Genomic DNA, 72,089 nt, shown 5'->3' on the forward strand with positions numbered 1-72,089 from the left:
GATGCATGTTCCTTTCACACATGCTTGCACTATGTTTGCTTACCATAGTTAAGCCTACATATCTCACCAGAATATGACCCGAGGTCCTAAGCTACACTTATACTACAAACGACAACACTGATATATCTATAGGTGACAAAAAGCCTCGGAACCCTGCATACTAAGACTACCCTGCTCTTCCTACGAAAGCCATGGGAAAGAGCCAATAGTGCATCTTATGCATTTTTAGGGTGCTAATATAAGAAAAACACCTATATCCATTAAATTCATAAAGTGAAATGAATAATTAAGAAAGTCCAAGGCTATGTCTTAATCTTTTCCAAAAGATGCGATTGAACTTGTTGTGTAGTACTTGTATCATATATACAATCATCACTTTTTGTATCATATATACAATCATCACTTTTATATCAAGTTTTCTCATCAATTTTTTCTCAAAACTACCTATTGACCATATATATGAAGCAATTCTTTAATAGAGCTATGAACCAATGATAAAAATGGTTTTCCATTTCATCATACTTCAAAAAATATGGACATATTGTATATCTTATTTTCCTTTGGATGTACTTTCTGAGGATTTCTAGACATTTGAAGTTGGTAGAATCCCAATGTTCCATCATTACATACAAAGATATCCAAAATATATTTATTCAAGCATATCCCTTCCTCTCTTGAATCAGTAAACTAGTGTGGTAAGGTTGTAGTACTATTGGTAGCTCTTGAAAACATTTCTTAAAGTTACAACATTGCATGCATGTCTTGAAAATGGGGGTTTCCATTTTTCGAGCAAAAACCTTTGAGTGATGAGCGAACAAAAGGTAGGAGGGGTCAAAATATATAGGCTCGTCATTTTTGGGGCAACACGTGGGACAGAATAGATGCATCTTGGAAGAGGAGTGAGAGCACAAGATGTAACCAAAAATGTTGTTTTCTATAGATTGTGAGAGAGGTGACTCTCTCTTATAGAAATGGGGAGAAGGTGGCATAGATCAAAGGCACCTTCCCTACATTAGTGGCAATCAACCCCTACATCAGTGGGACTGGCCTAAATCAAAGGAACCTCCCATGTGGGGGCCTTTGGCTTACATCATCACTTAGGTCACACACTAGACACATCATAGCACTTGATGTGCCTCTACAACACAGACACATGTGACTCCCCTAGATGCACACATGCACCATAGAGCAAGCCCTTGATCATACTTATCCCAACATACCCCCCTCAAGGGTTTGCCTCTTGCAATGTCAAGGATACATCTAGTCTCATAGTTTCTCATGCCATCTCATGGTGGTCACACATGGCCATCTCATGGTGGTCAAGGATAAATCTGAGAGTGCTCTCAACGGAAGCAAGAACAAAAGAGGGAGAGAGAGAAACAAAGAGCCACACAAGATTTGGTGGGTGCAGAACCACCCTAATCTTCTTTTTCATTCATTTATATATGTGTTTGAGTATTGTACATAACCGGGGTAAAGGCACAGTGACCTTTAACCCCCACAACCTCCCACTTAAAGGACAATGTGCCTTTAAGGGAGAACAACCAGTGAGCATACTATCCAATGCCCATCAATACACCACAATACTCAAACCGCTCACTAGGTAGACTCTTCGTCAACATATTTGCAAGGTTATCATCTGTATGTACCTTGACAAGCTCTATGCGCTTGTCCTCAAGTACCTCCCTAATGAAATGGTACCTGACCTCAATGTGTTTGGTCTTTGCATGAAAGACCGAATTCCGTGCTAGCTGAATAGCACTCATGGAATCACTATGCAATATCGGTACACTTGTATGAATCCCCAAATCTCCCACTAGCCGATCAAGCCATATAGCCTCCTTGCAACCCTCTATGGCTGCAACCATACTCAGCCTCTGTGGTAGACAAAGCAATGCACTTCTGTGCGTGAGACATCCACGACACTGCACCACCTGCAAAGGTGAACACATAACTAGAAGTGGATCTCCTACTATCCACATGCCCTGCGTAGTCTGAATCTGTGTACCCAAGTACATGCATGTCTCCTCTACCAAAGCAGATGCACATCTCCTTGGTACCCTTCATGTACCTCATGATGCACTTAACTGCCTCCCAATGCCTCTTTCCTGGATTAGCCATATACCGGCTAACAACTCCCATTGCAAATGCAATGTCTAGTCTAGTAGCTATCATAGCATACATAAGACTCCCAACTGCTGATGCATAAGGAACCTTGGCCATCATGGCCCTTTCCTCATCTGATTTGGGACTATCTGTATGACTCAGTTCCACATATGGAGGCAATGGAGTACTCACTGCCTTCCCCCCCTCCATATTGAAACGCTGCAATACTTTTGTAACATATTCTTTTTGTGAAAGCCAAAGAAGTTTCCTACTCCGATCACGCATGATGTGCATACCAAGAATATGACCTGCAAGTCCCAAATCCTTCATATCAAAGGCCTCATGCAACTTGGCCTTTAATGCATCTAGCTCATAAGTATTCTTGCTAGCCAATAGCATATCATCCACATATAGTGCCAAGATTATCAGGCTGTTATCCTTAGCCCTTTTAGTGTAGAGGCAGTGATCAATTTCACTCCTTCTAAAACCCTGGGACCAAATGAAAGCATCAAACTTCTGATACCATTCTCTAGGCACTTGCTTAAGACCATAGAGACTCTTCTTCAGCTTGCAAACTAAATGCTCTTTGCCCTTTTCTTCAAAGCCTTCCAGCTGCACCATGTAAATTTCCTCATGCAAAACCCCATGCAAGAATGATGTCTTGACATCCATCTGCATAAGCTCCATATCCTCTGATGCCACTAGTCCAAGCATGCATCTAAGTGTGGTCATCTTCACAACTGGAGAGAATATCTCATCAAAGTCCACACCCTTCTCTTGCTTGAACCCTTTAGCAACCAAACGGGCCTTGTACCTAGGCACATCATCACCTGTGACCTTCATCTTGTAGACCCATTTACATGGCAATGCTTTCTTTCCATGTGGCAAAGAAACCAAGTCCCAAGTCTTATTCTTCATAAGTAAACTCATCTCTGGTTGCATAGCATACTCCCACTTGCATTGATCCTCACGCATCATAGCCTCTCTGTAGCAAGAAGGCTCCCCGCAATTAGTAAGCATCACATAGTCTACTCCTGGAACAAACCTATCAGGCGGTCTAGACACTCTAGATGATTTTATCAAGAGCATTTCAGCTTGCTGTCCCACCTGCATATCAGCCACATTTGGCTCATCATTTCCACCAATAGATGATCCATCATCTACCCTTGATTGTATACGTGTGGGAGTACTTGGTGGTACCATTTCTTGCACATTTGGTGCATGGACAGCTTGCTGTCTATCAACATATGCAGGTGGATTCACATCCTGGAAAGTGATTCTCCTCATTTCCACATCCCTCATGGGTGCCTTATGCATCTTCTTCTCATTGAAGACTACATCATGGCTGCGTATGATCTTCTTTGCTTCTGGATCCCAGAGATGATAGCCCATCTCTCCACTTTCACCATAACCCAGAAAGATGCATTTCCTGGACTTAGGATCTAGCTTCTTTCAAAGCTCTTTTGGCACATGTGCATAGCCCTCACACCCAAATATACGCAAATGAGAGTAAGAGGGCTTCTTGCCACTCCATGCCTCTTCAGGAATACCACCATCCAAACTCTTACTAGGTGACTATTGATCACATGCACTGCAGTCTTCATTGCCTCAGCCCAAAAACCACCAGAAAGACTTGCATTGGAAAGCATGCATTGCAACCTTTCTTGAATGGTACGGTTCATCGGTTGCAGTGGATGATTTATAGGCCATTTGGATGCATTGCGGTCCTTATTGGATGCACTGATAGGCCCAAATTGCCTTGTGGGATGCTATTTTTATGGATGCTTTGCACATAGATGCTATTTTATGCTGAGGGACAGCTTTGACACATTGTAGGTGATGCACTAATAGTGCTATGCTCTCTTGGATGAGATATTATTAATGCATATGCCAATGGACGGTGGTTATGCTTGAGTCATTTGGCACTTATTGGCATTTTGGATTGCCATTGTAGTTGGCATTTTCTTTTGGGCCATATTTGCTCATATGGATGCATAGTATATGCACATGAGTCAGATGCTTTGAGACATGATTTTTGGTGATATTTCACTCTATTGTGGCATACACATTTGGGTGCACCTGGTATTTGGTGTGATCCTCTCTTGTAGGCACTAGCATTTGGGATTTTTGCTTCATTTGCATCATGGCATCCTCTTCCATGTCTGAAAAAGAGTTTTTTAGCATTAAAAAGTTTGATGGGACAAATTTTTCTTTGTGGAAAGAACAAATAAGGGATGTGCTTATTCAAAAGAAGCAGATTAAACCCTTGGCAGGGATTGAAGCTAAGCCTGCAAATATGTCTGAGGATGATTGGAATGAGTTGGATGCATTAGCAAAATCTACTATTAGACTTTATCTTGCAGAGTCAATTTATTTCACAGTAGTAAATGAGCAGACTACGGAAGATTTGTGGAAAAACTGTGTGCCACTTATGAAAAGGAAACTGCCTCTAATAAAGTTTACCTCATGAAGAGGTTGTTTGAGCTGCAGATGAAGGAAGGGGTCTCCATTGCTTCTCACTTGAATGAATTCAATATTATTTTCAGCCAGCTTCAGGCTCAGAAGATGAATTTTGATGCGGAGACTAAGGCAATATTTCTCTTATGTTCATTGCCATCCTCATGGGATACCTTCCGTATAGCTGTCAGTAACTCTGCACCTGGTGGAGTACTGAAATTTGATGATGTTGTGGGTAGCTTGTTGGCCGAGGAGATTAGACGGAAGTCTATGGACAGCAACAAGCAGGATGCAGCCTTAAATGTGCAAAGGGGCAGATCACAGTTCAGGGGGAAGTCCCAAGAAAGAGGGAAGTCTCGTAGCAAATCCAAGGCATGGGACATTGAGTGTTACCATTGTGGCAAGAAGGGCCATATGAAAAAGGATTGCTACAAGCTAAAAAGAGAGCAAAAGAATAAGAAAAAGAATGCAAATTGGGGTGCAAATAAAAAGGAAGAGATTCCAAGGGAGGACAAAGGAAAAGTGAAGATCAAGGAGATCAATGCAGTCACACATGATAGTGACAATGACGTTCTCTTCATTTCTAGTTTATCTGCAGAGTTGCTTACCACTTCAAATGATGCATATTCCCACGATTGGATTTTGGATTCTGGTGCTTCATTCCATGTTACTCCCCATAGGGAATGGTTCTCCACTTATGACAGTGGAAAGACAGGTTGTGTGCATCTTGGAAATGACTATGCATGTGACATAGTGGGAGTAGGTGACATAAAGTTTTCTTTTGCAAATGGGTGTGCATTTATTTTGAAACATGTGAGACGTGCCTAAGTTGACCAAGAGTCTTATTTCAGTGGGTCAGCTAGATGATGCTGGTTTTCACACCACTTTTGGCTTTCAGAGTTGGAAAATTCAGAAGGGCTCTATGCTTTTGGCCAGGGGTGCCAAGTGTGGGACTTTGTATCCCTTACATGTATCAGGGGTATTTGATCATGTTGTTGCAATAACTGAGCAGCCAAGCACTTCTTTGTGGCATTGCAGGTTGGGGCACATGAGCCAGAATGGAATGAAACTCTTATGCCGTTTGGGTTATGTACGACATTTGAGTTTCTCTGATTTTGAATTTTGTGAGCACTGTCTCTATGGGAAGCAGACTAAATCAGCCCATAAAAGAAGGGGAAAGAAAGAGTTTGAAAAGCTTGATTTGGTGCATTCAGACGTATGTGGTCCCATGCCAACACGGTCATTAGGCGGGGCTGAATACTATGTGACATTCATTGATGATGCAACTAGGAAAGTGTGGGCTTATGCTATAGCTCGAAAGAGTGATGTGTTCCAGGTATTTCAGAATTGGCTAGCCTTGGTTGAGAATCAGTCAGGTAGAACGCTTAAATGCCTATGAACTGACAATGGTGGAGAGTATCTCTCTCATGACTTTCAGCATTTCTGTGATACACGTGGGATTAAGAGGGAGCTCACCTCCCCTCGTACTTTAGAGCAAAATCCAGTTGTAGAAGTCTACTGAAAATAGAACCTGAGATGCCTCAAAACATGGGCACCATTGCATAATCAGACTCATCAAGAAAATCTGCAAATATCTCTCTTCTGTCGGAACTCCAAAATCCCAACCGATGAGTGAGAAATGGGAGTCAACACTTATCCACTGCCATGTGGCATAAATCTAAGGTTTCAAAATCTTAGAATGAAAAATGCATAACAGAGAGACGAAATCGAATACACAGAGATCTATAACTCTGAAAATCCTCCACCGAATCGCGTAAGAACTAACAGGGTAGGGGTTCTTGGGTGTCTAGAATGCAATGGGATAGACGGCTTTGGACACCGTGGTCTCAATCACTGGGTCCAACACATGGACTGAAAAACGTTTTTGGAAACAGAGCTGTTTGTAAACTCCACCGGAGTGTAAATGATGAGCAACATAGAAGTTTTAGGACCTCTTGAGATCACCGGAACTGACAGATCTGCAAATGGTTGCTCCAAACTTGAGTTCCAACACCCGGGCAGAAAAACGCAGAAATTGACACAGTGAGTCAAAAATCCAATGAAATGATCCCAAATTCAAGAATGAAGGTGTTTCCAAGCTCCTGAAGTGAAGTGGACACCAAAAGCAAGCAATAGTTGCGTCTACAAGTCAATACGGAGTCTCTGTCATCGAACGGAATAGGGAAAAGCTCAAAAAACGACTTTTTCTTTGAAAACACTTAACAGGCTCTCAAAACCACTTTGCAAAACCAAAGTGACTTTTCCAAAGGTTCCTCCAAGGTCTCTGCACACTGGGATGCAAGTAAAGACACCCACAAAGCTTCCCACAGAGCTTCTCCTTCCTCCCATAGAGCTGCTAAGCTTCAAGCATTCACACACACTCAGCTAGATCAATACCAGTTGAGAGTGCTCTCAACGGAAGCAAGAACGGAAGAGGGAGAGAGAGAAACAGAGAGCCACACAAGTTTTGGTGGGTGCAGAACCACCCTAATCTTCTTTTTCATTCATTTATATATGTATTTGAGTATTGTACATAACTGGGGTAAAGGCACAGTGACCTTTAACCCCCACAAAATCTATGTCTAGGATCTTATGCTAGCAAAGGTGCCCAAGGGTCAAGGTTCACAAAAATGGAATAGACCAAACACATATCACATGGCCTACATCATATGGTGACCAGAGGTGATTTACAAAAGACAAAACATATGACATTCTTTTTGGAGTACAACTCTAGGCAGAGAACCTCAAAATTTGACCAAGTGATGATAAACAAAAATGCAAAGACATGTTGCTCAAAAGGCAAAGTCCTTGTCTTCTACTACAAAGTTGGATGCTTCTTTTGCTGATGGAGTTCTTCCTTCAGCCAAATTTGCTTTGTAGTTGATATAGCCCTTCTTCACAAGAAATGCTTCATTCTCTTTGGAGTTGTTGTTCTTCATGGAATAACACACTCCCTTTTCCAATTGTAGCCAAAGGAACTTAATAAGCAAGATATATTTGAAGCATTTCCCTTGTGCACCAAATACTGTGTGAAGATGATCCCAAGCTTCATGTGAAGTTTCAAAGCCATCAATGTGGTGAATGTATGAGTCACTTAATCCCAAAGCAATGATAGCAAGAGCCTTCTTGTCTTTGATCAACCAATCAACTTCTTCTTTTGTAGGCTTCTTTTCCTTTCCATTCACAACATTCCATATCCCCTTTTTCATAAGCACAAACTTAGCTTTTGTTTGCCAAGTATGGAAACTAGTTCCATCAAAGTTCTCTACTTGCTCAGGCTTAGTCATGTTTACAATTCAAGTACTCATAAATCATGGTCAAAGAGAATCACATAGTCATCATTCTAAATGCAAAGTATAAGGACACTCATGAGCTCTATGACTGAGTTCTACTACTCAAGTACAATCAAAACAATGAAAGTTTGCAGAGTAAATAATAGAAGCCCCAAACTTATGGTGATTGCTCAACACCCTTTGACCAAAATATGAAGAATTCTACCAGCAGAGACCAAGGTAGATTGGAGGGTGCAATTCAGACACATAAAACATGAACTGAGGGGGCTTTTAAAGCAAAAATAACACTAGTATACCAGACCAAGGCTACCAGCAAGAAGAGGCACAATGTTGCGCCAAGTTGCCATATAGAAGCTTAGCAAAATCGACTGGTTTTTTGTCTATTTCTCCTTAAATGCTTAAGCAAACAAGCTCAAACTTCTTCAGCAGCTTGCTTGTAGCGTCGCCCAACTCGTGCTCAGAGGAATTATCAAATAGTCAAGGCATTGGGTAGAATTGTGTGAAAGTTCGTCGAGCGAAGAAGCTATCAACACGGGCGTATGTAACAAGTTGGGATGGCCTCTCATGTGAGTATCAACAATCAACAATACTGAGTTGTACAGATATCCTCTTGCTATCAGCAATCGACAATACTGAGTTGCACAAATATCCTCTTGTTCAACAAGGTCATAAACACTCAGGAATGGCTAGATGTAATCTTTTGTCCTCTAAGGCTCTCAACGATCTTTTGGCTCACTGGATATAATCTTTTAGCCTCTAAGGCTCTCAGGAATTGCTGAGTTTTCACAAATGTAATCTCTTTTGTTCAATTTTTTCTCCATGAGGCTCTCAGTACAAATTGTTGTTAATTTTCATATAAACCACTCAGCAATGGTTTAGTTATCCTTGCTGGATGTAATCTTTTGGCCTCTAAGGCTCTCAAAAATTGTTGAGTTTTTATAAATGTAATATCTTTTGTTCAATTTTTGCTCCATAAGGCTCTTAGTATAAATTGTTGCTAATTTTTATATAAATTGTTATTGGATGTAGATGTAATCTTTTTTGCTCAATTTTTACTCGAGAATTATAGTTGATTATCTGGATGGCACCACCGGGCCTCCAATCACTTTGTGTCGGTTTGGCTTGAATAATTATTTGGATGGCAATGTTGGGTCTCCAGTTACCATAGTGGCTCAAAATACTTTTGCCCTCATTTAGGATTTATTGCAACAAAGACTAAAATACAAGTAAAGTGTAGGACTATATTTTCCTTGGTTTAGGACCAAAATAGCATTAAAATAGCTCCAACAACCACCACGGTGGTTGCATGGAGATACATCTAGAAAAATACAATTAAACTTTTAGAAAATGCAATTAATGATATGGCCCTTGACGGGTCCCCTCTAGGGGCAAGGGCGATATCGACATGCATTATACAATATCCAGGATGCCACTAGACAAATATGGCATGTGGATATGGCCCTTGCCCCTAAAGTGGACCCCTCAAGAGCCATAGCGACAATTGCATTTTCCTTGGCTGCACAAGGAAATACATTTTTCTTGGTGGTTTTCATAGATCTCCTTCTGTTTTGCAGCGTAGTGGTCATCATAGAACTCCTTTTAACTCCGTAACTCTAAGAACCAATGCAGTGGTCACTCCAAGACAACCTTGAATTTTCATGATCTGCATCAACGCACTGTGCCTGGTGATAGGTGGAAAAGCTGCAGCAAAATGTTGTGCGATGATAAATTGTCAAGCCACTGCACTGTGCGAAGTAGGGCAGAGTTGCATAATGTAGTCAAGCTAGAGACTATGCTACGCGAAGTAGGACAGAGCTACCGTGTGTTGAGCTCTGCAATGTTTAGAATGATAGATTGTCTCATTATTATGCCAGCGCGGCATCATGACATTGAGAAGATTTTCGATGAGAGCACGAGTCCACCCCAAATTCAAAATCTCAACTAAGAGCAGTCGCGTTGCGACCCCGAAATTGTTCCGCGATTGGCTACATCCAAGCAAACGTTGACCCACTACATATATAGATACCAGGTAGAAAGGGGTTGAAGGACTAAGTAAATATATAAAAGGCAGAAAGACGTTAAAGAATAAAACAAAGCATTAATTCATTAGGTACAAATTAATTTGGTATAAAGTAAAAACTATAAAGGAATATCTGTAAAGACCAAAGGCCATATAAAATTTTAACAGTAATAAGCAAAACACGAATAAGAATAATAACCAAAGGCATTCCATGTAATCACTCATAGGTGTGTAGAGGAAGTAGAGAATGAAGAAGGAGTCGACGGAGAACTCCAATGAGCTCAAGATAGCCAGTTAGGAGAGCATTGAAGCACAAATGAACTAGGAGTACGAGCTTGATGAAAATTGTGAGCATGAGCCACACAGCAAATCGACAACAGCTGAAATCAAGACCCTCATCGTGAGAATCAAATGTGGGCATTAATTATCAGTTGGTAGGCTATTTAAACAAGCAGCCTCAATATTGGCATATCTCCTGCAACTCTCATGAAGCACATGAAGTTAACACCCCGTGCGGAGCAGGTAGACATGACCACAAAAGTAGAGTGTATAACGTAGGTTTGTGAGATATAATATGTCAACACAATATCATATGCAGTAAAGAACAAAATACTAGCAACCATCATTCCGAATGCACTTAGTTATAGAGGTAGCTGAGAGGCCAAATCACTAACTATACGCAAACTTACTTGCACGCAAATGAGAGCCCATGCACCAATACACAAATGCTAGCACAACTCCATTAAAGCTTACAAGGTCATATAGCGATACACCCCCACTATCTGATAAACAGCACAAGCCGAGGACATTGCCAATTACTACATATCTAGTCAACATGGCAAAGCCGGTGATTGTCAAGACACCTACCAATTTGGTGGAGGGAGGAAAAAAGGATGAGGCCACATGTGAAATACTAAAGAATAGATGGACAGAAAACATCAATGCAGAACTCGTAGACCTTGTGGAAGCAAGCAAATTGGCAACCACAATGCACATATCGACACAAAAGTATCTGTGTGGAGTTTGAAGCCACAAAGAACTATGTAGCTACGAAGAAAGGAGACACCAAAGTTCTCAGCAAGAAAGCCAGGTCTTGAGAGCTTGAGGCAACACAAAGGAGTAAACAAACCCCATGTGGTTGCCATGAGTTCGTCTTCATGCCAGAGCCGAAGATTGAGCCATCATACCTGTGATGTTCCACCATGTGATTCTCTTACAAAGAAGCATAAATGGAATGAGTGACTAAGCACGAGCAAAGAAAAGAGAAGCAAGCAAAAGGCATCATACCGGTTGCTATGCACTGAGTAAACCGGCCGGCCAAGAAAGGGCAAGCAAAGAGTGCATATCACAAATCAAAAAGTGAATATGTTGCATATTGTTAAAAGTACATTCATAGCAAAAGGACAGCACAGTACCTGGAAAGAAGCCATGTGAATGTTGTAGAAGGGAGAGCGAGTGCCAGTCACCACAAAATCCAATGGAGCAGAATCCAAGATCGGTGAGGTATGGGGAGCACAGTGAACTAAGGCTAGCAACCCGTATGCACAGTATAAGGCCGGACACCAGGCTCACACCAAGACTCCAATGCAAAAGGCAAATGATTGGAAATGTTTGCAAAGGTTGCAAGCAACCAGGAGGCTATGGGTAAATGCAATCCATCTTCAAGACTAAGAATGGAATCTAAAACATAGGATATTTAATTACAATAGCAAAAAGGAAATTAATACGTAGGAAATTTACAACATAGAAAATTTAAATTTAATGGGCCAATAAAGAAATTTTATTCAAGGGAATATATTAAGGAGTATCAAAAATTAATCAAAGGACAACCAAAGATTTTTTGGGCAGTCCATACATCTTATGCCTCTAACACACGATTATATTGTACGATTGAACCAATTCATAAAGAGCAATCCTTACTAAACATTTGAGCCTAAGAGCATGAAAACACCATGCATCTATTGCATTGATGGTACGTATTTGTCAAGAGTTAGAGGAGGTTAACTTAATTATATGTCAATACTTGTAGAGGGAAAACGTAAACTATAAGTCTAGCCTTATAAAAGGAAAAAACTATATGTCCATAGTTATAAAAATAAAAAAGAGAAAAAGAGAAACAACAAAGGGGACAATTTACCTATATGTCCATACTTATAAATTATAAACATAAAATAATTGATAAACTAACCAACAAAACATATTAAATACCAAGGATACTTAACCGACAACACCAGCTTAAACTAAGAGGTCATAAAAAGCCAAAGATATTACTACCAGGGCAATCATGAAGAATGCTCCAAGGTTGACACAAATTTTTATGAAATCAGCCCAATCATACATCCATAGTGTGCCAATGAGCTAGCTAATAAAAGAACAATCTTAACAAATCAAACTAATCCAAGCCATATGTAAATAAAATATATTTGCAACAATCCTAGTGATAGCACTACTTCTTCAGATATGATCACCCAGTAGATCACTCATCAATCAAAGCGATGACAGCCTGCATAAAACAGAAAAAGCATCCAACAAAGTACATGTGAGCATTAGTGGCCAATCAGATAAAAAACTGTGATTTCTATAATTCACTTGGTAAAGTGCAAGCTAGCCGTGCAAAAGTGTGTGTGTGTGTGTGAGAGAGAGAGAGAGAGAGAGAGAGAGAGAGAGAATGTGTGTGTTTATGTATATATGTGTATGTGATTATGTGAGTGTGATTATGCCATATATGCATGTGAGTGGGTGAGTGAGTGAGTGAGTGAGTGAGTGTGTGTGTGTGTGTGTGTGTGTGTGTGTGTGTGTGTGTGTGTGTGTGTGAGAACATAAAATTCACAAAAGTGCTGAATGGAGATTCAAATACAAAGGTTGTTCCATAATATGCTATGGTGTTCTATTTCATTGGCATACATGTGATTTGGGGTGCCATTTGATTTCTCTATAAATTGCAAGAGGGCTTGAGTATGTGCATGTGTATGCATCTCCTAAAATTATTCACCTTGACAAAAGCATCTAATATTTTGGATGGAAATTTGGATGTGCATACGTATGATTTGGACTTTCTCTTTAAGGTTGTGTTGGAAACAACACTCATCTCAGTAACCTTCACCTCACAAAACTCCAAGCTAACCCAATCCAAAATAGCTCCAATCTTTTCAGCTCACTTCAAAGAGTGACGTGTATAGTTTTTGGAGTGTTCATTTGGAGTTATTGAGTGGACTTACAAACTTATCTTCTAATATTTTGAATTGCAAAACATGGACAAAAAGCGTTTGATATCTCCTTCAATATTAACAGGCCTTGATAAACAACTCACATTCCTTAAAAGGGAGATTGATAAACATAGAGATATTTTGAGATGAGAAAAGCATGGCAAAGTCGTGGTTCCAAAACTTAAAATACTATTTGTTTGAACTTAGTCTTCAATCCCACCAATTTTACACAAGTTCACTCATACCAAATTTACACAAAGTTCTCTCTCTCTCTCTCTCTCTCTCTCTCTCTCTCTCTCTCTCTTGTCACCGCATGTCCCTTTTGTGCACAGCGTGCTCTACTCCAAGTGACGGCTCGTCGCCGCCCATGTAGCATGCGCACCACGTTTCATTGCCACCACGTGGTCCGTCGTCCACATGACCAGCCCCGTTTCCTTCTGACCTATCGCCACCACGCGTCCGTGCGAAGCGTGCTCTGCCACGTGTAGCATGGCCCATCGTCGCCCACATGTGTTCCATTGCCACACCACGTGGCCCACCCCGTCACCCATGTGGCCCACTCAAACTTCAGAGCCATTGTTGTCGCCACGTGTCCTCGCACCCGCAACCCTCAAGACTCCTCCATGCGGCAGGTTTGTGTATAGCCTCCTTAAAGATAGAGAAGAGATAGAGATAGAGAGCGATGGAGAAGAGATAGATATAGAGAAGAAAGCCCTTATGTAGGAGCCTTGTGTCATCCACCAACTCTTTGACTTAGATGATAGGACCCTTAGCTTAAAGAGTGTTATCAGCGTGATAACGTTATTCTAAATTCTGCAGGAGTTTTGTTCAAATGCAGAGTAGTCGGGAAGCTACCCGCCTGTTCGAGCTGTTTGTCCTCAGGTTGTGCCCAGCTTTTCTTCCCCTGCCTTTGTTTTAAGATGTCTGCTAATTGTTTGTTTCTTGGGTTCAGAACTTTACGCTTGGAAGAAATGCAGACATCCAGTGCCAAGCTTCTTTTTGGTTTCCAACAGGAAGTAGGTAGGCGCTCCTAAAATGAAAAGACATGCAAAAAACTCGTCTGCCTTCCGTTGAACACTTTAGTGATATTCATCTCGTGAAAGCAAGAAACTGGGGTTAAACTGCAGTATAATGAGGTCAGATTGTCACATAATTCCAAGTGTGTGTGTATTTTTATGTATGTACAGAGAATCCAAAGACTTAATCCATATGGCCCTATAAAGTTTCCTAAGACTTATGGCCATATGCCTAATCCATATAAATTTTCTTTTTTCAAAAGGGCATACGTAGGAAGTGCTAAGCGCATCTCAAAATATGAGACTCTATGAATGAAACATTGTTTTGAACTGAAGAACGGTTCTCAAGCATGGTCTGCGGTTGGAACAAAATCACAAGTTGTGCACCCCCTTTGCCTAGGAAGAGAAAAGAAAACGTTTTGCATCCAAATGTAAACACAATCTCCATGGTGGTGGAACTTTTCTTGTGAAGATATGTATTACAGTTTGGGCAGCTTGCAATTGCTAAGGTGAAACATGGTCACATAAAAGAGCATGGACAATCTATGTTTCAATATTTAACGCTTCTCTCTCTCTCTCTCTCTACCTATCTATCTGTAGACACACACACGTGCACCAATGCAAGTGTTTCAATAATTAACGCTTTGAGCTGTGTGTGTCTCTCTCTTATAACGTTTTATTTTCTTAAATGTGATGTTGCAAAAAATTACCACCTAGTACAATCTATCTTTTCACCTGATGATACTTGGAGCGAGAGAGAGAGAGAGAGAGAGAGAGAGAGAGATTCATAAGTTCTCCAAGGTAATGGTAGGGATCGCACAAACATGATGTGTATGTGTATTATAAATTTAGCCTTCATGAGATAACCAACATCATGCAGATAGCCACCTTCATATGCCCCTAGGTTAACATCTCTATCTCTCTAAAGGCAATTATACCCAGGTGGAGGAGGATGGCTGCAAGAATTGCACCAAGCTTGAGATGATTTGACACTTAAGAGGCTGGGGGGAAGAATGTGAGAGTGTGGTGACATTGTCATTGTAGATGGTCTGCCCTCTCAAGAGCATCTCGATGTCTCTAGAGTTGATCCTGCAGTAGGAACATAGTCTAAGTAGAATATGATGGGCTTTTTGTCGGAAGACCAGGCTGATGAGAGAGAGAAGAAGAAGAAGAAGAAGAATATATTATCGTCCTCTGAAGACCAAAAATCGGCCTATGGGACCTAAAACAATACAAAACCTTACATACATAAAGACTCCTCCCTCAAAGGGGAGGGTAATAAGAGAAACTACCTTTATGTTTAGGTGAGTTTCTGTGCTTGAAAAGCTTAGATACAAATGTTCCTAAAGCTGAGGGTGACCCCTTATGTAACAAATCAGCCAGTCTGTTATGTCCTTCAAGAAGAGAGCTGAACTTTTTCCTAATGTGTGCATAGTAAGGGCATATCATTACCATGTGTTCTTCTGTTTCTGGCATACCCTGGTCACATAATTGGCATATTCTGCTCTCTCTTGGCATGTCTTTCCATCCTCCTATTTCAATTTGCAGCTGGTGTGATCGGGTGCGAAGTGAAGCCAAAGCCCTCCCCTTATGCATTGCCATAGGTGTGCAAATGTACTTCTGCGTGGCTGACTCCTCTGCCGTATAAGTGGGCCAATATGGGGGGTTGATAAATGTGCAGTAGTACTCGAACTTATCTCTATTTTTAGCTGTTTGCCATTTCCTGTGTAGTGCATTCAGCAGGTCACGATGAAAAGCATCTTCATCTACCTCCTCTGGTGAGTAGTTCAAGTACTCCTCTACCTCCCACTTCCTGAACCAATTTCTCAGATCTAGTGCCCATCCAGATGCCAAAATCTTGCTCTTGTTTGTCTTTTAGCCTTTCAGCATCCATGCCTTTGACCTTTGTAATGTATGTGAGTACCTTCTTTAAAGCATGTAACTCTATGGGTAAGCATCCTGTCTCTAGAAGTAGTAGAGAGTAGGGTGTAGTAGCCTTGATGCCAAGGTGTCTCCTAATAAAAGATTTCTGCATTTTTTCCAAATCATTCCATTTCGAGGATGATATACTCCCACCCCACACCTCTACTCCATAGAGCAGTGTCTGTATCACATATGCCCCAAAAATCATGTTTCGTACATGCCATCTTCTTGTATTGCTATTACTGCAGTCATTTTCAAATTGGTAATACTTTCCCTATCCTATCAAGTCTCCGTTGCACACAGCTGCTCCATTTATTATTGGCTGGAATTTCAATGCCTAGGTATTTGAATGAGTGCACTGTATCAACTGGTTGACCCATGTATGAGATTGAGGGGGGGTTGCTTGGCTGTATAGTTTTGACTGTCATGAGTTTAGTTTTGGTAACATTAACAGCCAACCCACTTTCCGAACAGAATATGCCGAGTATATCCATCATTTGTTGCATCTTGCTCTCACTATCAGTGAAAACAACCACATCATCTGCATAAAGAAGCAACCAAATCCACAAAACCTGCTAGGTTAAGACTGGACAATTCTCTTTTACATGCTTCTTTGTGCACCAATTCCTCAAGTCTATCAATGCACAAACCAAACAAGGTGGGTGAGAGCGGGCATCCTTGTTTGACCCCCATATTACTGTAGAATTCTTGTGACATCCCATCCTTACATTTCAGCTGGCATTTTACTTTCTCATAAAGTCTAAAGACAGTGAACCTTATCCCCTCGGGCACTTCTATGCATTGCATTCTCTCCCATAGCACGTCTCAAGGCACTGTATCAATAAAACAACAAAAGAGTGGCTTCCCCTTGAGGCGGCTTTCGTCCATCAAAACTCGGAGGGTGACTAGGTGATCCACCGTAGAGTGTTTGGGCCTGAAAGCCGCTTGAAAGAGGAGGTCCAAAATATGGCTTCAACCAAGCTACATGGAACACGTTGTGCATAGTCCAACTGTCTGGTAGGCCTAACTTCATTGAGACATCGTTGATCTTTTGAATAATAGGGAACGGTCCGAAGCTCCTGAAGGACAGCTTAGGGCATCGCTTGCCCACTTGCTTCAATTGTTGCTTGATAATGCGTAAATACACCCATTGACCCTCTTTATACTGGACATCTCGTTTGGATTTATTAGCTTGGCATGTATACGATGCTTGAGCTTTGGCGATGCGGCTTTTTACGGACTCTGTAATCTCTGCCATGGATTCGGTGGTTTTGTTGGCTTCAAGAGATGGATACACCATCCGGGTGAGGAGTGAGGTAAATCGCCATTCAAACGCCGCTTCATAAGGTGTGTGACCAATACTCGAAGAATAGGTATCGTTTATAATGGCCTGCACAAGTGGAAGAAACTGCTCCCACTTTCCCTGAGCATCATGACAAGATGATTTCAAAATATCAAATGCCATAACATTATAGTTTTCCGTCTCGTCATTCAATTGCGGACATCTGTAGCTTAGTACCAAAATTATCAAACAAGGCTCGCCAAAAGTTAGACGTAAACTTAGAGTCCCTGTCGGTTGTTATGGTCTTTGGCAACCCTCCAATGGGATACCAATACTTGATAAACAAATGAGCTACATCTTCAGCGCTGGCCGTTTGTTTGCAGGGAATGAGCATACAATATTTACTAAAGCGACAAACAATAGTACATTGAGTATTACACGTACTTGCGGATGCTGGAAGTGGTCCCACGAAATCCATACCTATGTCCTAGAAAGGACCGTCGGGGATTGGCAATGGCATAAGTAAGCCTGCCGCTTCCTTGTGGGAAGCCTTGACCTTTTGGCATATTTGACAATTTTGCACATAGCCGTATACGTCCTTTCGTATCTTTGGCCAATAGAAATAGCGTTCTAACTTCTCTAAAGTCCCGTTGATACCTCTGTGACCAGCGGTAAGGGCGTCATGGGCATCATGAAGAAGCAACTGTCGTTTGTCTTTGAGTACACAACCTTTTCTTATAGAAAAGCCAACCGTCCTCTAATGAGTAATGGCTTGGAGCAAGTGTCACGGCTAACTGAAACTGTGTGCCAAACTCTGCTGACTCCGTGTACTGTGCCTTCATGCTATCAAGATCCTTCCCTTTGATTTCGAGTACATTGGCTTGCTCAATGGTCTGGATGGAACCTTTCCGACTGAGAGCATCTGCAACGGGGTTGTTTTTGCCGGGAACGTACTCGATCATTTTCCCAAATTGCTGGAATATCTGACTCCACCGTTGCTGCCGATCACTCCATTGTGTACTAGGCATTGTTTGAAGCCACTTAAGGGCTTGGTGATCTGTCTTCACCATGAAGGTCCGTCCGTATAGGAAAGGTTTCCAATGTTTTGATGCCTGGATGACACCGAGGAGCTCTCTATCATACACTGAATAGTTCTTTTCGGCATCGTTAAGCTTTCTGATGTAGTATGCCACGGGCCTATCTTCTTGCTGTAAAACTGCCCCTATGGCGACATTGCTAGCGTCTGTGATTACCAGAAATGGATCATCCCAAGAGGCGATCTTCATAACTGGTGCTGTCGTGGCCAACCGTTGCAAGTCGTGGAAGGCCTGCAAAGCTTTGCCTGTGACTTGAACTTTTTGTCTGCGTGTCTTTACCCCCTTGAGTAAATCTGTAAGAGGGGCTGCGTATGTTGAGAAACCGCATGTGCAAGCAGTATGCTTGACACAAACCCACAAAGGATCGGATCTCCTAGGCAGTCGTGGGGATAGCCCAACTTGTGATAGCTTGGATCTTCTCAGGGTCCAATCGAATCCCTTGAGCACTAATGATGTAGCCCAAAGACTGAATTTCCAGCAATCCGAATTCACTTTTCTTTGCGTTGAGATATAGCTGGTTATCACGTAATAACTATAGGACACATCGCACATCCTTAATATGCTGCTCGGCTATTGCGGAAAAGATAAGGATATCATCGAGAAAGCTGAACAGGCACTTCCCAATATACTCTGCAAATACCCGGGACATCATCTTGTTGAATGTTGGTGGTGCATTCTTCAGACCAAAGGGCATGACGTCGGTTGGGAGGTAGTTGGGGTGGCAGATCGTCTCGAAGCATGATGCCTTTGAACTCTTGGAGGAGATCCACCATTGCTTGCCCCATCGGAGGAGCGGCTTGAACTATAGTGATCTGGCACTGGACATAGACAAGTGCACACATGGCACCCTTGCGGGCGGCGCGACCCACTCGTAATCCGGCGGGTTAAAGTTCGGAATGGTAAAACGTATGTTCGTGTCCAAACCTCGAATGAATTGCTTCATCTTGGCACTCTCCGTCACGCCCAACTGTTGCGCCAGTGTAATGACCTTATTACTGTATGTCAACACAGGCAAACCATTTTGGGAGAGACGAGCGAACTCATCCTCCAGGTTAAGCATATATTGGGGTGGGAGAAAATGGGCTTTGAGGTCAACCACAAACGTTGCCCAAACGAAATTCGTGTTAAAGGTTTTTGGGTCAATATGCTTACTAGCCCAATGCTGCCACTAAGTCACCGCCTCACCTGTAAGATGAGGGGCTGCAAGGTGGACTTTATCTTGCTCATCTTGAATCCACGCTAACGGAAAATGAGCTACAAACTGATGAATAAATTGCAAAATTGCTGAATGGTGACACTTACCATTATACTTAATAAAATTTGGAGTGGACCGAGTGAGTGGTGTTACCTTTGTCAATGGCAAAGCCGTGGCGGAGCTGGCCGCTGTGCTCAAACTTGCCTGCATAGCGGCTAACATCTGTTTGTGTTGGAGAAGCATCGCCTCTCAGTCTAGCTTTTGTTACCTCTCTGCTTGGGCGAGCTCTGCGCGTTGTAGTGCCTCCTCATTTTTGCATTCCTCACGCATCAACAAGAGCAGTTTTTCAAAATCTGTGGTTCCTCTTTCTTCCAGCGGCATTTTTGCTTCTTTTTCCTCCAGACGTTGTTTTGTCTGGTCCAGTTGTCTTCTGCTTTCTTCCAGCTGGGATGAATGTTCTTCGAGTTGTTGCAGCAAGACCCAATTCTGCTCTAGAAGGTTCGCCATCACTTCTTGAGCATTTGGCGGAAGCGTATCTTGTTGGTAGTCTTTCTCCTCTTCAAAGTCTTCGCGGTTGAAATCTTTTCTTGACTCTTCCATGGCGCTTGATTGTGTGTCCTTTCCGGACCTCAACACAACCATATACTCGCGGTAGTCAAGCTGGATACAGACCGAAGCTCTGATACCAATGTAGCATGCAACGGTTATCTGATCGTGTAATTCACAGTAAGACCTTCTTTAAACCTTTAGCAAGGAATGAGCGTTGTTTACCATAGAGAGAGAAAGGAGATGAGGGTAGAGAGAGAGTAGAGTTGACAACTGATTGGGTCCCTGTACCCACTGAGGGCCCCCTCCCCCAATCAGGGGAGAATTTGCTTTATACTTGGAGAACTGAGAAATACAAAGAACACTCTTCAAGAGAGCATGGAACACGCTTCTGAAGAGCTCACTGTGCACACATATAGCAGACCCAAAGACCTGAGAGGCAACGCCGACCAATACCGAGACCTTGATGCTGTCCACATTGACGATGTAGGACGCTTCTGCAAGGCAAGGAAGAGGCTTGTGCTGTCTACCGGAATGCAGGGTTACTACGTGAGTGAGAGAGTGAAAACTAGAAGTGATAGATCCTATGAGAGAACTGAGAGATGACTGAAATATAGAGCTGAGAGTGAGCTGTGTAAACTGTAAAAGAGAGTTGAGAAAGCTGAGGAAAGATAGAAAGAAAGAAAGAAAGAAAGAAAGAAATTTTATTAGAGTCTTCGGAAGACCGATGGGTCTATGAGATTGAAAGAAAACCTGATACAAATCACAGTAAGGGTGGAGCTACTTAAACGAGCATCATCACCCGTGCTGAACCCTAAGTCTGATCATACATAATCAAATACATCTGGATGTAACAATGAAAAGAGAAGGACTGGAGCGGAGCGGAGCGGAATCCTCCGTATGTCATGTCGCCCTGGTTGGTGCATAGTCGGTTATGGGACGCTGGCGCCCGTCAAGGGATGTTGTGCGTCTCGGTCTCGTGTGTCACGATCTGTGACGTATTCCTTTCTCTATATCTAGACTTATGGATGGTTTGATGAATGGACACTTGTGGAAGGGTATGCCCTTTCGACAGGACACTTCCTATGAGGCACAACCCTTCACAAGAGACATTCCTATTGTAATGTACCCTCTCATCAAGGGTCACACCCTTCACAAGGGGTACACACCTCTTCATGCACATACACTTTGGAGTACACACCTTTTCATGTGTGACTCTTCACTCTCTATATAAGAGAGGCCCAATTGTATGGATGACACACTACAGCTACACTACAGACACTCAAGTAATGCAAATATTCCTTGTTCTCTGCTATTTCGGTCTCCTTTTTGTTCCTTAGCACATTTCGAAATATAGTAAATCTAGGATTTCTTACAGTGGTATCAGAGCAAATTTCGCTCCTGCCTGTAGGAAATGCCCCCCACTCTCTATATAAGAGAGGCCCAATTGTATGGATGACACACTACAGCTACACTACAGACACTCAAGTAATACAAATATTCCTTGTTCTCTGCTATTTCGGTCTCCTTTTTGTTCCTTAGCACATTTCTAAATATAGTAAATCTAGGATTTCTTACAGTGGTATTAGAGCAAATTTCGCTCCTGCCTGTAGGAAATGCCCCCCACCTTCTAGCGCCGATCTGATAACATCTCTTTCCGCTAGAAGGATATCCGTGCACATTGTGCATGGAATGGAGAGAATGAGCGTAAAAATTTTTAGCGCCAACCCTGCCTAAAGTCATCAATGGCCTCTCCATCTCCCACACATCACGAGTTGATGTGAATGGACACGACAAAAATCGTGTCTTTTCATGTGCTTGGGCTGTCCCAAAACCAAGGGATGCACCTTTTCCACCATTGGACACACCTTTTGATGAAGAGTTTTGACTCCTCACCGAAGGGACACACCCCATCGTGGAAAAAAGGACACACCTCTTCATGTGGGGACACCCCTTTTAAAAACAGGGTCACACCCCTTCATGAAAAGGTACACCTATTCCAAGGGTCACACCCCTTCGAATCGGCACACCTTTTGGCACCAAGCACCTTATAAAAAGGGTACCTAGAGGGGCTAAAAAGGAAAACCCAGCCCCATACCTTAGGTCTAACCCTAGACTACCTAAGGGTCAAATAAACCCACCCTTTAATTTTTTGGGCAACCACCCAACATAGGCAGCCACAAACGAAAAAAAGGGACGCTCCATCTTGACGCCCGTACGGATTTCGTCAAGCAGGCTCGCCTCCCTATGCAGCCCCCCCCCCCTCGCCGGTTTGCTGCCCTGCCCCCTTGCCGGTTTGCTGCCCTGCCCCTCGCCGGTTTGCTGCCCTGGTTTCCTGCCAGTCCCTGCCAGCCTGCAGCGCTAGATCAGCGCCAGATTACCTGCCATTGCTGCCGCGCATCAGCCTTTGATAGCCCGCAGCCTGTTTCGCCAGCCCTCTATTGCGATCCAGCCTTGGTAGCCACAGCCTGCTGTTTCGCCATACGCAGCCTGCCCCCTCTTTTTCGCCACCTTACCTGCCAGATCAGCAGCGGTTCAGCCCCTCTATCGCGATGAAGACAGCCTGTGAAATTCGCCCTGTTGCTGCCTTCCAGTCCTGTCCAACCAGGCCGAGCTCTGTTCCTCGCATCCCACGGGCACTTGTTCTCTGAAATCAACGCAGGAAATCTGCCTTTTCTGCATCAAGCCTCAGCCAACGCCGCTATCTGCCTCGAAAGTCTACCCGGCACGTATTTCTGGTTCACACATCCACGAGGATTTGCAAGGACAGCAGTATGGACCTCCGGACAGCGATCTGCAAGCCTTTTCTACGCAACAAATTGGCAGATTAAATCAATGCCAGGTGGATTCTTTCCAGTCTACTTCTAAGGATTCTCTTGTCATTATCAAATTACAGCAAATGAAAGACGCTTCCTTAAAGCATGGAAACCCCTGGTAATTCACCCGTCCCTTCAAGGACACCTCAGGCATCATCTACCACACAATATCGTGTTCAGATTGCACAACCAGCCCATTTCGGAGCTTTGGCATCGTGGGTCTTCTGTGTCACGTGCCCTCCTAGTGATCTGGACCACATCCTATACCTTCTGCGTGAGGCACCTCAGTTACATTACTTCCTCAGCACAGTCCAGGTTGTGTTCCACGAGACACGAAGATACCCAGAACCCGATATTCCTCACGAGTTTGCTGTCCATCTTTGGAGAGATTTTTACCCCTCAGCTTCAGCATCTCCAGGGTACTCTCCACCTCTTTCAGCTCCCAGATATCCTCCTATACAGGTTGTACCTTCCCCAAGATAGTATTTACACTCTGAAGGCACTCCTTCTCTTGGATAACCTCCACTCCCGACAGCAGCTCCTTATCCTTTCTTAGATCCGTGGACTCTGCAACCTACTCCTGTACTCTCACGAGCAGTAACCTCAGTTCACCACATTGGTACTGGAGATTGATGGGTTAACTGATGATGATCGCCTTCATGCTTTCATCTCAGGCCTAAATCCCTCGTTACGCATTGATGTCCTTAAAGCAAACATCACCACCACAGCTGGCGCTATTGCTTACGCAGAGCGCATAACAGATTTTCAAAACACAGGGAAGCAGAGTGCTAATCGAACACAGAACTCTACTATGGCCAAAGGTGCTCGCCCTCAAGATAACCCTAGGTTTAGAAAAAACTCGGGTAATCAAGGTCAGCGACAGTCTCAAGATCCCCACAAGTCTCAGAAATCTTATGCTGGATTCCAATAGAAGCACTCCTCCAAGGATCACGCCTCTTCTTCTTCACAAAGTCATTACCGTCATCCCCAACATAAAGGTGCGACCACTGACAAGAAGAACAACTCCAGCAGAAAAGGATTTTGTACCATCTGTACAGGTGACCATAGATGGTTCGATTGTCCCAAGTGACCAAAGCAAAATTCCAATATGGAACCTAGCACTTTCCAAACAGAAGATGCTACCCCAGCACAAGACAAGACAGGCAAAGCTGTTCGAATGGCAAATACCATCCACCTGAGCCTTGCCAGCAACCCCGAACCGTCCCTGGCCAGTCAAGTACTTTGTGTTCAAGGATCGATTCGTGGAACAGCGGTCACTATCCTCATCGACAGTGGCTGCTCTCATAACTTCCTAGCTAGTTCTATGGTCGACAAACTTCGGTTGACCACCACTAGTCCTAGTCTCATGGACTATCAGATTGAACTCGCAAATGGAACTACCTTCTTGTGCAACACCAGGATTAAAAACTTGTCTTTTCGCATCCAACATTATACGGACAAGTTGAACTTCGACATCATGCCTCTTTCTTGGTACGATGTCATACTTGGACAACAGTGGCTCTACGACTATGATCCATCAATCAGTTTTCACTGCCATACTATCCAGTTTGTCCACCATGGAAAACTTATTGAGCTAACTGGTTCTAGGGACTCTCCTTCAACCCCAGTTGCCTCTGTCCTACAAGTAAAGAAGTGAGTTCGTAAACGTCAAGTAAAGACTTCACTTCTGTTGGTTATATCAGTAGAGGAGACACCAACAAAGGATCCTCATGAATACCTCAACCAACCTTTTTTCCAGCCCTACCTGGATATTTTTCCATAGGAATTGCCAAAGCAGTTACCACCTCGACGACCAGTGGATCACCCAATCGAACTTATTCCCGGCAGTAATCCACCGTCGAAACCTCCTTATCGGGTTTCTTACACTCAAAATGAAGAAATCCAAAGACAGGTGACCGAACTACTCGACAAAGGTCACATTCGGCCCAGTCGCAACCCTTTCGGATCTCCTGTGAAAAAAAGAATAAGTCAATGCGCCTCTGCATCGACTACTGAGCCCTCAACAAGCTCACTATAAAAAACAAGTATCCATTGCCTCGCAGCGATGACCTCTTCGATCAACTTCTACACGCAACACAATTCTCAAAGATTGATCTTCGTTCAGGTTATCATCAAATTCGCATACGAGAAGGGGATGAGTACAAGACAGCTTTTCGATCAAAGTATGGACACTATGAATGTTTGGTCATGCCTTTTGGGTTAACAATGCCCCGGCCACATTCATGACACTAATGAACGACATCTTCAGGCCTTTCCTCGATAAGTTCGTCATCATTTACCTCGATGACATCCTCATTTTCAGCAGATCCCTACATGAGCACAAACAACATCTTCACCAAGTTGAAGTTCTCTGCGCAAATTCTCTCTACATCAACATTGAGAAGAGTGAGTTCTTCAAGACCCAACTCGAATATTTGGGACATGTTATTTCAGCTCAAGGCATCTCTGTGGATCCCAAGAAGGTCGAGGTAATGTGAAACTGGCCTACTCCTAAGAATGTTCATGATGTCCGCTCTTTTCTCGGATTGGATCTACCATACAAAGGTCTATCAGTTTTCCAAAATCGCAGCTCCTATGTCCGAATTATTGAAAAGCACAGTAGTTTTTCAATGGCTTCCCGAAATAGAGTATAGTTTCCAACAACTCAAGCAAGCACTCACTACTGCACCAGTTATGGCTATTGCTGACCCAAACCTTCCATTTGAGGTCATGACCGACGCTTCCGACATCGCTACAGGAGCAATCTTGATGCAAGAAGGTAGAGTTATTGCTTTTGACAGCCATAAACATTCCGATATCCAAACCCGATACCCGGTTTATGATAAGGAGTTTCTTGCCGTTGTACATGCTTATCGCTCTTGGAAACATTATCTCATGGGAGCCGACTCGGTGGTTAAGACAGCCCATCACTCTCTAAAGTATATCTTTACTCAGCTAGTCATGAACGCTCGACAAGCACGTTGGGTTGAGTTTCTGGCCAACTTTCACATGACCATTGAGTACATTCCAGGACTACGCAATGTAGTTGCCGATGCTCTCAGCAGGTTAACTCTAGCATCAGCTATGGTAATCTCTACATTATCTGTGGATGTTCCGAATTCATTCAAAGGGAAGTATTTCAATGATAAAGACTTCGGCACAGCAGTACAAGTTCTTTCAAAAGATCAACCTTCGACTTCCGAACAGAAGATTTTCTCATCCTGCGTCTGTGTACCACATGACAAGGATGTTCAACGTCTTTTGTTAAAAGAGCATCATGTAGTTCCTTATGCTGCCCATCCAGGCATCAACAAGACTTATAGGTTACTTAGTGCAACATACTACTGGCCTCAGATGAAAAGCGACGTCATCAAAATGGTTACATCTTGCTTATCTTGTCAATAAATGAAAGCAAGCCGACGACTTCCAGCAAGACTTCTTCAGCCTCTTCCAGTTTCAACTGAAAGGTGGGAAAGTATTTCCATGGATTTCATTACAACACTACCACGATCCTCCAGAGGTAACACTCAGATTATGGTAATTGTTGATCGATTGTCCAAAATGGCACACTTTGTTGCTTGCAAAAGCAGTGCACAGGCTCCGGACATAGCCAAACTCTTCATACAACACATCTTCCGACACCATGGATTGCCCAAGAATATCATATCGGACAGAGATCCTAAGTTTACCAGTCACTTTTGGATTTCACTGTTCGAATCTTTGGGTACAACTCTACTGTTTAGTTCAGCCTACCACCCAGAATCAGATGGCCAGACTGAAAGAGTCAACCAAGTTCTGGAAGAAATGCTTCGACATTATATTCAGTCACGCCTAGTAGCTTGGGAAGAGTATCTACCACTCCTTGAGTTTGCTTATAATAACTCTTTCCATAGTGCCATCAGCATGACTCCATTTCAAGCAGCTTATGGACACACTCTGATTGTACCAACGAATTTTGTACTTCAACATCGAGTGGCCCTAGCTGATCAACTGGTTCAAGAAATGCAAGACATTCTACTCCAAGTCAGGGATCATATGCGAAAAGCGCAAGAGCGGTATCAAGGGTCTGCCAACAAACATAGATGTCACCTGGAATTTGACACTGGTGACATGGTGCTATTATTTGTAGCCCCACATCGCTATAAGACGGTTAAGTCTGTGTTTCCTAAGTTGCGACCAAGATACTATGGACCTTTCCGGATCATCAAGAAAAATTCATCTTTAAGTCACAAATTGGAATTACCATCCTCATGGGGTAAAATCCATCCGACATTTCATATTTCTTGGCTAAAGACGTACATTCCAAGGCGATGAAGCAGTTCCTCCTGCAGGTGATTATGTCCGAGAAATCGAAGACGATTATGTTCTCCTTATTCCTGAGCGTATTTTGGACCATGGACAGCGAGAGACTCGACATCGACTTATCACGGAATTCCTTGTTCTTTGGCGAGATCTGGACGACTCCGACGCTACTTGGCAATCTGATGAAGACTTACAGCAATACCCTGACATTTTACAGCAGTATTTTCAGAATTACTGTGATATTTTCTACATCAGTTCATTATCTCCACCAGGGTCTTATTTTGAGTGGGAGGGGATGTCACGATCTGTGACGTATTCCTTTCTCTATATGTAGACTTATGGATGGTTTGATGAATGGACACTTGTGGAATTTGACGGGACACTTCCTATGAGGCACAACCCTCACAAGAGACATTCCTATTGTAATGTACCCTCTCATCAAGGGTCACAATCTTCACAAGGGGTACACACCTCTTCATGCACGTACACTTTGGAGTACACACCTTTTCATGTGTGACTCTTCACTCTCTATATAAGAGAGGCCCAATTGTATGGATGACACACTACAACTACACTACAGACACTCAAGCAATACAAATATTCCTTGTTCTCTGCTATTTCAGTCTCCTTTTTGTTCCTTAGCTCATTTCTAAATATAGTAAATCTAGGATTTCTTACAGTTCATGTGTGACTCTTCACTCTCTATATAAGAGAGGCCCAATTGTATGGATGACACACTACAGCTATACTACAAACACTCAAGCAATACAAATATTCCTTGTTCTCTGCTATTTCAGCCTCCTTTCTGTTCCTTAGCACATTTCTAAATATAGTAAATCTAGGATTTCTTACAGTGGTATCAGAGCGGTATCAACGGTCTGCCAACAAACATAGACGTCACCTGGAATTTGACACTGGTGACATGGTGCTATTATTTGTAGCCCCACATCGCTATAAGACGGTTAAGTCTGTGTTTCCTAAGTTGCGACCAAGATACTATGGACCTTTCCGGATCATCAATAAAAATTCATCTTTAAGTTACAAATTGGAATTACCACCCTCATGGGGTAAAATCCATCCGACATTTCATATTTCTTGGCACCCGTCAAGGGCTGCCATGCGTCTTGGTCTCGTGGACGAGGCTCGACACAAGACCAGAGCCACCGTGACTCCAGTGGGACGTATCTCGGGTCTAAACAATGAGGGGAGGTCCCCCAGAGTGATCTGTGTGTCCCCTCGATGTCTCGTGTGTCGTGCTGTGGTCGTCGGGTGGGGGTCTCTATCACGTCTGTGGCTAGAGACTAGACGATCAATGTCACTCGATGGGAATAACTCTGTGATTTTGCTTTGAGAAGTGTCTGATGATGTGGCCAAGCCCTGTCGCCTAAGTAAGTACTCTTTGTGTCGGACCCCCTCATGAATGAAGGTCGCGAGGGATCTTTGATCTGGGTAGGCGAGGAATCTGGAAAGAAGCCCAGAGCCGTCTTTGAAGAGGCAGTGGTAGCGAAATAGGATCTCGTAGTACACTGGGCATCTGAAAATAAAATGCTCCTCCGACTCAACCTCTTGACAGTTGCATAATATGCATAAGCGATGCTCTCTAGGAATCCCCTCTGCTCTGCCGCTTTCTATGCGGAGGCGGTGTGATGATACCCGAAACTGTCCGATGGAGATCCGTAGTGAGTGAGGCATATGAAGCTCAGTGTACCCCGATGGTGTGATGAATCCCTCCTCCGAAATACAAAGACAGTAATCTCTGTAGAAACTCAGCTTCACTGGAAGCTCCCTCGGCTCCAACCAGGTCCTAAAGGTGTGTAGCTACAGGAGATCCTCTCGAATGACCTAGTTGGTGTGTGGCCCAATCGGGATGGTGGGTGGGAGTACCGGAGGGGCATCTAAACTGTACTGAAAAGGAGGTATCTTATCGATGTGAAACCCTAGTCTTACAAACCATTTGTGAGTCCGTGCATACCAGCATCGCTCGTCTCCCTCTACTGCCAACCTCATGGAGGAATCGAGAGCCAACCATGGCAACCTCTGTCTCCCTGATGTGCAGTCCCCATATGATCTAACCCGGTGTAGATATGTGATGGTCTGAAAGGCTGCATCTAGCTGGAGTGGAGAAGCACCAAACTCGGCTTGAATGATGTAATGTGGTACAAACGGTTTCCCTCGGATCATCCGTGAGAGCATGAGGATCTGCAGGCGCTCCACCCGGATCATCCGTGAGAGCATGAGGATCTGCAGGCGCTCCACCCGTGTCCACTCTATCTCTGACATGTCAGGCCCCCAACAAGGGTTGCCATACATACCGGCTGGTCGGACCAAGGAGTCGAAGAGAAGACCCTTGGTCCGAGGGTCCTGGAAGTGGGAGTGAAAGCATTGTCTCTCTAGCCGAGCCAGTGAGGCGTATCCCCTGCTCAGTCTGGCCTGCATCGCTGGTCTCATCGTGAAGATCGGGCCGGAGAAGATGATCCCCAAGTAAGTGTATGAGGATACGATCTCAACTGGTGACCCACCGAAAGTAAAAGTAACATGCTTCCGTTGCATGTTTGCTCGAGAGGTGTTGAAGATCATGACCTTGGTCTTGCCAAGGTTGACCTCCAAATCATGGGATAAACAAAAAGCCTGCAGTGCATCCAGGTGTCGCTGGAGCCTCTCAGGTGTGGACGACAAGAGTGCCGCGTCATCTGCATAAAGAAGAATCCTGATGATGATCCCGGCAAGTGAGCAACCGGTCCCTCTGAATGCCCCCATGAAAGTCTCAAGCTCGTCGATGTAGAGGCCAAACAGGGTCGGTGATAAGGGACAACCCTGTTTGACCCCTATGGTACTCAGGATCTCATCTGTCCAACCTACGCCTGTCCAAACTCGGCTTGAGACTCTCTCATACAGTGCCATGACTGCCCAGATGATCTCCTGATCAAATCCCAGTCTCTGTAGACATGTGATGAGACAAGCTCGAGGTACTGTGTCAAAGGCTTTGTGAAAATCTGCAAAGCAACAATATACCCTCTCCTTCCGTGATCCGGCCTCCTCAATGACACTCCTGAGTGTGAGTATGTGATCCATAGTCCCATGGTCTCGCTTGAAACCGGCCTGACCCTCTGCTGTGAGCCCTCTCATCTCTGTGAATAGGCTGACCGATGCATCCAATACAGCTGCATAGATCTTGCACATCACATGTCCAATCATGATAGTCCTGTAGTTACTCGGGTCCATGGGATCCCCTGCCTTGTGGATGGGGGTGATGGTGTTGAGTGTCCAGGTGTGGGGGAAGCCAAGGCAAACAGCGTCATTGAATAGCTTTGCTAGGATCGGGGCTAACGTGTTGATCCCATATGCGATAAACACAGTGCATAGCCCCTCGTGATCCTTAGCTCGGCCATTGTGCAGTTTCAATGTCGCGTCCTTGACTCCCTCTTTGGTGAACAACGTGCAAGTGGTGGGGCGAGGTGTGTGAGATCTGGAGTGGGCTGGTGTGGGACATCATAAAGATGGTGTGCATACGTGTGCCAGACTCTCGTGTCGGTAAGGGGTGATGGGGACCTACGCTCAAGGAATCTCCGCTAAAAATCCTTAGAGTTGCTGCTGTACAAGATGTGTAGCAGCTCCTTCTCATTTCGATGAAGAAATGCATGCTTCTTCCGACGTACGAGATGTCGGTACTTGCGTACCGTGTTTGGTGTGTTCGGGAGGTGACCTCTGGTTTCAAGTCGGAGCTGTCGGCGATAAGCCTTGCACTCCGCATCGTACCAATTGCTGCAGGGTACAGAACCAAGAGGTGGTGGTCTAGTGGACCGTGTGGTGTGGGGAAAGATTTGGAGGGCAGCCTTGTGGAGTGTGCGACTAATCAGGCCAGCACGGTCCTCTATGAGTGGTATGTGATCAATGTAGGTTAGGAGTCTGTTTAGGCGTCCAGAGTAGGCCGGTGAGAGGTTGTGTGATCAAAGTGTATGTCGTGGTAGGTGTCATGCTTGCTATGTGGTGTGTGTGGTGTGGCTAAGCGTGGGGTGGGGATAGTGAAGAATAGGTATGTGTGATCAGCTCCTGGAGGGAGTGGTGCTACGGTGAAGCCGGTGATACAGGAAGTGAAGGTAGGAGATCCCATGATGTAATCTACTACACTAGTGCCCCCCCCGTGTGGGAAGCAAGTAAAACCACCTGAGGAGGGCCATAGGTCGAGCGCGTTGTAGATGATGAGATCATGCATCTTGCCCAAATCAAGGAGCGCATGTCCATATAGTGTAATAGGCCTGTGTCGGTCCGATGAGGTCTTGGTCATACATGCTCCGTCTAGGTCCATGTCTGGTAGCATGATAGAGTCGTCTCGGAAGTTCAGGAGTGGTGCTTGGCGCGTGCTCGTCTTGGCATTGAAGTCCCCAACGAGAACTTCCCCGCGGGCTGAAAGGTCTGGGATATCCTGATGTAAGGGTGCATATGGCGATGTCTCACCCTCCTCTCGTGCCACTCTGGCAAAGTGGGATGTGTCTGGTGGGAAGTAGCATATTGCTATGAAAAGGTCACGGGTGTCTGTGCGTTGGATCCGGATCCACATGAATCGGGAGTGTGTGTCCTTCCTCTCAATGGAGATGGCTCCAACGAGGGAAGACCTGTACAATACTGCAACCCCGCTTGATCCTCGGACTCCTCCTGTATCCCTCGTCTCATCCCTGAAGGTTGACTCCCATGTGTAGCCATTGACTATCGGTAGTGGACACTCTAGGCTCTGGTGTGTCTCTGTGTAAAAGACTGTCTCGTCTTGTATAAGACTCCGAGAAGTTCCCTGGGTTTGCCCATAAGGTACCATTACAGTTCCAAATGGTGCAGTCTAGGGTCTTGAAAACCTGAGTCTCATAGGCCCCGTCCCCCTAGGAGGTACGGATGGGAGCCCGACGGGTGCCGGTCAACAATCTACCATCTCGGACCACGGCCCATTTTCCCTCCTTGCGAGCAACATCCCGCTGCTGTAGAAGAACTCGTCGCTCCTCAATCTGTAGTGGTGTCAAATCCTCGTCCATGGACAGGTTGGCATGCTCTCGTAGAGAGGCTCGGCGTCGGAGTGCCGCTAGTCGAGCATGTGAATCTCTGAAGCGAATGACTAGGGGCTGCTCTCGGTTGGGATCTCTCCCAACACGTCATGCTCCCTCTATGCCATGGTCGGGGACTCCCATGGTGGTGGTCACAAAGGTGATCGCCTCCTCCATGGGCGTCGTAGTGGTGCTGGTGCTGTCTCGCGTGATCCCTCGTATCTGGATGTTGAGGGCCTTCGAAGCCCTCTGCTGTTGCTCCTGTATGGTGGCTGAAACGGTTGCCTTTGCAGGCTCCCGTTTCGCCACGTCCACCCATGTAGTCGTCTCTGCTATAGCCGACTGTATCGTGGCTATCTGTGCCTCCATCTCTGAGATTGGGGTCCCTCCAGGCGTTGCTCTGAGGGTCCCGAGCTCCTCTCGAAGCTGTGTGATGTCGTGTCTGAGTCCCTGGATAAGGGTGCCTTGCTCGTGTATAATGCGGGGCTACTCTTGGGTATATCGGGCCTGCTCCTAGGTGTAATGTGTCAACTTTGCCTGACGGGCTTGGATGCTATGTATCTCAGCCAATAGGGAGTCCCAAGCATTTGGCGGGGGCCTAAGATGTCCTGGTTCAGGTGGGAACTGGATCTCGAGAGGGGTTGGAATGAAGGTGGGCTGCTGAGGTTGTACTGAGGGTGGGGACAGCATGATCTGGGCGGGGGAGTGATATGTAGGAGTAGCGAGGCCGGACGAGGTGATGAAGGGTGGTTGACTGAGAGGTAGAGGTGATACGAGGGGAAAGTACTGTGGAGCCGTGGCTAGTGGGGCTAGTGGTGAGGCTACTGGAGAGGAGACCTGTGATGATGATGTAGGAGAGGGGGAGGAGAGAGGTGGCGTAGATGATGAGGCGGATGATGGTGGTGAAATAGTGGTGGTAACCATAGAGGTCGAGGATGTGGTGAGCGGCATGGGCTTTGGGTGGGCCCCTTTCTTCTGGGCCGCGGTGCTGTCCATTGTCAAACCGCTCCGGTTACTGCGTTTGTTGAAGTCCTCCAGACTGAGTTGCTTTTGTGTTTTTGCCTTGTCACCGTTCCCCTTCCCCATCTCCATGTGTATGCAGATTTGGATCGAAGGGTCTCCCGCCTAGTCTCCTATCCTCGTCCCCCTGTTCCCTTCATTATGGGTTAAACAACAGTGGGCAAAGAAGGGATTGCAGAAGGTTGAAGCTGCTTTTTTTTTAAAAAAAAGTCGGAGCTGAGAGCAGGGTTCTTTTTTTTTTGGAAAAAAAAAAACGGGGGGAGGAGGGGGGGGTAGGAGAGGGGTAGCGGGGGGGTAGGAGAGGGGTAGCGGGGGGGTAGGGGGGTAGCGAGGGGTAGCTGGGGGTTAGCAGAGGGGGTAGTGAGGGGTAGCGTAGGGGGTTAGCAAGGGGGTAGCAGAGGTAGCGGGGGGGTAGCGGAGGGGGTTAGCAAGGGGTAGTGGAGGGGGTAGCAGAGTCAGCGGGAGGGGGTAGCAGAGGTAGCGAGAGGGGTAGCAGAGGTAGCGGGAGGAGTAGCAGAGGTAGCAAGAGGTAGCGAGAGGGGAAGCGAGGGGGTAGCAGAGGTAGCAGGAGGTTGTAGGCCAGAGAGTCTGTAAAACAGACTGAGTCGGTCTGTTTACAGACTGGATTGGCTCAGTCCAGCCCTATAAAAGGGCCTCTTGGCTGCCCTGTTTTCTCATTCTGTTTGCTCCTGCCTTAAATCCTCCTACTACAGCTCCACTTCAGCCTCCTGTGCAGCCCCTGAGATCCTCAGATCTGGTCCTGCTCTAGCCTCAGTCCCTTGGCCATCAGTTCAGCCTAATCTGAAGGTGACCACGCAGCACAACAGTCAGAGGTTTGGACCAACAAACGGAGAGAGGTTTGGACACTGTTTCTTGCAGCCCTCTTTGTTCTCTCTTTCTTTCTTTCTCTCTCTCTCTCTCTCTCTCTCTCTCTCTCTCTCTACCCCCTCCCGCTACCTCTGCTACCCCCTCGCTTAGCCCTCCCTGGCTCATTTGCCAGGGGATTTTTTGGGCAGCCTTTGCAGGCTGCCTTCCCTGCTTACCTGTCCAGCCTTTGGGGACCCTAAATGGACTCCTAACCTAGGCTAAGACCTAAACTATAAGATGGAAACACTTAACCTACTGTTCTCCAGTGGGTACTAGTGAACAAGAACTGACTACTGACTTGACCTAAGGCTGAGAGACTGACCTACGTAGCTTGTGCCTGACTGTCCCTAGACAAGGGGTCACAACATACGACAAAATCTCCTATTTGGGAACTATAATGCACTTGTCGATATAGCCAGTGTGTCACCTTGAACCAAGTGCAGGGGTGCATGTGACAGTGATGCTCAAAGGGCTGATCTAGAATCTCAAGAGGCTAGAATAAACCAGGCAACCTCCCATGAGAAACCTTCACCTTTTGCCGCACTTGACACTGATAAGCGTACTGATGCATGATGTGGTTTAAAAAATCTTATCTCCAGGGTCTTTCTAATATGCCTTGAACATCTCTATGTTTGTCAATTGTGGAGTCATGATTTGCATGCAATTGCGGCAGCCGCACCTGAGAGCACACAGTTGCCCTTCTAAAATGGCCACTCATGATGCTGGTCATCTAGCATCCCCTTATATCAATACTTTTGAACTCAAGAGAGTTGTGATGTTGTTTCTTAAAAGGATCTACATAGATCCATAGTGTTATAGCGCAAAAGCCAATGTAACCCTTTCCTAGACCCATGCTGTGTAAAGATTGAACCTAGAATCCCCAATCCAGCCTATCATAGGTTTTATCAAAGCCTAAAATTTTTTTTGATTGATTTCCTTGGCATATACCATATCCTTTCCGTAAGAGATTATCACCTCGAGGATGTGTCTACCTTTTATAAAACCTTTTTGTTTTGGTCTAATCCACTTCTTTATCTTTGCTTGTAAAAGGAATTCCTATTCAAAAGCTAGACAACCATAACCGAAATAGTTATGTTAATCATGATCATAACATTCCCTCGCTCTTTTTAAGCAGAAAATCCATATTTTTAATGGTCATTTGGCTAAGCTCATGCATGACATTGAGGAGCACGAGTAGGTTCACCAGCAGTCGACAGGTCAAACAAGTACCAGGAAGGATATCCCACACACAGAGGAAGAATACAAGCTAGCTAGCTGTCCCTTGTTGGGGATATCATTTGTTTTGGAAGGGCTTGTTAGTTTGTTTTCACAGCTTTATGCAGTTCTCTCTCAAGTCTTGCTGTAAGACATAGTCGTCATGCTGTTTTAATGACAGCTGAGTACTCATGGGGCTCACAAATTATGGAGCTTAGAACTACTCATGATTGTTTGTGTTGTGTTATGTAGGAACGTGGAGCATGCTATTAAAGAAATCTATTACTAGATGGGACCCCGCACATGTCAAAATGGTTCAAAGAATCTGTATTGATTCATTAGAAAAATCCTAACCAAAGGAGAAGAAACTAGAAAGTTCCACCAAACTTCCTCTACAAGCTTCTCTAATGGTTTGTTCCGCAAGCCACTGCTCAAGCTTTTGTATTAGCTTCTCCATGGCTTGATCCACAAGTCATCTATGAGCTTCACCCTCATGCTACCCCTTTAAGCTGCCCCTCTAACTAAACCTAACTGGAGGCTATGTAAGTGTCATGTGCACGGATTGGTATCTGACGTGTACTGGGTACACGAGACTAGCTCAGGTAGCCTGGGGAGGCTTAGAGTTAGGCAGGCTTGATTCTCGGGTTGAGTGGCAATGGTACGAACCAGTTAGAGGTCTTCGCTATTTTTGGCGCTTGGGGCCCGAGTCTATAAAAGGAGCCCAGAGGTTCAGTTCTTAAGGAGCCAATGGGAGCAAGTTTCGTTCCCAGGTGCTAGGTCTGATCCTGGATTGAGTCGCGGACGTGCGCCTGCATCATAGCGTAGCCCAAGGCCCAGCAGCAGATCCTAGGCTTCACAGCGCCACCTGGTGGTATGGGACACCAGGCTGGTCAGGATCTAGTTGGGAGTTCGTGCCAATAGCTCAGCTTGTGGCTCGGAGGGGACATCTCGTGATTCGGGTTCACATCCCGTAGATGTCATGGTTGGGTGGTGAGCAGCCTGCTCAGTTTTCTCATGTTGTGTGTGTTCTTGTGTTTGCTTGCAGATCAGAGGTTTCAGGAGTGTTGGGACGTGTCAGTTGGTATCAGAGCCAACTCCTGAGGTAGGAACTTCTGTTTCAAGAATTTTGGACGATTTGTTCCTCCAGGTATGCCCTAATTTCGAAATTCATGTTTATTACCCTGCACGTGCTTTATTGGTTCAAGGCTAAGGGTGGCGGATAGATGGTGGAAAGAAGGAAGGAGAGACAGAGAGAAAAGGTGAATTCGCAAGAAGCAAGGTGGAGTGGAAGAGAGGCCATGAGAAAGGTAGTCTGTAAGGGGAAGAGCTTGGGAGCAGTTCGTTAGTTGTAGGAGCGTGTTTCAGAATAAAAGCAGAGAGCAAGGACGTGATAGAAGGCCGCGGGCAACTTTCAGGATGAGAGTTAGGGAGCGTGGATTGATGGCTGGAGTGAGGATGGAGGTGCGCAGCAGGACTGGTTGGGTTGCGAATCAGGCAGGGGAAAGCTGCGTCCAAATTAGGTTTGGACAGCTAAAAAAAGCAAAAGCCCTACCAAAAGTAGGGGACTGTTTTTTTTGGCATGCCAGAGCTGCGTCCAAATTAGGCTTGGACAGCTAAAAAAAGCAAAAGCCCTACCAAAAGTAGGGGACTGTTTTTTTGGCGTGCCAGAGCTGCGTCCAAATTAGGCTTGGACAGCTAAAAAAAAGCAAAAGCCCTACCAAAAGTAGAGGTCTGTTTTATTTTTGGCCTGCAGGCTGCTATAAGCCTGCAGTGAGGCACTCTTTGCTCATGCAGCCATCTCGCCTGCTCTTATCCGCAGTCCATGAGTGCGCATAGCCAACCCTCCACCCGCCCTCACCTCGTATTCACCCGTTAGCTCAGGCTGCTGTATCGCAATTCTGAGTTAGGAACAGCCCTTCTCTCATCGCCTTCCAGTTCGCCACTTTGCTGCTCCTCTGCTTCAACACTCTCCCCTCTAACGAAATCTCCAGGCAGATCGTTATTTACTGCCTGCTGTGGGATTCTGTTTTCTCTGCTGCCCCCTCCTTTCCTCACGACTCTCTCCTTTCCCTTTGGCCTTCTGAGCTCCTTCGCTCCACATCCTTTATGGCTGATTCTGTAGACCTTGAGCTTGTGATGGGAGACCAGGATATGAACTACCATGCGGAGGATGACCAGGGTCTCTACGATGATCTGATTACGAATAAAGCCTTCAGTGAATTCACCACTGCTCTTGATGGAAAGCTTGAGCAAGTTAACACAAATCAAACGGGGTTGACGCAGCAACTCCAAGGGATTCAAACTACACTCACACTTTTGACTAGCACTATTCAGGCGCTCACGCATGTGGATGCCATGGCTTCAGTGTTAGGTCCGAACATCACTCCAGATCCTTTTCCCAGAGATCAAAAGTCTCGTACCAAGGAGGTTGTTGACACTTGGTTGCACAAGTGGCAAGTACACTTCCAGTTTCACCCTTATCCAGATGACAAGAAAATACAGCTTGCAGCCGGGTTTATGTCAAGAAAGGCTTTATTGTGGTGGAAGGAACTCCAACCCAAGCCTGCAACATGGATAGATTTCGAAGGGGTCTTCAGGAAAGAGTTTCTGAAGAAGGAGGAAGATTACGATATCATAGACAAGCTCAAAGCCCTTGATATGTCCAAGCTGAATTTGACTTTTGAGGTTTATCTTCAGAGGTTTCGGGATTTGCAGACCAGAGCTACAAAGATGGATCCAGTGACCTTGTTAGGTTTCTTTGTGGATGGTTTGCCTGACTCGTACAAGTTACAGATCAAGAACAACAAGTGTACCACGTTGCAAGAGGCCATGAATTACGCGCGTATTTATGATGATACCATGGCCAGTGCAAAGGGAACCACAGTTTCCGACACGAGTGGGAAGAACAAGCGGAAGTTCTTCCAGTCTACCACTAGTACTGGGGAGACGAAGTCTATAGACAATGCCTCCAAGAAACACTTGACTCAGGCGAAGAATGGTCGTGCCCGTTTCCTTCGTACCTTGAAGCTAAAGAAGGAAGGACGTTGCTTCTTCTGCGAGGAGCGGGGCCACACTAAGAATGATTGTCTTAAGCGCAAGAACCACAAGCAAGCGCTGGAACCGAAGCTACAGGAGGCGGGTCCGGGTACCAAAGCCAAGGGATCTTATCAAGTTGCGATGACAGGTATTTCTATAAATATCATTACCTGCCCACTTTCTTATAATTGCACTTTTAATACTTCGTTATTTGGTTCCCATGATCTTTTCCGAGTTTATGGAGAAGTTAGGGACCAAAGAGTTCACATTCTCTTTGACCCGGGCAGCTCTCACAACTTTGTTAATTACAAACTTGTGCAGAAGATGAGGCTGTCCACGATACCTAGCGATCACACCTATGAGGTGCAGCTTCCAGCTGGGAAGCAGTTTTGGGATCGCAAGTTTGAAGCCCTTTCTATCCGGATTCAAGAATACACAGCGGCTCTTACGTGCTATGTCATGCACTTGGAGCATGTGGACTTGTTAATCGGAATAGAGTGGTTTAAAACCCATGATATTTGGATTGGATGGAAGGAACATACTCTTTCTTTTTTGGATAAGGACACCCAATTTTGTATTCAGTGTGATAATATTCCCTCTTCTCAGGGACCTATTGTATCTGCGATGCAGCTTCGGAATATATTAAACACTTCTCATTATGATGTATATGAGTGTGTTTTGATTCCGCTTTCTTTATTTGTTGTCTCTGTAAATAACAAGAATGATTTAAGTGTGTTTGAACACCGAGAATTGAGAACGTTGTTAGATGATTTCATGGATGTATTCCCTGCTCAACTGCCGGAAGGTTTACCTCCAGAACGGGCAGTAGATCATCGCATAGACTTAGTACTTGGGGCTCAACCTATTAGTGTTCCACCTTATAGGATGAGCCAGCTTGAGGAGGATGAGTTAGCTTCACAGCTACAGGATTATTTGAATATGGGTTATATTCGCCCAAGTAAATCACCTTGGGGAGCACCTGTTCTCTTAAGAAAGAAGAAAGATTCCACATGGAGAATGTGTATAGATTATAAACGATTGAATAAAGTGACAATTAAGAATCGATACCCTCTACCTCGTTCCGATGATCTAATAGACCGTTTGGCCGGAGCGAAGTATTTCACTAAGATTGATTTGCGTACAGGTTATCACCAAATCCGTATCTATGCTAAACACATAGATAGAACCGCATTCCGAACTAGGTATGGCCACTACGAGTTTCTTGTATTACCTTTTGGTCTGACCAATGCTCCTGTCACCTTCTAGTAAATGATGAACGATTTGTTCCGAGATTTTCTGGGCAAATTCGTTATAGTGTTCTTAGATGACATCTTGGTATATAGCCGAACGCTCGAGGATCACATAGGACACCTCCGGATTGTCTTAGTTATTCTAAGACAGCATAAGCTCTATGCCAAGATGAGTAAATGTGACTTCTTTATGAAGGAGATCATTTACTTGGGACACAAGATTCTATCCGAAGGTATTAGCATTGATCTGGATCGTATCCACAAGGTTTTAGAATGGCCTATTCCTCAGACTATGAAACAACTTCGTTCTTTCCTAAGATTTACGGTATTTCTATGAAAGTCTGTACGTGATTATTCACACATCACGGCACCCCTGACAAACATATTGAAAGGTCGTGGACGTAGGTCTACCCAGCCGATCTCTTGGAATGATGCATTGAACAAGGCTTTTGAAACCTTGAAGTTTTCTATCAAGGAAGCACCCGTTCTTGCATTACCCGTCCGGCCTTATGTTTTAGAGGCCGATGCGAGTGATTTTGCGATTAGGGCAGCTCTATTCAAAGAGGGCAGACCTGTAGCTTTTGAGAGTAAGAAGCTAGACGACACCCAATATCGTTGGCCCACACTAGAAAAGGAACTCTATGCTGTAGTGTATGCCCTTAAGGTTTGGGGACACTACTTGTATGGTTCTAAGTTTCTTGTATTGACTGATCATCAATCAATCAAGTGTGTGTGTGATGGGTCTGAATTGAGGGGACGGAAAGCTAGATGGGCAGAATTAATGCAAGATTTTGATTTTGAAATACGTTATCGAAAGGGTTCGTTGAATAGTGTGGCGGATGCCTTAAGTCGAGTCAAGTTTGTAAATGCTATGTCATTTACGGAAATATCCTCAGACCTATTTCAATCCTTGAGAGGGCTTTGCACAATTGATAGTCATTTCAGTTCTTATTGGCAGAGAGTCCAGGATGGGAGCTCCATGGTTGACCAGGACTCAGGGATTGTGCCCCCTACGGTACAGGCGGCGGGAAGTCAGTGGATGATTAGGAACGGCTTGCTGTTCCGAAATGGAAAGATTTGTGTGCCAGATGTTCTGGAACTTCGATCCAGGATTCTCTGGGAGTGTCATGATACTCCTAGTGCTGGACATCCGGGTATACATCGGACTCTGTCTCTTGTGAAGCATACCTTTTATTGGCCTAAAATGCGTGCATTTATTGAAAATTATGTGGTAGGTTGCCGGGTTTGTCAGGTTACTAAGGCAGAACGCCTTAGAAGCGCGGGTTTATTACAGCCATTGCAAAACCCATGTAATAAATGGGAAAGTATTTCCATGGATTTTATTACTGGTTTGCCTCGAACGCGCAAGGGTCATGACTCCATTTGGGTCATAGTCGACCGTCTGACAAAAATGGCTAGATTCTTACCTACTAGAACAACTATTTCAGCTATTCAGCTGGCTCACGAGTTTGTGGACCACTTGTTTAAGCTGTATGGTTTGCCCTCTGACATAGTCAGTGATAGGGACTCAAAGTTTACAAGTAACTTTTGGACACTTGTTTTTGAGAAGTTAGAAACTACTCTAAGTATGAGTTCCTTAGATCATGCACAATCCGATGGCAGTACAAAGAAGGTTAACCAATTGGTTGAAGATATGCTTCGGGCATATGTTTCTAAGAGACAGTCTTCATGGGAAGATTATCTACCTATGATAGAATTTGCTTATAACAGTGCAAAGCATTCGAGTACTGGTTACAGTCCTTTTATGCTTATGTACGGGTTTCAACCTAAGTCACCAGTTATGGTTGGGTTAAAGGGAATCCAAAATGATGCTGCAAAGACCTTCTTGCAAGACATGCAGGAAATGTTGCAGTTTGCCAAAGAGTCTATTAGAAGTGCCCAAGATCGGGACAGATTTTATGCTAATAGACATCGTTCACCTAGAGAGTTCTCTGAAGGAACGATGGTATATTTGCGAATTCCCAAGGAATCCAAGAGCCTAAGTACTGGTTTGGTTCCGAAGTTATCCCCTAGATACTGTGGTCCGTTCAAGGTTATTAAAAGAATTGGACCAGTTGCATATCGACTAGAATTGCCTCCTGATGTTAAAGTACATTCAGTATTTCATGTCAGTAGACTGAAAGAGTTACTGGGTGCGGATGATCAACTTGTGTCTCCTCAAGAGATAATAGAAGTTACAGATTTGACTTTTATTCCACACGAACCTGAGTGTATTCTTGAATTTTGTGAAAGACAGATTCATAATAGAACTATCACGGAATACAAGATCAAGTGGAAGGATCGTGTTGAGGAGGATGCAACATGGGAGACATTACAGAACCTCCAGAGAACATTCCTGGGTTTTTTGGCGAACTCAGGAGTGAGTTCTTAGAGGAGGGGAAGTATGTCATGTGCACGGATTGGTATCTGACGTGTACTGGGTACACGAGACTAGCTCAGGTAGCCTGGGGAGGCTTAGAGTTAGGCAGGCTTGATTCTCGGGTTGAGTGGCAAGGGTACGAACCAGTTAGAGGTCTTCGCTATTTTTGGCGCTTGGGGCCCGAGTCTATAAAAGGGGCCCAGAGGTTCAGTTCTTAAGGAGCCGATGGGAGCAAGTTTCGTTCCCAGGTGCTAGGTCTGATCCTGGATTGAGTTGCGGACGCGCGCCTGCATCATAGCGTAGCCAAGGCCCAGCAACAGATCCCAGGCTTCACAGCGCCACCTGGTGGTATGGGACACCAGGCTGGTTAGGATCTGGTTGGGAGTTCGTGTCAGTAGCTCAGCTCGTGGCTCGGAGGGGACATCTCCTGATTCGGGTTCACATCCCGTAGATGTCATGGTTGGGTGGTGAGCAGCCTGCTCAGTTTTCTCACGTTGTGTGTGTTCTTGTGTTTGCTTGCAGATCAGAGGTTTCAGGAGTGCTGGGACGTGTGAGTAAGCTAGAGCCTCAGCCTAGATTCCCTATAAAAAGAGAGTATACATGAGCATTTTGGATAGTTCTCTCTTGTTTGCAATCAATGCAGCGTACCTCCATCTAGGTGTTGTTCTATTATGTCCATATCCTATGTATGCCATAACAATTAATCTGTAAGTTAATTGTAGCTTGGTCTTAATGGACCGGGACCGTGGTCTATATTGTAGAATGGGCAGTGAACCTGAATGGCTTGAATCTCTCTACAATTACCAAGGTTGTCACTAACGATGCACTGTAGCTCCAAGATAGTTTGCTAACCATAAGCATGGCAAACTAGGCTATTCACCTTCCAATCAACTAGTAACTAATCATTTCTGACCCACCACCAACCATGAGCATGGCCAACTAGTAAGTATCAGCTTTTTGATAGTCAGCAATGAGCATAAACAATTGATTCTAGAGAGTAACTATCGGTGCCATATTGTTGCTTTTGATTAGATCACGCAAGTTCATCTAGGCCTCCAACAACATCACTGTTAATTGAATGTGCAAAAGAGCCCAATATGCCATCAGATAGTGCGTCAGCATCCTTGAGCACCCAATCTTTCACATCCTCGATCTACTTCCTTAATAACTTTGTTTGTGGCATTCTCTTGATCCATGGGCTTATGAGTCGCCATTCCTTCCGTAATCTCCCTTATATCACGTGCAACGGGGTAGCTCTGAATCTTTATCTTTCAAGCTGGTCCCCATCCAATACCCTGCCTCTTCGAACGTATCAGTGAGAAGTCACCTTCCTCTTTCAGTGGTCAAAGCTGAACACTGATGCCACCTATATCTAGGCTTGATAACCAAAGACTTTTCACATTTCTGGCTTTGATACAATGCTCGAGAACCTAGGCATGTACCAGACATGGATCTGATACCATTTTAGAATACAAGATATAGCTTTTTGTTAACCCAAACCCTAAATCCTAAGTGGAATTTTTTCTCAAACTCAAGCAACTTTTTGCTAGCTTTTGCAAGCCTAAATTTAAGTGGAAGGCTCTCCCAAACTCAAGCAACCTTTACGGTGACACATGGATGATGCGTGCATAAGTAAACCCCAAGCATGTACTTTGATCTGAAGAAGCATGTACAGCAAATAGAACACCCAAAAATACATGTACGTATTGCACCAAATAATAGGTCAAAATGTTACAAACTTTGCACCCTCCAATAGGCATACACCTGCAGCATGCTGCTGGAGTGTGCTGCTCCAAACTGGGTTGTTATGCTGCTTCAAATCTATCTTCTTCTGGTCTGCTGCATGGTTGTTGCTGAGCTACATTGGCTTGCCAATTGGTTAAGGGGAGTCGGCACGAATCCCCCTTTTATAGGGGAGGGGCTGGTCTGCCATCCCACCTGCTAGTTTTGACCAAGGGCTGACCATATGGCAGATCTGGTGCTCATCAGACACTATTTCAGGGTCCCACCAACCTGGTCATTAACATGGCTGACCTTTCCTTTGTAGCCCAACCAGGACGAGCCTATATAAGGCCCTTCATTCTCTTGTTTGGCCCTTTGCTGGCCTCTATACCTGTCACAGCCATAGGCCTTTTCACGCCACAGATCTGCCCAATTCCAGGGCCAGTTCCAGCCTCTATGGCTCCCTTCAGCGTCATGCTGACCCAGCCCTCCATGCTGAATCCCTTCATTCTCTTGTTTGGCCCTTTGCTGGCCTCTCTACCTGTCCCAGCCATAGGCCTTTTCACACCACAGATCTGCCCAATTCCAGGGCCAGTTCCAGCCTCTAGGGCTCCCTTCAGCGTCATGCTGACCCAGCCCTCCATGCTGAATCGCATGATCCAGTTTATATCGCCCGTGTGGCAGCCATGCTGCTGTTCACATAGCAGGCAAAATGGACCTGCTTCTTTTTCCACATCTGCCCATGTAGCACCAATATAATCTGCCCACATGGCAGCCTTTTCTCATACCCACACCCACACCCACAGCATGATCCTTCCCCCTTGTCCTCCTCATATGGAGGCTTCAAGGTGGGGCAGTGTCCACAGATCACCTATAGGAAACGACTTTAAAAAATGGGCTACTTTTCCATCAAGAGAATAGTAATTATAAAGCTCACACATATATTTCAAATTTTTTATTGAGCTGATAAATACACTTGAATGATCATAATTGATCCTTCCTTTTCAGAAAAGTTTAGGAGACCGCTGTTACATGAGTCATCAAGCATAGTTGCTGGTATACTTGAAAGCAATCTTAGCTCAAGGGTTGCAAAATACAAAGAATCCGGGTGCCACAGATCACCTATAGGAAATGACTTTTAAAAATGGGCTACTTTTCCAGTTAAGAGAATAGTAATTATAAAGCTCACACGTATATTTCAAAATTTTTATTGAGTTGATAAATACACTTGAATGATCATAATTGATCCGTCCTTTTCAGAAAAGTTTAGGAGACCGCCGTTACATGAGTCATCAAGCATAGTAGCTGGTATACTTGAAAGCAATCTTAGCTCAAGGGTTGCAAAATACAAAGAATCCGGGTGCCATAATGTACATGTAGATCAACAGATCGCTGCTAACAGTGAGTGTAATGATTACTTGCCTAGTCATTGTTTGTTTCATTTGCAATCTACTCTTTAACCAAACTATTGCCTCTTTTGCTTGGAACCTCCTAAGGAAGAAGTCATTCTTCTTTTATAGAGAAGCACCCTTTCTAGCTTGACATCTTTTAAGCTTGAGTTTTCCACTAAAGAAAGATATTGCTGTATATATTTTATATGCACTAATAGTGAGATCCTTGTTTATTTCAAACAGTGGACATATTTATTAGGGATCTCCATTGCCACATTGAACAGGGTAAGTCAATGGGGCTTGTGATTTCACCACTTACAACTGTGGTTCTTGCTTTTTTTCTCTTCTTTTCAAAATTTTCATTTCTGTGTGGGTGAATGATTGGTAGATGTGGGAATCCTCGGGAAGCTGAATGTTGCATATTTTTGGATACAGCACAAGAATCTGTAGAAGAGCTCCAACACATGGTTGAGAGGGTGACTTGTCTGATGCATAGTGATTTGGACCTTATGATCGGAAAAGTCAGTTTGGAGACTTCATCAGTGCGCCAAGGTGACTGTAGTGTGGGAGAGGTTTGCCCTTTCTTAGCTCACTGAAAATGAATTTCATCTTTAGAAGAAAGATGACAGTTTGTAGGTTAGTATTTTCAAAAGCAATGTTCCAGTAGATATTTCACAGAAAGTTACATCAAAATCAGCAAAGTTACATCAGATAGTTAAAGATTTCTTGAGAAAATGTCTCACTCCACAAAACTAAATACTGCATTTGGATGCAAAAAGACATGCATGACTATGTTCTCCAATCTCGATCTTATAATTGGTTTCAATTTTTAGCTTTTAGTTTTCAAGTTAAATTTCTTTATGCATTATAGTTCCATGTGTGATGTATGTAGAAATAGTCAACTATGGTAGAATTCACCATAGTCAACTATGATGTGTGTACATCAATAGTCAACTATGGTAGAATCTTCTTGATTGTTGATGGTGATTGATCATTGCATTCTATGGACTATATAGTCACTAGTATATTGTAATTTGTTCCTCTCCCTCTCGCTCTCCCTCTGTGTGCCTCCCTATCTCTCCGCTCTCCTTACTTTCTCGGAAAAAAATAACATTTACAAAGGGTTCATACCTGACCTACCTTAAAGTTGTTTCCCATACGGCACACGTTCGGCACTCATGCCGTACATACGGTGCGTAAGATACGGTACCACCTTGTGCTCCACAAGCAGTCTGCCACAGGGGCAGCACACCATGGTTATTCTTAGGTTAATTTTAGGGCAGCCATGTGAGCCACCCTGGTTAGCACATACGACTGTCTATATATGCCCAGAACAAGGGCAAGCTGTGGGGCTGAAACAGGCCCAGAGGGCCCATTTTCACTCTGTGCACGTCGTTGGATCAGTGAAGGAGCAAAATAAAAAATGGTTCATTAGGATTTGTAGGTCCATGTGTTCGATCCGTCTCAAAATTTGCATAGGTCCTAAACCCAATGGTTTACATGCTCTTACAAAGTTTGAGTCCCATCCAACACCGAATGTGGGCGCGTCGAGGTCAGAGGGCCCATTTTCACCCTACGCACCTCGTTGCATCACTGAAGGAGAAAAATAAGGAATGGGCCATTGGGATTTGCTTGTCCATGTGTTCAATCGGGCTCAAAATTTGCACAGGTCCTAAACCCAATGGTTTACGTGCTCTCACAAAGTTTCAGTCCCATCCGACATCGGATGTGGGCACGGCGAGGTCAGCGGTCCTAAACCCTATGGTTTCCATGTTCTTGCAATGTTTGAGTCCCATTCGACACCAGATGTGGGCACGACGATGTTAGAGGGCCCATTTTCACCGTATGCGCCTCGTTGCATCAGCGAAGGAGCAAAATAACGAATGGGTCATTAAGATTTGCAAGTCCATGTGTCCGATCGGGCTCAAATTTTGCACAGGTCCTAAACCCAATGGTTTACATGCTCTCGCAAAGTTTTAGTCCCATCCAACATTGGATGTGGGCACGTCGAGGTCAGCGGTCCCATTTTCACCCTATGCACCTTGTTGCATCAGTGAAGGATCGAATTAGGGCAAGTACATAGGCTGGTACAGGGCCTGGACAAGGCAGATGTAGGTGCATGTAGAGGACCTATTTATAGGCTGCACTGGTTGGCAGTGTATTGGTCGGCTGCACTGGTCTGCAGTACAATGCATTAAACACACAGACTGGGTTGGCCCAATTTGTGAGTCTAATTGGCCAGACGGGGGACTCCTTAGCCCTATAAAACGTCCCCCTTGGGGGGGCATTTGGCAGTTCAGCCAGCAACTGTTTAGGACTCTCCAGTGTGCAGATCACCACCTCATGAGCATAGCTAGCAGGAGGGCTTGCCTAAGCAGCTACTGGAGCCTGTGAAGAGGCAACATACAAGGCTCGTGCTACCTTATTGGTGCAGGTTTGCTGCAGGTGTTGGTATACTTTTGGAGCTCTTTTTGTACCGATTTCTATGTCTATTTATGAGATCTTTTGGGCTGTGCATGAGAGTTCCCTCTTCCTGCAATTGCTTTGTATTTATGTGATCTTTTGGGCTGCACATCAGAGTGTATTGTACCCTTGCATATCTTCTGCTCTAAGACGTCTTGTGTTCTTACATGGTGATTGCAAGGACTTTGGTTTATCTACATGTTGTATTAGTTGTGCTATACTATAGACAAGTGTAGGTCTCTTTTTCAACATGGTATCAAAGCCAAGGAGGCAAACGTTCTCTTGAAATTTGTATGGTCACCTCCCCATCTCTAAGCCCCCATATGAGGAGAGCATGGGCGGGGGTAGAAATGATGTGGCTGCGACATGGGCAGCACAGTGGCTGCCATGTGGGCAGAATATAAGCAACAAAAGAGGTGACATGGGCACCACATGAGGTGCCATGCAGGCAGCACAAAGGAGGACTTATCTGGCAGTGTGGAGCCGGCATGGTGGATTGCAATGGGCCGGGGTAGACACATGGCAGTACGGCTCAGATTGGAGCAGGTCTGCACAGTTTTAGAAGGCTGGAGCAGTATGCCTATATGGCATGTGATGTTAGCAACAGTACGGATCTGCATATTGGAGGATTACTTGAAGATTGGCATGAAGGGAGCCTGGCAGAAAAAATTGATAATATCATAGCAGCAACGTGGGGCTTAAAGGATATAACCATTGTGGCTCCTATTGGGACAGAAGCTAAAGTGGTACTCAATGACAGGAAAGCAAGAATCAAGATTCTCATGCAAACAAATAAGTTGAGAGGCACCAAGGTATGGATATTAGAGGAGCTCACCCTGATTCTCAAATGAAGTCCACAGAATTGAACAAAGTGAAGGACTCTCTGTCTTAAACTGATGTATATAGGCTGACTATCTCACCTAGTACAATGTAGCATATCTATAATAACTTTGGAAGTGGTATATCCACTCCCAAGAGACTCTCAGTCTATAACTAATGCTTGGTGTTTACCCTTTTGATTTGTGCGCTTTGTCTCATAGTCCTGTGAGGGCTTCTGAAGACATTAACGTCTCTCTCTCTCTCTCTCTCTCAACCTGCTGGAGCACATCCTCCACCCACCAAATCTATGCCATCGCCTACTGGACCACATCCTCCTAATAGAATGCATCTGGAATCCTCACTTTTTTCCAAGGGAGCCCCTATTGTGGCTGTTCCAGCTGTGATACAATGGGAGAATGGTTCGACAACGTTGTGGTGGGCAGGATGCTAGTGGATCCCTTTCCCATGCATAGATGTAAAATATGTCCAATCTCTCGAGAAGTTGATCATGCTGGTGCTACCCAAAGGAGGATTTGAGACTCCCGTGCAGTTTGGATAACTCATCCTCGTACCAAGGATAACGGTCCATAACGGCAAAGATAGACTGCTCCCATGTGCTTCACTCTAAGGGAAGCATGGTAGCAAAGAAAGCCTCCCCCCCACATGTTCAAGTAATCTCCACTTTTTTTCTTTTCAAGCCCTTGAAAGCTGTGTGAGGTCCTTCTCTAGATCAACTTTGAATTTCTCTCCTTCTTCCTAGTTCAGGGGTGTCGGCAAATCTACAAAAAGGAAGGCCTCAAAAGACTAAGTCCCTAGAGCTTCTCTTGACTATCCGATCAAATTGCTTTTGAATCTAGGTCGCACAATGGGAAGTTTTAAACACGGCCGTTAGATCCTCCCGCCATGATCAGATCTGTCGAACCTGCCATGATCAGAACTGCCGAAGCCGCCCTTTGGTCCAAAGATGCAGCTAGGGTTGCGCCTTAGGCTAAGGATTAACCCATGTTAGGCCGCAGCGTAGAGATGCTCTGAATATTTGTTGTGCACAGACTCCCCCGAATCGGATCCGGAGTCGCGCCACTTTGCCCAATTGTAGCCGAAACACCTTGTCACGGAACTAACCCACTAACCTTGACCCCATTAGAGTACCGGTTGGTTATAACGTTATCTCAACAGGTGCAATTGGGAAAAGGGATCCTCCACGTGGAGCGCATCAACAGACCCCTCTTGGAATATTCCTTTTTCGTTGCGTACGTCGACGGGATTCGAACTAGGGATGTTTGAACCTGACTGGCTAGCCCAATCGCACGACCAACCTCATGAACCTTGATTTTTTTGGTGCTCCACACGGTTTAAACATTATCTATGGGCTATGGCCCAACTCAGAGCACGGGAACTTCTCTCAGCTCGCGATGACCTTCTGTCAGACGTTAAGCTGTCAAGTCGACTACTTGTGGTTCACCCGAAGAACTCAACCCTTCGACATAAAAAGACAATAGTAACAACCTTTCGTATGAACTATGAGCCAATCGACTTCTTAGATGGCACACTACCATTGGCTGGCTCTGTCCTACATGCTCAGATTCAATTCTGAGCTGTGGATGTGGACTTGGATCCAAGGGTCCACATTTGAAGCCCTTGGAACCCTTGTCAATAGGGTAAAACCCCGTTTACCCCCGCTTTCCGATCTTGTCCTCTACGAACTCCCGATTGTTGATGTCACCTCCAACAATCTAGGAACCCATGTCTAGTACTCTCTGTAAGTTGTGCCAAAAGGGTGCTCTCTGTTTTGACGGCATGGAGGTGCATATCTATTGAGGTCCCTACTTGGGTATTTCCCATCTTAGACCGATCCATACTACACGTCCCAATATGAATTCACACTGACTAATGACCTCCGGAGCCGAAGCCAAAGCCCGTGAGATGCAAACACCCTCTCTATCCTATTGTTGGGAACCAGATGTGTAGGCCCCTCTTGGCAGAAGGGCCAAAGCATCCCCACCTACGAATATCCAAGGATGAAAACATGGGCTCCTAAAGCATGAGGTAAAATTAGGTGTTGCAAGTGCTGACGTGTCCAATTGTGGAAACATGCATGTTCCAATGGTGCGGCAAGACGCACCACTAGCTCTAGACCCACCTTGAGGGCCCAACACATCAAGAAAGAGGTTGAGACCCTAGTCTGACTACACATCAGTCTGAGACCAATGCATCACTTGGCTGAGCTTTTCGCTTCTCTCTAAACGAATCACTACCACTGCACACCCATAACCACATGTCTCTAGGGAAAGGAATTTGTGCTAGCCACAGTTTTCAACCGTCAATTCCAATCAGTCCTCTAGCATCTCCATCATCAGACCTTCAACATAAGGTCGGAGGGGATTGGGGTCCACTAATTGTGAAGTTGAAGCCATAGAATGGACAAGTGGAGCTGCCCATTGCTCCAATGGTGCCTCCTTTCAGGGGTTGCAAAATCAGAACCAAGATCTCCAAGACAAGAGGTTGTTGAAATAGAGGATTTGGGTTTGGGGAAGACACCGTGCCAAGGCCTAGAGAGGGAGCACCCAATGAGGTTTGGGTTGGGGCTTTGGGAGGAAGGTGTTAGAAATGACCCAAGAGGGTACGCACAGTGCAAGAGTGATAGAATAGCCCAGGAGCTCACACAGTGTGGTGTGGGTTGTGGAATCACAAACTTCTTACACTTATGTGCATAGCATAGGTGTGCAGACTCATCAATAGACAATGAACCAGCCAGATATAGAAGACATCAAAATAATATATTTAGCTATGGACACAATAGGAAAGAGATAGATCTAGAGTCCCACCAATGGTGTGGCATTTACAGTTCACAAGAAAACTGTAAACGACAAGGTCCTTCTCCTATCTGCTGGCTATTTCTAGACTCTATCCCGCATGTTCCACCTCGAGCTCCCTAGACATTCTGTCCAGAACGATCCTCTCCACCTTGCTGTCTGGAAACCAGCCTAGGTGGGTTGCCACTCAAGCTCAGTCTGCAGTTCCTTGAGGGTCACCTTCATTTCCTGTGGATATGCGCAAGGCTTGCCTTCTTGCTGCTCCTGTCTGCTGTCAGAGGGCTGCTCCAGATGATGTGAAATGAGGCCTGAGGCCTCTCCTTTTATAGGGCTGAGCCCCTTGTCAAATTGACCAACCAGCCAGCTCTAAATGGGCCGACTGGCTGGTTGGTTTGCAGCCCTAACCAGCCGACTGGTTGGCTGCTTTCCAAGCCCTATATAAGGGTCTCTGCCAGGCCCTTTTGGGCTGCTGTCAGGCCCCAAGGGCAGCCCCCATTGGGCCCTGCCCTTGGGCACATCTATGGCCAGGTGGCTGGCCCACCATAGCCTCCACTTCTGCCCCTTCTGTCCTGCTGGTCCTGCCCTTGCTCAGGCCTGTTCCAGCCCTCAGAACCTGCTCCAACAGCTCCATCATGCTGCCGTACTGCAGCCGTACCTTCGCTGATGTCACCCGCCATGTGTCGCCATGTTCAGGACCAGTCTGCGAGGCACCTCCAGTTGCGCCACGCTTCTACTAGGTCCTTCTTCAGCACCTGGATCCCATGCTTGTATCCTGCCCATGTGGCAGCCCCATTCTCTGTCCATGTGGCAGACTATCCATGCCTAGGTCTACCTCCCCCATGCTCCCTCATATGGGGGCTTACAGATGGGGAGGTGACCTTTCCAACACCCCCTCGCACCGACACATCTCGGCCCAATGCCAACACGTCGATAATAATGCTTCAGTAACTCCCTGGTCGTAGTCCTTTGGAACATTTTGATGTCAAAATGTTTTCCTAGCTTTTCATCCAGTGGCTTGTGCTCCACCAGGCTTGGTTCCGCTTCCACATACCATCATGGTACACATGTCCATCTCTAGTAGCACCTCGTGGCACCACCATCTTCAGTCACATTCCCGCCTTCGAATTCGAGCAGTCCAGCCGTCACGATCTTCCAGTTGTCCCCCCCCCCATAATGAGTGAACAACTTAGAGTCTTCCAAGCACCATGCTCTGAGGGTTTGTTTCAACCCGTCCTTCCTTTGAACAAATGAATATCTCTAGATAACCTGGACCACAAATTCTCTCTGAGCTCTCAAACAGGTACTCTTCTGGCTTCAGTACACCTTGTCCATCACCTTCCAACAATCTGTTCTAGCACATCAAGTAACCCTTGACCTCGCCCCTTGTTTTCCCAGGGTCCTGCCCACACGCAGGCCAACATGCATGTGCCAAAAATCACGCCATCGTGGCAGTCCGTATAGTGTACGGACTGCAGGAGCTGATTGGCATGCATGACAGAGCAGTTTACGAATTCTACAGACAGTCTGTGCAACTGTATGGCCTTTTTGCGCACACTTTGAGAGGCAGAGTCTGATGTCTGTGCGGTTCAGGGGAGCGCAGCTCGAGCTGTTCTCCTTGGGCATGCCTCCTGAGGTGGTTTTTGGGCACAGATCCTGAGCGAGAGCTTTCTCCTTTGGCATCTTGGGGAAGATCTGCTGACCATTATCCTCTACAGCTCTTTCTTGTACTCCCTTCCGCCTTCTATCTGCTCCTTTTCTCTTCTCCCAGTAGCTGGAAGCCTCCTGCACCCTGCGGGGAGCCCGGACGGAGGATAGGCGCGAGGAAAGAGCTCGCCCCTCTGCCTTAGATAGAGGGTTTTGGTTCCAGGTTCTGTTTTTCATCGGTTTTTCTGGCTTTGTTGCAATGCATGTGTGTTGTTTGCAGTCCTTTTAGGAACCCTACAAGTTCTAGCAAGCACCCAGAGGCTAGGGTGTTCGTGTGGAAGGCCTAAGGACAGTGTGGATGCATGTGATAGCTTGAGGCTGCCTTGAGCTCAGTTTGCTAGTGGATTGGATGCGTGAATGACTCTCAGTTGGGTCAGATCAGAAGTGGATGCCTCAGTATGCCTTGCCAGTTGGTATTCTGGTGGTGCACCTAGATTAGATGCCTTGAAGACAGATAGAGGATTTGCAGAGAGGAACAGTGCAGGGGTGAACCCTTGGTGTAAAGCATTTCCATTCAAAAGCATTAAATAAATACCATAAGGGGCGCCAAGGCATTTGGGGCCAGTGGGTGCATGGTGTACTGTTTTCACTGAGCAGGGGCATTCTAGCCTCCCCTTTGTTGTTGATGAAGTTTGTTTCTAAGTTTTGCTAAGTGGTTGAAGTGACTGAAGCTTGCATTGTGGCTATTTATGAGGTTTATGACTGAGTAGAACATCACTGCCCTTTTGTTTATTGAAGGCCGGTTTCACACAGCTGAGTCTTCCTTTACCTCTGGAATGCTCACAGAAATTAAGTACAAAGACCTTTGTTTAAATGGATGCATGTGTGTGTGTGTGTGTGTGTGTGTGTTTGGATATGTGTATATTTGTAAGAGCAGATGTTTATACTATTGTCTCGTGGATGCCAAGAGGCCTCCCAGTATCTATGTCCAATAGAGCGGCGGATAAACTAGTTGAGAATGTTTCCTTGGGTACAGCTATGGAGAATGAGTACGCCAATTGGAGCAAGGTCATGAGCAGCTCAAAAATGATATGTGAAAGAGAAGCCTAATATATATATCTGTGAATCCAAGACAATGCCCCAAGTCATCCTCTGAAAGCAAAAAACACATTTGCAGTTTCGACCTCATGATAGTCATACATAGGGTTGACAAAGGTGATTCTATGCATGCTAGGGACCAGCTATAATGACATCACATCCATTGCCATCCTTTACAAATGAAATTCTTATAGGGACATCAAGTACACCAGCATGTGTTCACAAACTTTTCTACATTTGTTTTGGTGGCTGCAAGCTCCCTCCCCTTGCCCAAGTTCCGCCCCCCTTGACACTCTCCATCCCTTTGCTTCGCCACCTCATTCTCTCAGGTCATCTCTATGCTGCGCCCCCATTGCCCAACCCTCATCCACCCTCCTCTTCACGACCCCATCTTTGAGGGAGAACGCAGAAAAGAAAAGTGAGTCACTACAATGTAGACACGACTTGCATTTGCATCTCTTTCTTTGCAACCTTTAATAATGTGAATTTAAAAGCTACCATAGCATAAACATTTTCTATTGCAGTGATTACTGGTATTCAGCTTTCAAAAGATCTGTTATGACTCACAGAAAAAGAAAGCATCTTTGTTATTGTTTACTGGCTGGATCTACTCTTATGACTCACAGAATAAGAAAGCATCTTAGTGATGGTTCACTCTTTAGACTGGCTAGATATACTTGTTCCCTCATTTCAAATTGATCTTTCTGCATGAACTCTATAGATTTTGTAGGACTGAGATTAGAAGAAATTGCAGGCACTTTCTCATGAAGATGTTTTTGTGCTTTTGCAAAATGATCCTCTCGTTTAAGCTCTTATCAAATGCAAATTTTTATAGTTCACAACTTTCTGGAGGCATCTTATATGCACAATGACCTAACTTATGATCCACATGATGATAACACGTGCTAGATTTCATCATTTCAATGGTTTAGCCATCCCTTAGAAACTATTGGGATTGATCATGTTCTTTCCTATCCAATGTCATGGACTGCGTTTTTTTCCTTTGCATTGTTCAGGACCTAAATACTGAAGGATTTACCCTTCCACAGCGGCAGACTTCAGACCACGCCATAATCATGTCTGTTATCTTGAGTATGTTGGAAAGAGACCTCCAAATGCAGGTTACACACTATATTCATCTTTTAATTTCTGCATCTGGAAAGAGGAAGTTGTGATTTGTGTCTGATGTTGTGCTGTAGAGTTGATGTCATAGCTTGCTTGAGTTAGCTAATTTCTGATATCAGTTCTCATTCTGGGACTGCTACTTGCAATACTGTAAGGAAATGGTTGTTGCGGATCTGGGACTTGATACAGATTCTGAACGATTGCAAACTTACAGTCAGATGTGGTCTCTTCGTCCCTTTGTTGATGAAAGATTTCTACATGAAGCTCTAAGTTGGGTCAGTGGTGGATAAAGTTTTAGCTGTACTACCTTCAACTTTGGGTTGGCTTTATTCTCCTTTAAGGAGAATTGTACGCTAAGCAGTAAGTCTGGTGATTTCTGTTATTGTGAACTTATGGAATTTGTGATTCTGTTTGGTCGTTGTCTGCCTCTCATAGATGGCTGAGCCTTTGGGCAGCTCGGTGATCTGAGCTTCTATGGCACAAGCTCTGCAGCCCTCCCTCCCTGACAACTTGTCACATGGTGAGCTTGATGATTGGAGTTCAGTATCAGTTTCAATTTTGTAGTGGTTTCTCTTGAAACATTGATTGAAGAATCCTGGTTGGCACGAGTTGTCTATCTGATTGGTATTGAATGGGAAGCAGGGTTATACTATATTGCCAGAGTTATGTTTAATATTTGTATCGCTTTAAACTTGCTAGAGAAGTATAAAGGTAAACTCCTGTTTGCCTCGTATGTTATGACTGCAGATAAGAGGCAAACAAGAGTTTACATGGCTAGTCAATGATCTAGCATCATTCCAAATATGTACCATGTTGTACGTCTGTCCTCACAATTTTCTCAAAAAAGATCTGAGTTCTTAGCTTGTAAAGAGAAGGTGAAAACAATGCTTCAATCATATATTTGCCCTGCAGACATTCGCAATGTTCCCTAATGAAGCTTTGAATCTTAGTTTGAGTGTTCCTAAAGTTTTGTTTGTCGGTACATAACTGGTGGAGCTGTCTGCAAAGGAAACCAAATTTTCTCTACTAGTCTCATGCACAAACGTATGTGGGATTCTTTGCCCAATGCATTGTATCGAAGCAACCATTAGATTTCTAGGTGCAAGCGTAAACACGCAATCAACAAGGTATGCATTTTTTAATGTATACAAATCTTTTGCATAGAAACGCATGAATACATGTGTGTTAAGTATGCATAATATAAGATAACATGCTCAAATATCACATTTATAATGTGGTATGGGCTTCATTAGGTCACCAGAGCTTGTATCAACATCATCCTCTCCTTTTTTCATGTATGAAAGTTAACATTTAGAATAAAATTTGAATTGCTTCATGCTAGGAATGTAGATAGAGGCCCTTTATTTGGCAATGGAATTCTTATGATGCACAAATTAGAGGAGAACAAAATCATAACCTATCGTAACCTATAGAATGCATGTTTCATGTTATCTTGTGCTAGGTCAAAATATAGACACCCTCTCTTGTTATCCTTGTAACCATTGTTCGAACTCAACTCTTCATGAAAGTGTCTTCCCATTGATGCATTTTAACATTAGCATATTAGTCCTTTCTCCAATTGTTATTGATATCTCAAAGGCATGAAAGGCCTTAAGCAATTGATTTGGAAGAAGCATAGATCTTTACATCACACCTCCTAGTCAGGTACTACTTTTTGTCAAATGCTGAAAGAGGGAAGGCTACCCATGCAAAGTGGAATCTTAGAATATTTTAAAAGGAGGCATCAAAAGTCTAAAGAAGGTAGCTCTCTTAGCAATAAGTGCTCTGGAGGATCCTTGCATGCTTGACCAGATGGCCATCAGAGTATGTATAGTATCAATCCATATACTGGCTATAAATTGGAAGGGATGAATCTATGAACTCTCCATCGCCTCTGTACATCTGGCTCTCCATATATGCCATGCTGTAATGCTAGCCAAAACCTCCCATGATGTGTCTACCGAGGCATGAGCAGCTTTGAAAGGAGTGAAAGGAACATCTTAAAGGAAACATGAGTCCACGAAGTGTTGTCGTTTAATGAAGGTTGAATCTAAGTCATGTCTTTCGAAAAACACCTAAGAGCCAATGAGAGATAACCATGCAACTGATCCCCATGTCATCATGAAGGATGCTCTATTAAACATACAAAGAATCCTAGCAACATCCTTTCAAATCGTCCATGCCAAATAGCACTCCCATGGTACGTGGCATCGAGGATAAGTAGGGTCATCCCCCGAACCTGGATCTCCATGGGTTCATTGCAATTTCTCCAAAAGTTCATATGCATCTTTGCAGGAATCCGAGAAGAATCCCAATGTGGAGCTCTACAAATCTACCAACCTCTACTGCTAGGCTGACATCTCTTGGTATTTCTGACTGTGTAATGAAAGAAGGGGAGGCTCTTCTCTTGGTGTCCTTCGTCAATCCATTCCCATTCCCAAGGTTTCACTGCAAGAACCTAATAGGGGAACCACCATACAACCAGAGTCTTCAAGACCCAAGTGCCAAGAGAAGAGGATCGAGATTAAGATACCACTATGAATTCGTGTCCCACTCCATGTAACTTGCAATTCTAACAGGTTGGAAGATAACCTTCAAAAGAATCACCTGAAGATCTGAGAAGTTTGCCTCTCGACTAAACATCAAAGACAAAGGTCTCCTCAAGTGTGTCCGGCAAGGCTATGACCTGTAAAGAAATACCCGTCCTCATGAAAGCTCCCAACAACTAAGTGGACTCTGTGGTTAGCATATCATATGTACCTATTCACTGTGTTGGTATGGTTGCCTCTATCTACTGCATCCTGACTGCACTCCCTCTGAGAGGGCTAATAGAAGTGAGTCTCTAATCCTCTAGAAGCTGCCTAAATGCCTTCCAGGTACCTACTGTAGAAGCAGGTCCCCTCTCCCATCTAGACTATTGCATATAATGTGACGCTCTTAGTGATCTGCCATGCTCATCCAGTATCGAGTCATTCCACATGACTGGCTGCTTGTCTATCTCTACTCAAGAGGAGGGTGGAACTCTCCGAAGAGTGTTTCTGAAGCTGCCCCATTCAAAATGGCAGCCATGAGAGGGGAAGAGGGAGATCTAAGATGGGCTGAAGTAAAAATCCATCTGGAGCTGTCCATCCAATCTCCCCCATGGGATGAATGCAAGATTGAATGCTGTGTAAGAAAAAATCCTTCCAAGGCTCTTGTTCATGCATCAGTCCTTGTACTACAAACTTACAGAGCAAGGCCATACACTTCAAGTTCGGATCAATAATATTAAGGCCTCCTTCCCCTGTGGGGAGAATGAGAGTCTCCTAAGCCACCCTAGCCACAACATCTAAGGTGTCATCTAACCCACTCCAAAGGAAATTCTTGATAGGTCTCATGAGCTAAGCGATACAACCTCTAATTTGCACTAGCATAAGCAGAGAAACCAGGCAGTAGCCAATAGTACATGGTTCACAACCACCACCCTGGCTGCGAGGTCAAGTCTGGCAAAACTCCAAAAAATGAGTTTCCTCCTAATACTCTCCAACACGGGAGCAAACTGTTGTGCTGGAGAGATTCCCAACTCGACCTAGCATCCTAAGTACCTGATGGAAACACCCCTTTGAATCCACCCTATGTCGTTACCCCAGTCTGGAGTGTCCTCATCATTAATCCAGAAACCATTAGATTTATTCCAATTAACGTGAGCCCTTGGTCCAGTGCAAAATAAATCCAAAGGTGTCATGAATGAAGTGTCTATGGCATGGCATCCAAAAAAATAACCATGTCATCTACCAACTCACTATCCAAGAGCTCATCCTCTTGTCTCAAAGGAAACCTCAGCCTTATAATATCAGTTTGAGCTCTAATGTAGTAGCTCATAGCTTCAACCACAAATAAAAAGAGAATGGGGGCTAAAGGGCATCCCTGACGGATTGATCTGGTAATCCGAAACATGCCTCCCCTGACTCCACCAATAAGCACTTGGCTATGCGTTGATCTGTAGAGAGCTGACACCCCTCTGATCCATGCATCCGAAAATTTGAAACGAGTGAGGGTACTCTCTAAGAAGCCCTAGTCTACCCTGTCATAAGCTTCCTCAAAGTCCAGGAGTAGAATGGCAAACCTATGGCCATTATGCATGGCCCAATTAGAAGCCTCCCAAAATTAGAATATGTTATCGAAATGGCTCCTGCCATACACAAAGCCCGTCTGCCTATCATATAAGATATGGAAGAAAAGGCTGCAAACGAAGGCTGATTGCTTTTGTTAAGATTTTGTACAAGGCGCCCAAAAGAGTGATCGGCCTCCACTGAGACACTAAATTCCTGCAACCCCCTTTTGGAATAAGATGAATGAGACCCTTCGTAAAGCGAGTCTGGCATCTCACCTGAGTCCCAAACGCCCTGTAGGGCTGAGGTAATGTGATCCCCAATCTGATCCCAAAAAGTAATAAAGAAAGAGGGGGTAAGTCCATATTATCCAGGACACTTGCCCTTATGAAGGGTGGGTAAAGCAATCCTGGACACTCTATGTTGGTGAAGGGTGCATCTAGTGAGACTATCATATCCCCTATCACCAACATAGGTAAGTGTTGCCAAATAACAACTCTAGCATCTTCTGTGGCCTAACTATCAAGATCTGTTGTACGAAGGGAGGCATAGAACTCTAGAGCTACCTGCAAGACTGCATCTGGATGTGTTTGTAAAACTCCGTCTGAGTCAACTAGCAGTGATACTATGACACAAAACTGGGGGTTTGGTTTTGGCCATGTCTCAACCCACAAATTGAAGAGGAGAGAAGAGATGAAGCTTAAAGAGACACTCACTCTCTATCTTCTCAGATCAAAACAAAGATATAGACGTCAAAGGTGAGGTTGTACTCTAGCATTGGAAATAAGAAAGGCTGAGGGGAAGCATTGATTTGAGCTAATCGGTCAACCCCAAAAGTAAGGGCGAGTCGTTGTTGGAAGAACATCTTTTGACTCAACACAATGTGAACTGATGTGAAAGGCATGAATTGATAGGGCTGATTTGGCTGAATGGGACGGTTGGGATGAAACATAGATCTTGAAAAGACGAAGATTATGATATCAGTTTCATTCAAAACGGAGCTTGGAACAGAAAGTTATGACAGTTTTACGAAAGCTTCTCAAAACTGCTCCAAACAACAGACCCAACCACTCAGACAACAATACCTTTTATTTTACTAAATGGAACATATATCTGAATACATCAATAGATAGATCTTGAAAAGACGAAGATTTTGATATAAGTTTCATTCAAAATGGAGCTCGGAGTAGAAAGTTATGACCATTTTACGGAAGACTGTCAAAGCTGTCCATACCTGACTGTAGTTATGGAAAGGGCAACGATCTCCTTCAGCAGAGAAGTAGCTTCCCAGATACATGGCAAATTGAGGTCGCTTAGGGGAGTAGAGAATACACTTAACACAGATCTAGAAATGACTCACTCATGTGGGTACACTAAGCTTTAGAGCGAGGAGAGAAGAGATGGAAGAAGGATGAGGAAAAGGAAGCATGAACTTTATTCAAAACATCAAAAGCAAGAAGAGGGGTACAAAGTGAGAGCCTAATGCTCTAGGGAGAAGGGAAAAGATAGGCAAAGCTAGATACAAGTGATGGCATAACTACAAAGGAAAGAACCAGATGCTGGAGAGGGAGGAGAGAGGTCTCTTTTATAGAGCAATTCTCACCCTCCTTCACCTTGTTACATTTTTAGCCAATAAATTTCTTCACCCCCTAGTGACATAAGGACATGGGTCACCATCAAATGTCCTTTTGGGCACATTTTGACAAGTGTCCCATCACAAGATCCTCATGACTCTTTAAAAATTGAGAAAGTCAAGAGTCTTTCCCCTTGGAGCCGATAGGGACCCTCTCTTTTCCATATGTCAACATCCTCCATATACAACCTTGGAATTCTAAAAGGATTCCTCTTGACTTTACACTCTTCCACACTCCTCCGCATGCCCTCCATGTGCTTGGCATGTGCTCTCCATATTATTTTAGTACATTATGGAGGCCATGCAGTCATCTGGCCCACTCAAAATACATGACTCATTTCTATTTTCCCAATTACAAAGCAAATAATATATCTCTCAAACCATTCTATCCCTATACCAAGCTATTTATAATTCATACCCGTGGTATTTACAACGATGCACTCCACTCATAATCACATTTGCAATCATTTTCACTAATCATTCTAATTAGTGTTAAACCCACATTAATGATTATATGAAATAAAGTAGTCGACATCAAAAGATTGACAAGCCGCAAGGAGAGTAGCTGCAAAGAGCCGTCTCTCACCACCGACTTCTCCGTCACGCTTCTTGGTTCTTTGTCTCTATGGTTAGCTTTTGTCACCTTGCGGGCTCCACAAATCCTCCCACAGGTTTCAAAACAAAATATCATTTTTTGTTGTCACATCTTTCCCCCCCCAGTAGATCCTTGTGCTTGGCATGGGGGTCTGCTGGCCATGGTATCCGCGGATAAAACACTTTTAACCGGTACTCATTGGCACGTCCAAGGACCTCTTGACCATTTGCATCTTCTAAAAGTTAAGTGTTATTTTTAAACTTTTTCTTCACCCTGAAGGGACCTTCCCAGTATCGAAGGAGTTTCTTGTCTAGCCGCTTCTCCACACGACCATCGCATTGGGGATAATATGGAGTTGATATGACATGATTTATTTTCAATTTGTGCACCAAAGATTCAATCAGGTCATTCCTAAAAGACCTCCCTCCATCTGTAAGGATTTCCAAAGGGCAACCAAAACGGGCACATATAAACTCCTTGAGAAATAATGTCACCGTTGTTGCTTTGTTGTTGACAGTAGCTTTTGCTTCTGCCCATCTAGTTGCATAATCTTTTGCAACTAATATATATACTTCCCTTGTGAAGAACGAGGAAGAGGGCCAACAAAATCCAAACCCCACCTCTCAAATGGACCATATGCTGGAATGGGATTCAAGGGCCTAGGAACCAATTGCTTGCGTCCATATGCTTGGCATACCTCACAACTTCGGCACCACTCATGGACATCTTTGTTGAGTCGACGGGGCCAATAATACCCTGTGTTAAGGATCTTTCGAGTAGTGCTAGCTGAAGCAAAGTGACCTAAACATTCATGACATAGCTCCATAATCCTTTTAGATTCTTCCAAGCTCACTACCCTCCTAAGAAGCTTATCTTTACCTTGCTTGTATAGAACATCCCCAAGGATTGTATAAGGATGAGCCTTCCTTGTGAGCCTCTGCTTTTGTTGAGGGGTCAATCCATGAGGAAAATGTCCTTCATCCAAGTAATATTGAACATCTTGGAGCTCTGGCCAACCTATATCTATCAATGCAAGAGTAGCTTCAGTGAAAGGAGCCATAGCTTTAGTAGCCATCTCATCAGCTTGATGATTATCTTTTCTTTGAATATGCACAAACTTGCAAAACTCAAAAGCTTCCTTTAACTCCCTCGCTCTTTTATAAAGATCTTGTAGATTAGGACTCCGTGCCTTATAAACACCTTTCATTTGTCTAATGACTAATTGGGAGTCCCCTTTAACCTCTACCTCTTTCACTCCTTCCTTTAGGCAATCTTCTAATCCACATATCAATGCATTGTACTCGGCCACATTATTTGATATTGCTTCGGGAAATTGGCTACCCTTGGCCCATACCTCTTTTCCTTCTGGATCAAATAGAATTATCCCCCTAGCCCCACATTTCCTAGAAGGGCTAAATGCTCCATCAAAATGCAGCTTGAAAGCTATTGGCGGGGTCTCCAACTCTTCATCTAAGTCTTCCTTTGCCTTTGTTACTTCTTCTTCCTCTTTACTTATAAGCAAATCTGCCAGAGAAGCTCTAGTGGTGCTTTCTATAATAAAAGTGAAAGAGAACTCTTGAAGCTAACAAATCCACTTAGCAAACTTTCCAACAGGATTGGGTTTGCGAACCAAAAATTGTAAAGTAGGTTGAGATGTAAGGAAGAAAAAAGGGCAAGGCAACAAGTATGACCTAAACTTCTTCACTGGAAAGACCAAAGATAAACCTTCTTTCTCCATTTCACCGTACCTCTGCTCAGCCTCCATGAGTTGCTGACTTGCATAATACACTGGTTGCATGCATCCTTGCTCACCCTTTTGAAGTAGTATAGCTCCCACTGAATGAGTTGACACACTTGGATTCACATAGAAATCATCCTCCCACCTAGGAGGCTGCATAATTGGCCTTTGGCTCATGCATTCCTTAAGCAAACAAAATGCCTCATCTTGCTCTAGTCCCCATTGGAAAGATACATTTTTCTTTGCCAATAAACTTATAGGATACATCTTTTCAGAAAACATATCAACAAAGTGCTAGTAATACTTTGTTTTACCTAAAATGCCCCTCACCTCTCTGACATTACTAGGTGGTGGAAAGGCCATGATTTCTTGTACCTTCTCAGGATCCATTTCTATACCTTCCTCTGAGATAACATGTCCTAACAGAGCCACCTTCTTCCTGGCCAAACGACATTTTGCAGTATTAAGGCAACCTTTTGTGTCATCAATACTTTTCAATGCAATCCTCAACTTTTCCAAGTGATCCACACGGCTTGAATAAATGCAAAAATCATCCAAAAACACTCTTATAAACTTTAACAAGTAGGGTGCAAATACCTGGCTCATGAAACGTTCGAAAGTTGCCGGTGCATTAGTTAAACCAAATGGCATCACCAGTTTTCGTTCTGCTGCACTGTGTAATTTAATAGAATATTGCACCTAAGGCACTAAGGGCTCAAGTACTTGCTATGGTTGGAGATCTTCCACATCCATCTGACCCAATGATGATACTGAAGGACCCAAGGATTGGTGGCACAAGTGGTGGGATCAAAGCTATTGGATCTCAAAAGGGCCCCATGAAGGGCCAAACATTTCTTCTTCAAAGTCAAATAGAAATTCCCACTCAATATTAAAGGGATTTTTCAAAAGGTGGTCAATAGAATTGGATGTTTTAGATTACATTTGGGCTCAGTATTTGACTATGTCAAGAGGGTAATTTTAGGATGAGTTTGGAGGCTGGAAGGATGACTTGGAGGTTGGTAGTAACTACTGGAGAGAATTTGGTAGCATAACACTATAAGTACTAAGTAAGCATCTAGCCCCCCATCTTGGTTTATAGGCATGGCAGTGTTATTCCAGTGATGCTGACTTAGCTATCCCAATGGTGTTGAGTTAGCTATGCTAGTGTCCTATCTGGCTATCCTATCATCCTTTCTAAAACAAGTATTCTAGCAAGCTCCAATGCTTATTCAAGATTGTGGACATCCTTTTTAGACATATTTATGTTAGTCCAAGCATTTCATACCAAAATTTGGCATCATGAGATAGCCAATTCACATCACCTGCTGCCGCTAACTTAGCTATCCCAATGCCATGATAGCCTAAGTTAGCATCTTATCTAGTATAGATATGGCTGACCCAAATGTTGATTCATGGTTGTGGGGCTTTCATTAGACATATTAACACCCCCCCAAGCACTGAGATCCAAATCATTGTGTCATGACATGGCCAATTCACACCACCCCATCGACCTAGCTATCCTAGTGTCTTGGCAGGCTAAGTCAACCTCTCATCTAGTTGTAAGACCTGTTGGAGGAATTTTGAGCTAAGATATGATCTTAGGCATCCCTGACTATGCAAATGAGGTCTGATGACATCATATGAAAATTTTGGTCTCCCTACTAACTCATTTTCTCGACTTGCTAAGTTAGTGCCTCGGAATGCTATCCTAGTTCCTGAGGTTGTTTTTGGCCCTACTTTGATGTATTGTTAACACACACTCATGTACTTACTCCTAGTGGTAGGTCTAGCTTATATACTTAACTAGGGAGTGAATGGGAATGTGCTAGTGGGAATTCACTGAGCCAAGATGAGTTAGCTACTATCCCAGTGTTGAGGAACCTAGGTTGTGACAATAACTAATGTAAAGTTCCCAAGATAATTTTTATGCTATATAAAGAGTGTGGGGAGTGATAGAAAATACTTTGTCACTTGACCTATTCGAGTTGCTAGGATAGGCCTATCCTAACGTGATGTTGTGTATGGAACCCTATGTGAGACTAGTGATGACTGATGTGAAGTACTTGAGGTAAATTTTAGGATATAGTAAGAGTGTGGAGATTGATAGTGGGGACCTATGACATGACTTGCTAGAGTTTCACCTACGCTGTAGGGAGAGCTTATCCTAGTGCGTGATATTGTGCATGGAGCACTAGTGCACTATTTTGGGTGGACTAAGGGTTTAGAATTGTCACAAGGGTGGGAATATGTAGTGTGGATATTTGTATACATTGGAAAGTTCAGATGAATGGATTGACTAGGTGGTAAGTTGAGATAGAGGAGTTGGATAGTGTGACTCCTAGACGCAAGATTTATACACACCTAGACCTAGCAAACTAAACTAAGCTTTATATAGACACTAGACTAGAATAGACTAGAATAAATGCATGTATATGGTTTCATTGAGTGAGAGACCTGGGAAAAAGGGGCTGTATTTGTCCTTAACTGGTCCTAGAACTAATAAAGTGATCAAGATTGTAGTAAGGTTGCATACATTGCCCACATTCATAAGGAGTATGAGTTGAATGACTTAGTTCGGAGGTATTTGGAAAGGACTGTCATCAAGAAATAAATAAGGACCTTTGTCGGTGAAAAAAAAGTAGCAACATTGCCCTAAGATCTTTGGGCTATTCTAACATAGCACATTGTGAGCACACCCTTATCGTTCTACTCCATTTTTAGGAGCAAGTTCTTGTGGTTCTATTGCTATGCAAGTAGATGGAATGTCTCATTAAAGGAATGATCTATTGTATGTGGAGCTTGATCCTTTCCCAAAGATTATTTTTTGCCATGCTTTGGACCTAGGTGTGCTAATATACATTCCATGAAGGGGAGGGTAGCAGGGGGTTCCAAGGGGGGCCCAAAATACATGAAATTTGGTGCATGAGTTTCTTATGAGTTGTGTGGTCAAAATTGTAAGATAAGGGTGTCTCACATTTTAGGAAAGCAATGGATATACTGCTTGTATCTTGTATCTTCTCACTTGTTGAATAAGAAATATGTAGGACTGGCTAGTTCTTTGTGGACGTAGCCCACATTGGGTGAACCATGTATATTGGTGTCTCTTTGTCTCTTCCATTCTATGCACTTTTTGTATTGTGTATTTTACGCATTCTACTTCTTGGATTGTTGCACCATTATTGTGTTGCTCCTAACATGATCCTGTGATTGTCTATGTAGCGATCTTTTGAGAAATTGATTGGATTGAAGATTCTTGAACTAATGTAGCCTCACCCTCTGTAGGGCCTGCAGTAGGTTCTTGTGTAACTACTACTGGTGCATTTTCAATTGTTGTTGTTTGCATACTCATCCTCTTTGGGCTTCCACTGCTATCATTGTGGTTGTATAGGTGCATACTCATCTTGAGGTGTGCAGGGAAAGGTTGGGTGTCACATTGAAAAAGCTTTGGCACCAAAATTTGAATGTTGGCTTCATAGTACCCTTCCAATTGTAGTAATGCTTTGTATATCCATCAAGGTTGCCACCTTTTCATGGGCACAATGTGTCTCCTTGAATTAGCTTTCTTGGAACAAGATTGCATGTCTAGAGCAGTGGGTGACCTATCAAGGTAAATGTGCAAGATCCATAGTGTTGTTTTGCTTTGAAGTAATATTGCACTTGTAGTAGATCCTTACCAAAATATCCTGTGCTTTTTCCTTCTTCCTTTGCATTCTATTTGTGACGAGGATGGAGTTGTCAAATTCAATGTCGTAGCCAAGGTTGATTTGAAGGAGATTACTTGTACTAGAGCGGTGGCCATGGTTTGACCATTGTTTGTTAGTGTGGTTGTTCACTCTTGCCCACTCAATTTTGAAATTAACACTCTAGCACCATACCCTATCCAAGATGACATGTTCTTCGATCGTTTCAATGGGCATGATAAAGAATCAACTTTCAATCACATGGTTTTAAACTAAAATTTGTAGTGTGACATAACCCATGGTGTGCAATAATTGGCTATTAATGGTTGTAATTCTTAAAGGAGTAGGGGTAAGGGATACTTGGTGAAGAGCTTCCCATACCTCGTGTGTGATGAAGTTGTGACTTGCACCTAGATCAAATGATGCATCCTATGTTCAAAGTTTGACCACAAACCTATAAATATACAAGAAACTTGGTAGGATCAATGGTTATCATCATGTTTCAGAGTTGTTTTATAAATGGCCAGAGATGCCTTCTATCAAACATTTGTGTTCCTAGCCTTGCCTCTTCCTGGGCTTTTCTTTCTAGGGGCTTGAGCTGCTTATTTTTATCCTTAACTCGATAGATCACTTGGAGGGTTTGTATAATGAGTGGCCCATAATAACATTTGAGTTTGCTCTACCATTTATAGATCTCTCCATTTCCAATCCATCTAAGTGCAATATGTACTAACCCTTAATCAATCTTATGCATTTCCTCGTTTGCAAGGAACATATTCCCATCTTCATTTGCATAATGACTCTAACTAGAATGTCCACCACGATGATTTCCTTTTCCGTGGGAATTCCCTCGATTGCTGCTCAATTGACCGCCTTGGTCATACTACTTCTTGTAGTAATCTCTTTCATAGTGTCCAAACTTATGATAGTAGTTGCACTGAATGTTTGACACGTTGGTGGAGCTATTCCCTCATCCTTGGAATCTTCCTCGGTTGGAATGATTTACTCTTTGCTGATTCTAATGTTTCTGAGGATGATGCTGATGCTGATTCTGACTTTGGTGATGACTTGTTGCTGATGATGACCTATTCTCTGTTAATAAATGGCATTTATTAATGTACTACCATTTTAGTTCTTTTATTGGGTATTTTTATGAGCATCCATTACTTTTTATACATATTTTGTAGTAGATTTGCTTCCACTATATTGAGGTATAAAGTGAAACTAAAATATTGGTGTTTGCAAGTTTTAAGTTCATGTTGGGAATTGCAATTTCTTGTAATTACAGCTTCTCATCTTTCTAGAATATTAGAATGGATGACCATTTTTTCCTACATTGAGGTATAAAGTGAAACTAAAATATTGGTGTTTGCAAGATTAAGTTCATGGTGGGAATTGCATTTCTTATAATTACATCTTCTGATATTTCTAGAATATTAGAATGGATTATCACTTTTTCCTACATTAGTGTCCCAATATATGTGTTAATTACATTCAATAGATGATATTGTTGATAATATTAAAGAGAACTTTGCTCCATCGAGTGATACATCTCTTGTTAGTGAGCATATTAGTGGTCCAATGCTTCTATTGGGAAACATTTTTGTGAGCTTTTTATCACAAGCTTTTTTGGGAGTTGAGCAAAATCTATGAGATTTTTTTAGATCCCTCCTTGCTCAACCCTTAAGCCACCCCCCAACACATGCATAGACACACACACACACACTCTCTCTCTCTCTCTCTCTCTCTCTCTCTCTCTCTCTCTCTCTCTCTCTCTCTCTCTCTCTCTCTCTCTCTCTTTCTCTCTCTCTCTCTCTCTCTCTCTCACACGTCTGCATGTGTGTGCACATGCTATGACTCTTTTTAGGTGTGGACAAAAATCTTCCAATTCGAAAGAGACCAAGAATCTTACATGAAAGGAATTAAAATTTCCATGAACTTTTTTGGCATCTTGGAAAGTGTTCCAACCTTTTTCACACATTTGTAGTTAGGTCTTAGCCATATCTATGGATTACATGAAGATATTCAATTTATCTATATAAATCCTAGATACATTTACTCTGTGTGTGTGTGTACGCGTGTGTGTGTGTGTGCGCGTACGTGCGTGCATGCATGTGTGTGCACTCTAATTTAATCCCTTGTAACAAAAACAAATTATTTGATCCATATATAATTTGGATTTTTTGACACTAGAAATGAGCTTAGAAGGTCTAAAAACCATAGGAATGACTGTAAACATGGGTACCTTTGTTGAGAGACCACACTCAACATCATGTGATTACACGTGCATAGCACTAACACATATAGAGTGCTATAAAGGAAAGGGTTAGATGCCCTAACCCTAACCCTAAATGGGTTTGTATATATTCTATATTTTCAACTAAATCTAGTGTACAGTTAGTCATTTGTGGTGTGCTCCCTAGCTATGCCCTCTCTCCTCATCTCCAGTCTTCTCCTCTCCCCTCTTCATATTTTGTCATGGTATCAGACCATCCCTGTCTTCCATCGAGACATGGTGATCCTTGTGTGAGAGTGTGAGAGATTGTGAGATTAAGAGATTGAGTGTTCTCTTGAGTGATCGAGAGTTCCTTCCATTCACTTCCATAGAGAGAATTCCATCCATTGAAAGAAAATTTCAATTCATTGTGTTGAGAGAAATTTCTATCGATCATTTCCATTCATTCTTCTGTGAGAATGAGTGGTTGTTCGATTCTTTTGAGAGAGTGAGATGCTTTGAGAGAAAGGTAGGGAGAGTTCCAGAGATTCTTGTGAGATTCTTCTTAAGGTAAGAGAGAGAGGTCTTATTCTACCATTGTGAGTGCATTCTGTGAGAAAGACATCTAGTTCAAGTGAGAGAGATTTTTTTTATTGGACCTCATTCTTGAGTGGTAAGGTTCTCTAAAGGTTTTTCTTCAAAAGACTTTCAAATTTCAAGGTTTAATGCCTTACTAAGCAAAAGAAGAAGCAGAGTAGACTTACGCAACTTCCACAACAGAGCTTATAGCAGCAAAAGCAAACAAGCAAGATGCCTCCTATGTGCAGCTCCAACATCACAATCAACTATGCCTTCAACAGCACCGACTTCATGGAAGCTATTGGCTGCAAAGTCAAATGTGCACCTATGTCCACCGAAGGCCCAGCCAACAGCTCACGGGCTGCTATGTTACAGAGGCACCGACCTCGCAGTATGCAAGTCTTACCTAAGCTTTGCCTCAAATGCCAAAGCTTCCTACAGTAAACTAAGTTTAGCAAAGTCAGCTTGACTTTCTCAACTACCTTTCCACCATTTTCAGTACATCTTTTACATGAAAACGTTTCATTTACTACTTTGATAAAATAATTTTAGTATCTGCAATCTTCTTGTAGAACCCAATCTTAAATTTACTTAGTATATGTATTCCAAAATTCAAAGTAAACCATCATCCTGCTCTAAATAACATAAGGACTTATAGAATCTTCCAAAGACGCATATTTCACTAGTTGCAATCTTCTTCTGCAACCCAAAAAAATGCACTTAGTATATCATAACTAAAATTCAAAGAAAAATGACATTCTCTTCTAAATGTCATAAGCACTCACAAACCCCCCAAATTCTGCCATTTAAAGTTTTCGGTATGTGACTTGTGAGTTATGAAAATCACAATCGTAAAGTATATTTTTCTCCAAAAAAATAGATTTTAGTAATTACAATATCTTGTACAACAAGATATCTTGTACTACGATATCTTGTACAAAAAAATAGATTTTAGTAACTACAATATCTTGTACAACACAAAACTTATTCTATTTAGTATATTAGAACTTAATTTCAAATTAATTTGTCTTTTATTTCCACATAACATAAGGAATCAAAACCTCCAACTTCCACCAATTAAAATATCAGTGTAAGATGTAGTAGCTCACAGAAGCTTCTAGACAACTACATAAGTTGGTAAAAAAGGGCTCCAAAGTTGACATAATATTCTAAACAACATACAGCTTCAAATTACATAAAAACTTACTTTCTAATGTGAGTACATTAACTTATAGACCACAAAACTTCCATATTTATCATCTTCAAATTTTTCAATTTATAATAAATTGTAATGGTAAATGCAACTGTTTGTATTGCTTATGTGCTAGTAAAAAACCACATTAGCTTGCAAAGGGTCCAAACAACATACAACTCACTATCAAAGGGATGTTGAATGGAGATAGTAATGGGAAAGAATACAACTCAAAAGGACACAATATTAGTCTGTGCAGTTCCAATTATCATTGCCACAACTTAACACAATGAAACTTCAACAAAATGCCTTCACAAAAACTCTTAGATTATGATAAACTATAGTCTTAGATTATGATTAATATAGTCTTATTTGAAACTTTTCATACATCATCTTGCAAAGGAACTCAATTAAAAGGCATGAATCCACAACTAAATATAAACATAAACCCCTCAAAATAGTTCTCCTATACCCAATTGTGTGAATATATTACGTGAACAAATACACCTACTACAACTACAAGGTAGAACTAAAGAATAACTTGAAAATCATATTTGTGAGTTTTGCAACATTGTCTAAAACCAAGCCTATCCACAAGTAAGAAAGACTTAAAAACATATAACACCTACCAAACTAAGAAGCTTAGAAAGATCTCAACCATAATCCCAAAAGAGTTGCACACACAAACATTGAGAACTTAAAAAGCAACAGCAACAAATAGTAACTCATATGAATAAAGGAGAGAAGCTGTGCTGAAAGATGCAACATCCCCTCTTTATATACCTAGAGGATGTGAAGAGGAGTAGACCCTAAGAAGAATATTCAAATCAGCGAAAATGACCCAAGATCTACAATAATCCACAACCAAGCTGATCGTGAATTGCAAATGATTACATTTGAAGGTACTAGACACATTCTAATGAAATACCACTAATAGCAAACACATTTTCTCTCTCCAAAGAACACATTTTAGTTTGTCATGCAAATGGAACCTATGTAGACTTGGACCATCATACCTCAACAAGTAAAGAAGCATGTCGAGATAGATCCTTCAAGTGTTTAAAAAATAGACATTGATGTTAAATGAAACAGTTCCGAAACATACCAAATAACAAAACCATTACATTACAACTTAACCTAACATTGTAATCCATCGTTAGGACTAATGATCTTCATAGGAGAGATTTTTGGAGTCAATGAAAAGCAGAGAATCCATTGGACCATCACAATTTAG

At 43.7% G+C, this 72,089-nt stretch overlaps 1 protein-coding gene across 1 annotated transcript; it reads left to right on the top strand.

Annotated features, from left to right (window-relative positions):
* Positions 1–13,631: 13,631 nt before the first annotated feature.
* On the top strand, positions 13,632–55,609 carry LOC147889531 (uncharacterized). Its single transcript, XM_087391269.1, has 8 exons — positions 13,632–13,714; positions 13,902–13,964; positions 14,035–14,102; positions 45,040–45,186; positions 45,414–45,455; positions 45,606–45,742; positions 55,024–55,128; positions 55,288–55,609. The coding sequence occupies exons 1-8, from the start codon at positions 13,632–13,634 to the stop codon at positions 55,420–55,422; spliced, it is 780 nt and encodes a 259-aa protein (XP_087247395.1). The 3' UTR covers positions 55,423–55,609.
* Positions 55,610–72,089: the final 16,480 nt, after the last annotated feature.

The sequence above is a fragment of the Dipteris shenzhenensis genome, chromosome 20 (assembly GCF_047967505.1).
Source record: "Dipteris shenzhenensis isolate YYH24624 ecotype China chromosome 20, Dip_SZ_1.0, whole genome shotgun sequence".
Taxonomy (NCBI): domain Eukaryota; kingdom Viridiplantae; phylum Streptophyta; class Polypodiopsida; order Gleicheniales; family Dipteridaceae; genus Dipteris; species Dipteris shenzhenensis.

Excerpts from the sequence above, each read along its gene's own strand:
- LOC147889531 (XM_087391269.1), top strand. The coding sequence starts at position 13,632 with ATGTGGCCCACTCAAACTTCAGAGCCATTGTTGTCGCCACGTGTCCTC. Across the intron at positions 45,187-45,413 it reads GATCGCTGCTAACAGTGAGT|TGGACATATTTATTAGGGAT; the intron begins GTAATGATTACT and ends TATTTCAAACAG. Across the intron at positions 45,743-55,023 it reads GTGACTGTAGTGTGGGAGAG|GACCTAAATACTGAAGGATT; the intron begins GTTTGCCCTTTC and ends TGCATTGTTCAG.